Below are 72089 nucleotides of genomic sequence, written 5' to 3'. Positions count from 1 at the left end.
GTCTCAGGATGCTGAAGAATGATTTCTTTAGGTTTGATCCAGCATCTCTTTTGTTCTGCAAACATATAATTTCTCACATTTGAATATAAGAGCTTCAAGAGGATATTTCAATTTAAATCACCAGGAAGTGGAAGAAGATGAACGGATTTCTAGGTTAAAAGAACGGTTATCCTGAAATTTTGCCATTCAATGCAATGTTTAAAGACACAATTACTTCCAAGGTCTAAAGAACAGAACTGTCAATCTCCTTTGGGGAAAATGTGGAATATTTCCATAATGGAGTATTTTTCAGCTAAGAAAAATGACATCATGATATTTTCAGGCATTTGGATGGAACCAGGAAAAAACATTCTTCCTGAAGTAACTGAAATGCAGAAAGACAAATATGGGACAAAGTCACTTATTAAGAGGTCTCCTAATAGTGGGGGATAAAGTTCCAATAGGCCATCTATTGTGACCAAACCAGTGTTCCCTTAGGGGCATTGGGTGACAGTTAAATGAGTTGTTGGGGCAGGGCATTCTATGGAAATTTTCAATCAACCCAGGCTGTTGTTATTAAAATATGTTGTTCTCTGCCCTCAACTGATAGATCAGTGTCATGTTCTTGGATCCACAGAGTTGCTTCTTTTTGTATCAAATGGGATTGCATACATAGACCCACAGTCAGATATTATACACAGAGAGATACCTTAAAACACCCAGATCTAAATGGGATTTCCCAATGAAATTCTCCCCCTCCTCAGAGCTCTGGGAAGCCTGCAGGAGTGGAGGCAGGAAAAGTGTCATAAACAGAGGGAATTAAGACTCAAGGATAGCAAGCAATGCCCTGGGAATCAGGCCACAGAGAAAGATTATGCAGCTAGACTTGATGAGACATGATATGCTATGGTCAGATAGAAGGAAGAGGAGGTTTATTTATAATTATTTATACTCTGCCTGCAGGCCAGAAAAGGACACCAGATCTCACTATAAGGGTTATGAACCACCATGTGGTTGGTGAGAATTGAATTCAGGACCATTATGGAAGACCAGCAAGTGCTCTTAACCTCTGAGCCATCTCTTCAACAAATGATGCTGGTCCAACTGGATGTCTACATGTAGAAAAATAAAAATAGATCCATACTTATCACCCTGCACAAAACTGAAGTCCAAGTGGATCAAAGACCTCAACATAAAACCAGACACATTAAATTGGCTAGAAAAAAAAGTGGGGAATGCCGTAGAACTCATTGGTACAGGAGAAAGCTGCCTAAACAGAACACCAACAGCACAGGCTCTAAGAACAACAATCAATAAATTGGACCTCATGAAACTGAAAAGCTTCTGTAAAGCAAAGGACACCGTCATCAAGACAAAGTGAATGCCTACATATTGGGAAAGAATCAATACCAATCCTTTATTTGACAGAGGAGTCCAGTATATATAAAGAACTAAAGAAGCTGAAAAGCAGCAAACCAAGTAATCCACTTAAAAATGGGGAACAGAGCTAAACAGAGAACTCTCTGTAGAGGAATATCGAATTGCAGAGAAGCATTTAAAGAAATGCTCAAACTCATTAGCCATTAGGGAAATGCAAATCAAAACAACCCTGAGATTTCACCTTACACTCATCAGAATGGTAAAGATCAAAAACTCAAGTGATAACACATGCTGGAGAGGTTGTGGAGAAAGGGGAACCCTTCTCCACTGCTGGTGGGAATGTAAACTTGTACAACCACTCTGGAAATCAATCTGGTGCTTTCTCAGACAACTAGGAAGAGCACTTCCTCAAGATCCAGCGATACCACTCCTAGGCATATATCCAAAAGAGGCTCAAGTACACAAAAAGGACATTTGCTCAACCATGTTTGTAGCAGCTTTCTTTGTAATAGCCAGAAGCTGGAAACAACCCAGATGCCCCTCAACTGAAGAATCGATGCAGAAATTGTGGTACATCTATACAATGGAGTATTACTCAGCAATAAAAAATAAGAAAATCATGAGATTTGCAGGTAAATGGTAGGACCTGGAAAGGATCATCCTGAGTGAGTTGTCCCAGAAGCAAAAAGACACACACAGTATATACTCAGTCATATAAACATACAACATAGGATAAACCCACTAAAATCTGTACATCTAAACAAACTAAGCAAAAGAGAGGACCCTAACTAAAATGCTCAATCCCCTTCCTGAAATGCAATGAGAATGGACTTCAGAAGAAGAAGAAAACAGGAAACAACCTAGGAACCTGCTACAGAGGGCCTCTGAATGCCTCTGCCCTGCAGACTATCCAAGCAGATGCTGAGCCTGATGGCCACCTGTTGGGCAAAGTGAATGGAATTTTAGGTAAGAAGTGGGAAATAGTAAGAGCTGGAGAGGATAGAAACTCCACATGGGGAGCAACAGAACAAGAAAAATTGAGACACATGGGAAGCTATCTGTACCTGGGAGCAATGTTAAAGGACTATAATATACATTACATGAAATTCCCATAAAAGCGATAAAAATAAAATGTTGACAACTTTAATAATGACATTAAGTTGGAGAAAAGTTTCCACTAAAAACAGCAGAGTTTGTCTTTGTAAGGCATGCTTTCCAGGAACTCATTATTTAGCAGAGAATCCATGAACTAGTGATTACCCAGCTACCTCAGATGCCATGAGCTCAGGTGGTACTTCTGATCAAGCAGTCCTAGCTCTAACTCTATGTTTAAAGGGCTTGTGTGGAGGACCATAACAAGAAATCCAACTGCTCTTGTGTTCTGTGCATATAACACCAACCCATGTGATGGGTCAGTTTTAACTCTAAACCCCAGGACAAGGACATTTCCTCACTGATGACTGAGGAGGACAGAGCTGCTGATACAGCCAGCTCACCCAAGGCAACCCTTCTTATAGAGGTCTGGAAAAACTAGTGTGGAATAGCACCAGCTATTGCTCCTCAGTTCTCCTTTTACACTCGCCTATCTTTCTCTGTTTCATCCAAACCACTCCCAGGAATTGTCTGGTTTCCTTCTCTTTTCCCTGCTTTTAAATATTCAATATCCCAAGGAATCCTAGGCCCTGCCAGCCTATTAAATCCATAGAATGTGAAGATACATTTATTGAGTACACCAGTAACTTATTAGTTCAAAGTCACAACCTAGGAAATTTCAGTTCCAAGACCACAGTGGTAGACCACATTCTCATTTGGTACATTCCCCTTAATCCCACGTCATTTTGAAGCTTCCCTACTTAGGAAGCTGTCCAATTGAATAAAGTAAGATTAAAGTTTCATTTCCTCCTGGAAATTGTCACAGAGGTAAACAGGATTTGTAAAGGTGTTGGATCTGTATAAAGGGATGAGATAAAGGCTTGTTGGGTTTCATAATAAAAAGTCACATGTGAACAGGATCAGAGATACTGGACACTGAGGAAAGATTGTTTACTCATCTCCATGGAAACCTCAAGAATCCCTAAGGTGCTAATTGGCCGAGAGAGAGAGTGATGTCATGAAAAAGGTGAAAGCCAGTAAGAGTTTCAGGAACCAGTTATTAAAGGCCAAGTGGACAGCCTTTTTAAGAGAAAGGCTAAGTAAGCAGCACTACATGCCTCAATCTGGGCAGCCACCCCAGAAACCAACCACCCCAGAAATTACAGTTCCTGTGCCCATGACTCTTAGTTCAGGAAAGGGATCACGTATTTCCTTTAAGTGATCATTAATAAAGTCACCTACATTCACTTTATCACATATTCAGTTATCATTTGTTGAATGCACAGATATGTCTTCAGTCAGTATTGTACTTATTGTGAAAATCCTCCCTGACTAAGGCAAATCTTTGAACAAAAAGCATTATTTAGGGTCTTGCGTATAATTTTGTAGAGAAGATCCAGGATATCACATCAGCAAGCAGTCATCTATTTGTAGTCCATCAACAGAACTGAGAACAGTTCATAATGAATCATAAGCAGCAGACAAAGAAAGGGAGACAAAAAGAGACAGAGCAAGAAAGAGCTAGAGAGACAGATTAAGAATTAGAAACAAAGATGTAAAGTGAGACTGAGAGACAGAGACTGATTCTGTCAGGTTACTTTCATTGTTATATCAATGTCAAAGCACACCCTCTTACAATATAACTCCAATAGGAATTATATTGTCTAACAAGTCCATACCTCCTAATGCTTCCCAGACATTTCCTTGCTGTGGACTCCCATGTAAATAGAATAGCTTCAATTGGACATTGCAATTCAAATCACCAGGAAGGAGAAGAAGATGGAGGGACTTGTAGGCTAAAAGAACATAGTTATCCTGATAGTTTGTCATTCAGTACAATTATAAAAGTCCCAGCCACTTCCAAGGACTAAAGAAAAGGACTGACAATCTCCTTTGGGGAAAATATGGAATATTTCCATAATAGATTATTATTCAGCTAAGAAATGACATCATGATATTTTCAGGCAAATAAATGGAACCAGGAAATATTACCCAAATTAACTAAAATGGAGAAAGAAAATTATGGCATGTATTCACTTATTAGGTGGTCACCTAATAGTGGGGGATAAAGTACCAGTAGGCCATCTATGGTGACCAAACCAGTCTTCCACTAATGCAATTGGGTGGCAATTAATTGAGTTGCTGGTTCGGGGCATCCTAACTAAATTCAAAAAACCCAGGCTGTTGTTATTAAAATATGTTGCTCCCTGCCCTCAACTAACAGATCAGTACCATGATCTTGTATCCACAGATATGCTTTCTTCTGCATCAACTGAAACTATTTATAGGGACCCACAGTCGACATTATGTAGAGACCTTAAAACACCCAGCTTTAAATATGATTTCTCTACATAATTCTCCCTACCCTCAGAGCTCTTGAAAGCCTTCAGGAGAGGAGGCAGGAAGAGTTTCATAATTAGAGAAAATTGAGGACACAAGAAGAGCAATGACCTGAGAATCAGGCCACAGATGAAAATGATGCAGCCAGCCTTGGTGAGACCTGATAAGTGAGGGTCAGATAGAAAGGGGAGGAGGACCTCCCCTATCAAGAAACTAGCGAATGGGAATAGGGTAGATGAAGGAGTGTTGGTTGGACTGGAATGAGAAGAGAGAGTGGGCTGCAAAGGGGATACAAAATGAACAAATCAAAATAAATACATAAGAACAACTCTTATCAAGGTGATGAATTGGGGGTCAGGGCAAGGTGGACGCCATCACTGTGCATCGTTTCTGAGAGCCAGACAATTCACATCTTCAAAACTAGTGATTGAAGGGGCAGCTGATGCCTGGAAATCAACTTTGTGACTTCCTGAAGGCAGGGGTGGGACACAATGAGAGCAGTGCTCAGATGAAATTCCATACCACTAAGTGAAGAAATTTGTAAAATCACATACAAGCAATGTAATAGCCCAACTGAAAGTTTTAGGAAATAAAAGAAGAATATATACCCAAAAGGAACACAGACAGCTGGAAATAATCAAACTCAGGGCTGAAATCAATCAAATAGACACAAATAAAGCTTTCAAACAATCAATGAAACCAAGAGCTGGGTCTTTGATAGAATCAATAAGATAGACAAACCTATAGCCAAGCTAACTAAAAGGCACAGAGAAACTATCCAAATCAGCAAAATTAGAAATGGAAAGGGGGACATAATTACAGACACTGAGGAAATCCAAACAATCAGGTTGTACTACAAAAGCCTATATGTCAGAAAATTTGAAAATCTAAACGAAATGGACAACTTTATAGACAGATTGCATCTACTAATATTAAGTCTTGGTCAAGTAGAAAGATTGAATAGGCCTATATGCTCCAATGAAATAGAAGCAGTCATCGACAGTCTCCCTTCTAAAAAAAAGCCCTAGGCCAGATGGTTTCAGTGCAGAATTGTACCAGATCTTCAAAGAAGTGATAATTCTAATTCTCTTCAAACTATTCCACAAAACAAACAGAAGGAACTTTACCAGATTCATTTTATGAAGCTACAGTCACCTTGATACCTAAACCATACAAGTACCCAACAAAGAAAGTGAACTTCTGACCTAACTCTCTTATGAACATTGATGCAAAGATACTCAATAAAATACAAACTGAATCCAAAAGCACATAAAATATATCATTCACCATGACCAAGTTGGCTTCATTCCAGGCATGGAAGAATGGTTCCATATATGGAAATCCATCAATCTAATCCACCATATTAACAACTGAAGAAAAACAAACAAACAAAAAAAACACATTATCATCTCCTTAGATGCTAAAAGAGCATTTGACAAAGTCCAAAATCCATTCATTTTAAAGTATTGGAGAGATCAGGAATACGAAGCACATACCTAAATATAGTAAAGGCAAAATACATCAAGCCTATAGCCAACATCAAACTCAATGGAGAGAATATTAAAACAATCTCACTGAAATCAGAGACAAGGGAAGGCTGACCACTCTCTCCATATCTATTCAGCATAGTACTGGAAGTCCTAGCTAGAGCAAAAGGACAATTGAATGAATCAAGGGGATACAAAGTTTCACTATTTGCAGATTACATGATTGTATACATGAGTCATCCCAAAAAATCAACCAGAGAACTCCTTCAGCTGATAAATACCTTCAGCAAAGTGGATGACTACAAAATTAATTCAAAAAAATCAGAAGCCCCCTTTATATCCTCCCCCAAAATGGCCAAGAAAGAAATCAGGGAAACGACACACTTCCCAATAGCTACCAATAACATAAAGTACCTTGGGGCGACTTTAACCAAGTAAGTGAAAGATCTGTTAAAACAAATAAACAAACAAACAAAAACAAACAAACAAAAACTTCAAGTCTCTGAAGAAAGGAATTGAAGAAGTAGATCAATGGAAGCATATAGAAGACCCCAAAATAAACCCAAACACCTATGAATACTTGATTTTCTACAAAGAAGCCAAAATCATTCAATGGAAAAACACAGCATTTTCAGAAAATGGTGCTGATCCAACTGGTTGTCTACATTCAGTAAAATGAAAATACATACATATTTATCACCTTGCACAAACCTAAATCCCAGTGGAACAAAGACCTCAATATAAAACCAGATACATTAAATTGGTTTGAACAAAAAGTGGTGAAGAGCCTTGAACTGATTAGCACAGGAGATAACTTAATGAAGAGAACACCAACAACACAGGCTCTTAGAGAAATAATTAATAAATGGGACCCCATGAAACTGAATAGCTTCTGTAAAGCAAAAGACATTGTCATTAGAACAAAACAACTACCTAAAGACTGAGAAAGGATCTTCACCAACCCTATATCTGACAGAAGGCTGATATCCAGAATATACAAAGAACTAAGAAATTAAAAATCAATAAACCAAGCAATCCAATTTAAAAATGGAGTATGGAGCTAAACAAAGAATTCTATGTAGAGTAATTTAGAATGGCAGAGAAATACCTGAAGAGACGCTCAATTTCCTTAGCCATCAAAGAGATGGAAATAAACCCCTAATATGTCACCTTCCACCTATCAGAAAGGCAAAGGTTAAAAACTCAAGTAACCACACATGCTGGTGAGGTTGTGGAGAAAGAGGAACACCCCTCCTTTGCTAGTGGGAATGTAAATTCGTACAACCACTATGTAAATCAATCTGGTGCATTTTCAGACAATTACAAATAGCACTTCCTTGGGATTCAGATATACCACTCCTAGGCATATATCCAAAAGATGCTCAAGTACACAACAAGGACCTTTGTTCAACCATATTTGTAGTAGCTTTATTCATAATAGAACCTGGAAAAAAAAAACCCAGATGTCCCTCAATGGAGGAATGGCTACAGAAATTGTGGCACTTTTACACAATGGAATACTACTCAGCAATTAAAAACAAGAAAATATTAAAATTTGCAGACAAATTGTGGGATCTAGAAAATATCATCCTGAGTGAGGTATCCCAGGAGCAGGAATAAATACGTGGTATATACTCAATTATATGGTCCTATAAGAGAGGATAAATATACTAAGGTATGTGCATCTAAAAAAGATAAACAAAAAAAGAGGACCTGGGGTAAAATGATCAATCTTCACTTAGAAATACAAATGGGATGGACATACATGGGAAGTAGGAGAAGATAAAAAACAGGACAGGAGCCTACCACAGAGGGCCTCTGAAAGACTCTACTTAACAGCTTATCAAAACAGATGTTGAGACTCATAACCAAATCTTCAGTAGAGAATCATATGGTAAAAGGGAGAGGTAGCATGAATGGAAGAGGACAGGAACACCACAAAGACAAAATATATCAGGGCACAGAGTTCCTCTATGACACTGTTTCTCCAACCAAGGACCATGTAAGGATATATCCTAGAAGCCCTGCTCAGTTGAAGCCAATGGAAGCTCAGCATTCAAGTGGATTTTCCTGATAAGGGGAACAGGAACTATTTCTGACATGAAATCAATAACTGACTACTTTACCTACCCCAATCCTCCAAGGGAGGAATAGCCTTTCTAGGCCACAGAGGAGGACATTGCAGCCAGCCTGAAGATACCTGATAAGCTAGGATGAGATGGAAGTGGAGGAGGACCCCTTCTGTCAGGGTACTTGGAAAGGGACAGGGAGGAGATGAGGGAGGGTGTTGGGATCAGTAAGCAGGCACTTCTATGGCCAGCCCCAAGGGACTTGATAGACCAGTTATCAGGCAGTTGTGAAGACACCTAGACTATCTGCACATGTCCCTGGGTCACCCTATAAGAGAACTGGGGCCCTCCCCTCTCTCTCTTCTTCCTTCCTCTTCCTCTCTCTCTGGCTCTGTCTGTCCCTCTCTCTGTCTCTCTATCTATCTATCTCCCTCTCTGTAACCCCCTTCCCCTAATAAACCTCCCGCGTGGAACCAATCTCATGATGTGATCTGTGAACCTGCGTGTAACCTCCACATTTTCTATATTTCCTAACATTGGTGCTTTAGGCCGAATTAGGTGACCCCATTAGTTTACAGAGTGTGCCGGCGCTTCTGGGGACTTATTCCTTTCTTTCTCCTTCGCTTTAAAACTCCTCTCTATTCCTCCTGTCCCCCCCACGCCACCACCGCCACACCCCATCACCAACGCCACTCCCCCAATGATGCCACCAATGCCACCCCCTGGTCACACAGCGCTGTAACTGATTTTTCAAAACTTGGTAGGGAGTTTTCCAAACTTTAAAATTCCCACAAAAATGCCTGGGTGCAGCCATCTTGGCTTTGGGAAAAATGGGTGGGACCTTGGTTACACCAGAGGCTTCCACGTGGCAGGCGCCATCTTTAGTTTGGGCAAGGAGGCTCCTCCTCCCGTGTGCTTCTCTCCCACGCCATCCCCCAGCCCCTTTCCCAAGCTGTTTCTATTTAAAAGCCTTCATCCTCATTCCTATTGCCCACTCACATATTTTCAAATGCTTTATATAATCTTTATAATTTTCTCATTGGGTTTATGTTCCTGGTCTTTTGGGGTTTGTAAACTGGGCACAACATTTTGGGGGCTCATCCCGGGTCTCCAGGACTCCAGGAACCTGACCCAAAGATTTTTATCCCGGCCATAAGTGTAATGTTTCTGTACAAAAATGAGTTTAAAAAAAATGTTTAAATGTTTGAGGCCATAAAATGTTTAAAGTTTATCAGGCATTTGGGTATGACAATAATCTTGGGTATTTATCTTATAAATTTTACTAAATAAAACCCTGCCATATTGTTTGTGCTAATTAAAAAAAAAATTGCAGTTTTTAAAATGTTATGTTCAGTCATCTGATTAGTGCTAAATGCAAAGCTTTTTACTGTTCAATTTTAATGTAAGTGATAGGAACAGCAAGATTTTCTAGCCTCTCTATAAACTATACCCGAGTAAAAGGTTTACTTTGATTTTAGTTCAAAAAGAGCAGATTTAAAGTTATGCTAACGACTACAGTTGGTTAAGATGTTGAGCTATACCTAGTGTCTTTGTTTAGGTTTTTTAAGGTTAAACCTAGGATGGATAATTATAAAGTTGCCTTTATAAATCTACTTAGAATATGGATCTAGATAGCATTCTGTTTTATAGGACACAGTTTGGAGTAGATGATAAAGACAGACAAAGTAGCTCAGATATGCTGGCCCTCAAGCTTGTCAGAGATCTGATGAACATGGTCTCACTGCAATTTTTAATAAACAGCTGAGGATGGTCATTGAGTCACCATATAGGAGTTGGTAAAAAAGTGAGTCATCCTGAAGGCTCTAAGTCCTAGCTGCATTTCCGCAAGAGGTTTGCATAGCCAAAAAGTCCATTCTGCCAGGTGACAGTTTGAAATGCAGCCAAAGCGGATGCTAATCCTGCTGCTGCAACATGCCAAAGCTGGCTGCTGGCAAACTGGCCTCTTGAAGTCAAAATGCTCCCAAAAAGGCTTTTCCTCTGTGCCCAGCCATGGAGGTTCAACAAACACAAGAGTACAGACACTTCCAGCCTTCTAGCTCATTCGCCTGGTGGAGGACAGGTGGCTCCTCGACTTAGCAACCTCCACAGCTCTTTCACAGGTCTGTTTTTGACCTAAAAATGAGGACCCATGGACATATTGCCAACTTCTGTGTTGGGAGACTTCAAGTGCCTTCCCAGTTCTCTTTATATGCAGGAGACCTGGTCTTAAGCCTAAGCACTAGAGCTGCTATTTTCAGGCTTAGATACAGTTCAGACTCAAAAAAACAGGCCTAAATAAAACCTTTTACCATCCCTTTAGCTAAATAAAAATAAATGTTCATAGCAGTTTCAACTATGTCCCATGGTAAATAATTAAATACAAAGGTCCCTCTCAAAAAACATTTGAGAGATGTCTTAAGGTTAATAAATACAAGTTATACATATTTCACAGTCTTAGAAATGTGTCTTAAGGTTGGTAATGCAATTTATAAATATTTAAGGGTTCTAAAAATGTTTTAAGGTTGATAAATGCAAATTATAAAGGTTACAAGGTCTACAGTGATTTAAGGTATGTTAAATAAATAAAAAGGCTTAATATTTCTTCCTGTTGTTATGCTACTGTTGTATTGATTGTCCAGAGTTTTGACCTTTATTAATAGGGCTCTAATTTATTAATCTAACTCTAATACAGAAACATTCCACTAAACCACTATTCCACTATTATAGTCCTAAGCTCAAGATTATAAGCCTTCATATTGTCTATGCTTACACTAAAGGTTAAAATCAAGTAAGTTTCCCTTTTATCTCATAAAAGGCTTTTGCCTTTTCAGAGTTCACCTTCAAAAGTACTTATGCCGTTAACACATATATATATGCCTACTGCCTTTTTCTCAATACACAATACAATTGTAATACTAACATGTTTAAGGTTTTATCTCTTTCTTAAAACTTAAAATTAATTCCTGGTTTGGGATTTCCTTTCCTGGCTACCAGACTGCTATTTACTGCATAAAACCACTGGATGGATTGGTGAGTTCACTCCATTTTCTCAGCATGCATGCCTCTCTTGGTAGGGGAAGCTTGACCACAGAGCTCTGGCAACTTCCTACTATCTTTTGAGATGGGGGACCTTCCCCTCAGCCGTAGCCTTAATTGTCTAGGTTTGACCCTCTATGCTGAATTTCACTTTAGGGCCACACTCTCCCTTGGGTGGTACACCCCCTCTACAGGTTCCTTCCCTCCCCCTGGCTCGTGCAGGTCCCCTCTCTCCCATATGGTTCTTCTCCTCATTTTCCCTTGGGAGCCTTCTACATGCGTTTTCTTCTCTATGTGCTTGTGCACCAAGTCCTAGCTAGGCAAATAAAACGCATCCTTTCGGCCGTGCCATGGGGCACCAAGCCTCGATGCCTGGCCAATATCTGATGAGATATTGACCAGACCAGATCGCTCTATCCAGAGACCCGCCTTCTCCTGGGATGCTATTAGAAGGCCTCCGTCTCTTTTGGCTCCCAATGGATAACACCCCTAACCACATTCCTACATAAGGGACTTCTCTGCCCCAATGGGAGACGCCCAGAAGCCCATCTCTCCAGACAGGCTGGAGAATTTTAAGTTTCTACACCTAGTGCCAGCTGGTACCAGGGCCTCTAAGTTTATACGCTCCTATAACTAAACTTCACCTCAATAACAGATCAAAACAAAGCCTTCTTTAATATTGCCAGTGATTGGATAAATAAAGTCCCATCCAGGTAGACAGAGGTTACCATGTACAAACCTCATTGATCCAAACCTTTCAATGCCTACCTACAGGATTTTCTCTGTGTTTCAGTATCCTGCCAGACACAGATGTCTCCTACAGCCGCAACAGCACCAAAGCAGCTACAGGTGTTCAGCTCTGACCTCATGGACTTTCAACAAGATACAGGTGTTTGGCTCTGACCTTACAGACTTCCAACAAGCTGGACCTGCACATTCCCTCCCAGCCATGGGTGTTCTCACAGACCTGGAAAAGCATCAAAGCAGCCTATTCTTCCTGGACTTGGTCGACACTTCAGCCTTTTGACCTCCCTACATCGCCCCCAGTGTCAGCAGGAAGTAGCCAGAAGAGAATCTACACCCATTATTCACTTGTTAACAAAAGGCTGAAGTGGTGTGCCTCAGGACCAGGACAAGCAGCTCCAGGTTCTCCAAGTGTTCCCCAGTCCTTCCCCGCTACTTTGCATGGCTGGAAACTCTCTCTATTGACAACCCTCTACCCCAAACCCTCTACCCTAAATTTTCCAGGGCAGAGACTTCTTTTATTCTTAACCTTACAACCTGACCATTTGTTGCTATAATTCCCCTCTCTCTCAACCTCCTGCATGACAACAAAGAGCTGCTTCCAATGAACCTAAATTTATATAATTTAACTTACCTTATAAAAGGCAGCCCAAGCTCCCTATTTTTAATTGTAGAAAAAGGGGGGGATGTTGGGATCAGTAAACAGGCACTTCTATGGCCAGCCCCAAAGGGACTTGATAGACCAGTTTTCAGGCAGTTGTGAAGACACCTAGACTATCTGCCCCTCCCCTCTCTCTCTTCTTCCTTCCTCTTCCTCTCTCTATGGCTCTGACTATCCCTCTCTGTGTCTCTCTGTCTCTCTCTCTCTCTATCTCCCTCCCTGTAACCCTCTTCCCCTAATAAACCTCCCACGTGGAACCTATCTCGTGGTGTGATCCATGAACCCATGTGTAACCTCCACATTTTCTATATTTCCTAACAGAGGGAGGGTGGAAATGAGAGGGAATGAGAGAGGGGGCTATGGCTAAGATACAAAGTAAATAAACTGTGATTAATATTAAAAAATAAAAATAAAAAAATAGGTGATGAAGTATAGAGCTCTTCAGGACTGATCGCTTCTTCTTGGGGTTGTTGCCAGGGTGCCACAAGTATGAAGTCAGTTTTCTTTACAGGACTTGGCACTAAGACTCTGATTATATTCCAATGAATATATGAAGAACACATATTTCAATTGCTGTATTTTAAAGAAAAAATATTTTAATGTGACACATGTGTAGGAATTTGAACCTGAGATCAATAGAAAAGGAGTGTAATACATAATATATGAAATTCCACATAACCATAAAAATAATATATTCACAACTTTTACAATGACTTTTAACAGGGAGAAAAGATTCTGCTAAAGGAGGGCAGAGTATGAATTTGTAAGACATGCTTTCCAGGAACTCATTATGGAGCAGAGATTCCTAGTTATTGACTAGTTTTTACCCAGCTACCTCAGACCCCATGAGCTCAGGTGGCACTCTGAAAAAGCACTCCTGGCACTATAAATATGTTTAGAATGTTTGTCAGGAGGATTACAGCAGGATACACAACTGTTCTTGTGTCCTGGGCATATGACGTGGATGCATTTCTCTCTCCTGAAGGCCCAGTTTTAACTGTAAACCCCAGGACCATGGGAATTGCTTACTGACAACTGAGTAGGACACAGCTACAGAATTGGACAGGTCAGTCCAGGCAACCCTCTCATAAAGGCTTGCCAAACCTAGTGTGGAACAGACTCAGCTGTCAAATAGTTTATTGAGCCTTAGTTCTCTTTTTACATACACAGATCTTTCTCTGTATCACCCAATCCACTTTTAGGAATTATCTGGTTTCCTACTGTTTTTATTGCTCTTAAAGACTCGATACAGCAGGGAAATTTAGGCCCTGCCAGTCTATTATATAAATAAGAATGGGAAGGTACATTTAGTGAATATACCAGTAACTGCTCAGTTCTCAGTCACAACCTAGGATATTTCAGATACAAAAACACATTATGAGACTATTTTCTCATTCCGTACATTCAACTTAATCCTACATCACTATGAAGCTTCACTACATAGGAAGCTTTCAACTTAAATAAACATTAAATTTTAATTTCCTACCTGACATTTTCACAGAGGTAAACCAGCTGGCACTAGGTGTAGAAACTTAAAATTCTCCATAGGAGATCGTATCTGGAATGCGGCATCTGGGCATCTCCCTTTGGGAGCAGAGAAATCAAGACCTTTCAGTGGTATCCCAAGGGAAAGTGTGACTCAGAACAAGAGGGATGCTACCTGTCCAATAGCTCATCAGCTCTTGGCCAGGGACCCTGGCATGGTGCCCAGTGGCATGGCCGAAGGAAAAAAGTTGCCTAGCACTAGGTCTTCTCATGAGTGAGCAAGAGAGGGCCCATGAGCAGGCAAGAGGGCAAGCAAGTGGGGAGAGGAACCATCTGCAAGAGGAGATGTACCGCCCAAGGGAGAATGTGGCCCTAAAATTGGGGTCAGTATAGAGGGTCAAAACTAGACAATTAAGGCGACAGCTGAAGGGGGGGGGTCCATTCATCTCAAAAGATAATAGGAAGTTGTCAGAGCTCTGTGGTCAAGCTTCCTCTACCAAGAGAGGCATGCATGCTGAGAAAATGTAGTGAACTCACCAATCTAGTAGCTGGTCAATAAGGAGAACTAACCAATCCATCCAGTGGTTGCATGTAGTAATAGCAGTCTGGTAGCCAGGAAAGGTAGAGGAGTCCCACCATTTAAGATAGGCAATTAGTGTACTACTTATCAGGAGTCCAATTGACCTGAGATGTGGATTTAGGTGGACTTTTTGCATATTACAAGAATTTTAAGTTTTAAGAAGGAGATAAAACTTTAGACATGTTAGTATCACAATTGTACTGTGTATTGAGAAAAAGGCATAAGTATTTTTTAAGGTGAACTCTGAAAAGGCAAAAGCCTTTTATGAAGTAAAAGGGAAACTCACTTGATCTTAACTTTATACAATCATAGACATTATGGAGGCTTATGATCTTGAGCTTAGGACCAAAATAGTGGAATAGTGGTATAGTGGAATGTTTTCGTATCAGAGTTAGATTAATAAATTAGAGTCCTACTGATAAAGGTCAAAACTCTGGACAGTCAATATAACAGTAGCATAACAACAGGAAGAAATATTAAGCCTTTTTACCTATTTAAGAAATCACCTTAGACCTTGTGAACTTTATAACTTGCATTTACTAACCTTAAAACATTTTGTAGACCCTCAAATATTTTTAAGTTGCATTACCAACCTTAAGACACATTTTTAGACTCTCAAACAGGTATAACTTGTATTTATTAACCTTAAGACATCTCTCAAATATGTTCTTTGAAAGGGACCTTTGTATTTAGTTATTTGCCATGAGACATAGTTGAAACTGCTATGAACATTTATTGTCCTTTAGCTAAAAGAATTTTAAAAGGTTTTATGTAGGCCTGTTTCTTGAGAGTGGACTGTGTCTAGGCCTGGAAATAGCAGCTCTAGGACTTAAGCTTAAGGCCTGGTTCCCCTGCATATGAAGAGAGCTGGGAAGGCAGCTGATGTCTCCTAACACAAAAGTTGGAATATGTCCGTGGGATCTCATTCTGAGGTAAAAAACAGACCTGTGTGAGAGCTGTGAAGGTTGCTAAGTTGAGGAGCCACCTGTCCTCCACCAGGGCAACGAACTAGAAGGCTGGAAGTGTCTGTGCTCATGTGCTGGTTTAACCTCCATGGCTGGGCACAGTGGACAAGCCTGCTTGGGAGCATTTTGACTTCCAGAGGCCAGTTTGCCAGCAGCCAGCCTTGGCATCTTGCAGCAGCAGGACCAGCATCCACTTTAGCTGCATTTCAAAATGTCATCTGGCAGAATGGACTTTTTGGCTATGCAAACCTCTTGTGGGAACACCAGCAGCTTCTGAACTCACCTAGGTCTAGGTTTAGAGCCCTTTGGGATGGCTCACTTTTTACCAACTCCTATATGGTGACTCAATGAGCATCCTCAGCTGTTTATTAAAAATTACAGTGAAACCATGTTTATCAGATCTCTGACGAGCTTGAGAGCCAGCATATCTGAGTTTCATTGTCTGTCTTTATAATGTGCTGTAAACTGTGTCCTACAAAACAGAATGCTATCTAGAACTATATTTCAAGTAGATTTACAAAGGCAACTTTATAGTTACCAATCCTAGACTTAACCTTAAAAAACTTAAACAAAGACAGTAGGTATAGCTCAAAATCTTAACTAACTGCAGTTGTTAGCGTAACTTTAAATCTGCTATTTCTGATATTTGACTAAAATCAAAGCAAAACCTTTTAATCAGATACAGTTTATAGAGAGTATAGCAAATCTTGCTGATACTACCACTTGCATTAAAACTGAACAGTAAAAAGCTTTCCACTTAGCACAAGTCAGAAGAGTGAACATAACTGAAAGATCTAAACAAAGATGATCGAAAACTCATGGCTCCACCCTCTTTATCTCTGGAACAGCATGGCAGCTGGCAACGTGTAACTCAACTCAGCTCGAAGCCCTAAACAAATATGGCAGCAAAACTATAGCTCCACACTTTCTATCCCTGAACCATCATGGCAGCTACCCATGTATTAGCACAGGTTATGACTGACAATACCAAACAGCCATTAGGTGTTGTTGATGGCGTTGTTACCTCCCAAAACCAAAAGATCTAACATTGTGATAAAATAAATTTTAGAACCAACTGCATAACAGAACAGTACAGAACAATTTTAAACTGTATAAATTATTTTAGCCATACCAAACCTATCAGCCAGAATTTTTTTCTCCTTAAAAAGAGCATTAAAAACAAAACAAAACAAAACAAAAAAATATTTTGCAATGAAGAATCACCAGCCTTTTGAATGAATTATAACATATTTTTAAATACAGTTCTTTCTCAAATGATACTAACTCTCTGGCTCTTTATAAAACATTTACTAACCTTCTGCAACATTCTATATACCTTCAGGTTCCTAGCTTTGTTCTTCTGGCTTAACCAGATATTCTTATTTTAGATAAGCAATTCTTTAAATATATCTTGCTCACTCTCTTGTTTACATAAAACATAAAAACTCTCATCAAAATCCTTTCCATCCTGACATGATCCTGCTGGAGCCCAGGGTTCACCATTTGTTTTGGGTTTTTTTGTTTGTTTGTTTATTTTATAGGCAAAGCAAAAACAAGTTGCATCAACACAAAAAGAAGTTCTGAAATGCTAAAGTCCTTTTCTAAAATTACTTCCCTCTAGCAGATCTGGTGGTCCACGGTCACATAAACAAATTCTGAGGAACTTAGAATAAGTTTTAAGGAACTTGGTGAAACTTCCTCTTCTCTGTCTCAATGTGAAGGCCAAGGTGGAAACATGTTTTCCAATAAACAAAGCAACTTATCAGCTCTCCAAAAGACATATTGTAAAACTGCAATTTTCTCAATTAGCTCAAACCATATGGCTTGGTTTCATTTAATAAAATTAATAAAGTAAATACCAAAGTTTTTTGTTCTCCCCCAAAAGAATCAAGAAACTGTTTCAAGTTTTCTGTTAAAATACCCAAGATCATTGTCTAAAATGCCTGATAAATTTTAAATATTTTATAGCCTTAAACATTTAAACAATTTTTAAAACTTGTTTTTACAGTATCAAAAAAGCACCCCTTTTTTAGGAGAGAAATCACAAAGCATAACCATAATTTTAAAGATCAAAACCAGATTTTAAAACCAAAATTCAACAGTTAAAATAATCCAATCTCTAAAGTCAAGACTGATTTAAAATAACCCATCCTTTTAATCTAGAAGAAAATGAAAATTATTTGACTAAGTTTTTTTTTTAACCCATACCCTGTGACTATTTCAAGATGGCAGTCACATTACATTTCAACAGGCGATGTCAAGATGTCATACAACGTGGCAACCTATATCTCTCTCAGGGTGCCCCCTTTCCATTTCCCTTTCTCTCTCCCTACCATGTCCTGCTCCCCGCTTCCTTCATACACACTTAATAAACCTCTTGCAGAGAATATCGGTTAACCAACATCATGCTTTTTAACATTTGTGCGTTGGCTAGGATAGTGCTCTCCTAGTAAAGCTAGGAACGCTTTTGGACTCTGGACAGGATGGTTACAACCGATTTTCTCCTAAAAATCTCTACTTTTGTCTTAACTGCCCTCATGTCAGCACACAGCCAGTTACTGGACTGCTTCAGCTCTCCCCAGGCTTGGCCCTTGTCCTGCCGGTTCCAATCTGCCACCATGGTATGGTTTCTCTGAGAGGCGCAGCTATGCAGGCAGGTCTGGTTCTGGTCAGCAAATTGAGATGCCTAGTACAGCCCCAGAGGGATGTGTTGAGGCTGCAGGGGCTTGTGCAGGGGGTGCATGGCACTGGGCACTCAGTTGCTGCCTGCTGCCGCTGTGGCTGAGTGTCCCTGCCTGCATGGTGACCAACAGCTAGGCCCCACCCGGCCAATGCTCCCGAGTCACAGAGATTCACAGAACGGAAAAAAAAATCAACTTTGCAAAACTTGGTAAGGAATTTCTAAAAAACGTAGCACAGCTACAAAACTTTTGGTGTAACTATAGCTTAACCATTCACTTAACGTGGTGTAGAGCCATCTTAGGTTCAGGCAAAGAGGCCCTACGTGTAACTGTCTCTCCATGTGCTCCTCCCAACCCCTCCCATTTCCCCTCCCACCAAGCCTCTTTTAGTTTCGCTGCATACTTCTAAGAGGCTTTTCCCAAGCTTTAATTTTTTTTTCTCCCGGATTTCTATACACTTTACTCTTTACACTTATGCTTTAAATTCCTTATCTAATGCTTTATATTATTTATATAATTTTCTCATTGGGTTTACATTTATTAAGTCTTAATCACAATTAACTGTTTATGTTATCTTTTAGACCAGGTCACAACAACGAGCCTCATTTCAAATTGGTATGAATTTTTATAAAAATTCAAAGTTATATTTTAATGTCTATGATTCAACCCTGCTTCAAAATAAATTTTATATAATAATAAAATTTTAAAGTTATAATTATTTATTCAAATTAAGTTGGTTTAAAATATAATACTGTTACTGTCTCCTATGTGTCGCTCAAATATAATTTTAAAGTTGCTTTATACTGTTTCGCTCAGGGGTTCATTATTACGGACAAGTTGTTTACCAATATTCTAGATTAAGATCTATTAATTTAAATATTTATATTAAAACTGGGTCAATTTACTATATCTATACTATCAAAATATAAGCTTTGTATTGTTCTCTAAAAATGATGTTATTAATCTGTAGTATAGCCTTAGACTATTATAAGCTATAAACTTTTATATATTAAATCATACAAAAACTCTTGTGCACTCACTTTAATGAATTATATGCATGACTTTTAAGGTTCTAACTTAGCAAGGACAAAACCTGAACTCCTCATATTTAATAGTTAACAAATGCAAGTTAATAGTCATTTCACAAGATATATATTTATAGTCCTACAGTTGCAAATATGGTCTCACCTCAATTTTTAATACAGAGCTGAGGATGGTCATTGAGTCACCATATAGGAGTTGGTAAAAATAGTGAGACGTCCCAAAGGGCTCTAGACCTAGCTACATTCCGAAGCTGCTGGTGTTCTAGCAAAAATACAAGAGGTTTTTCATAGCCAAAAGTCTGTTATGCCAGATAACATTTTCAAATGAAGCCAAGTGGATGCTGGTCCTGCTGCTGCAACAAGTCAAAGCTGGATGCTGGCAAACTGGCCTCTTGATGTCAAAATGCTCCCAAGCAGGTGTCCTCTGTAGCAAGCCATGAAGGTTCAACCAGCACAAGAGCTACAGACACTTCCAGCCTTCTAGCTTGTTGGCCTGGTGGAGGATGAATGGCTTCCTGACACAGCAACCTCCACAGCTATAGCACAGGTCTGTTTTTGACCTCAGAATGAGGTCCAAAGAACATATTGCCAAGTTCTGTGTTGGGAGACTTCAGGTGCCTTCCCAGTTCTCTTCATATGCAAGAGACCAGGCCTTAAGCCTAAGTACTAGGGCCACTATTTTCAGGCCTAAACAGAGACTTCAGGGGCCTTCCCAGTTCTCTTCACATGCAGAGACCTGGCCTTAAGCCTAAGTCCTAGAGCTGCTATTTTTAGACCTAGACACACTCCAGACTCAAGAAACAGGCCTAAATGAAACCTTTTACCATCCCTTTAGTTAAAAGACAATAAATGTTCTTACCAGTCTCAACCATGTCTCATGGCAAATAACTAAATGCAAAGGTCCCTTTCAAAAGACATATTTGAGAGATGTCTTAAGGTTAATAAATACAAATTATACATATTAGAAAGTCTTAAAAAGTGTCTTAAGATTGGTAAATGTACATGTATGAGAGTTAAAAAATGTGCCTTAAGGTTGACAATGCAACTTATAAATGTTTGAGGGTCTAAAAATGTTTTAAGGTTGGTAAATGCAAGTTATAAAGGTTACAATGTCTAAGGTCATGTAAAGTTTCTTAAATAGGTAAAATGGCTTAATATTTCCTCCTGTTGTTATGCTGCTGTTGTATTGACTGTCCAGAGTCTTGACCTTTCTCAATACTTTTGGCCTTTATTTAATTTATTAATCTGACTGTGATACAAAAACATTCCACTATGCCACGTACTATTATGGTTCTAAGCTCAAGATTGTAAGCCTCCATAATATGTATCTTATACTAAAAGTTAAGATCAAGTGAGTTTGCCTTTTACTTCATAAAAGGCTTTTATAAGAGCTCACCTTAAAAAAATACTTATGCTGTTAACACAAATATGTATGTCTACTGCCTTTTTCTCAATGCAGAGTACAATTGTGATACTAACAGGTCTAAAGTTCAGGGAAGAAATAAAGAAATTAAAGTCTTTCTAGAAATCAGTGAAAATGAAGACACAACATACCCAAACTTGTGGGACACAATGAAAGCAGTGCTAAGAGGAAAGTTCATAGCACTAAATGCCTTCAAGAAGAAATTCGAGACGGCTCATTCAAGCAACTTAATGGCTCACTTAAAAACCCTAGAAAAAGAAGAAGCAGACACACCAAGAAGGGGCAGACGGCTGGAAATAATCAAACTCAGGGCTGAAATCAATCAATTGGAAACAAATAAAACAATTCAAAGAATCAATGAAACAAGAGCTGGTTCTTTGAGAAAATCAACAAGATTGACAAACCCTTAGCCAAGCTAACTAAAAGGCAGAGAGACACCACCCAAATCAATAAAATCAGAAATGAAAAGGGGGTTATAACTACAGACACTGAGGAAATCCAAACAATCATTAGGACTTACTTCAAAAGTCTATATGCCACAAAATTTGACAATCTAAATGAAATGGACAATTTTCTTGATCGATTTGACTTACCAAAGCTGAATCAGGACCAGGTAAATCAACTAAATAGACCTATATCCCCCAAAGAAATAGAAGCAGTCATCAAAAGTCTCCCATCCAAAAAAGCCCAGGACCAGATGGCTTCAGAGCAGAATTCTACCAGACCTTCAAAAAAGAGCTAACACCAATTCTCTTCAAACTATTCCACAAAATAGAAACAGAAGGAACATTACCAAACTCATTCTATGAAGCCACAGTCACCTTGGTACCTAAACCTCACAAAGACTCAACAAAGAAAGAGAATTTCAGGCCAATCTCCCTTATGAACATTGATGCAAAAATACTTAATCTCCTTCTTAAAACTTAAAGTAATTCATGTAAGCTGCAGAAAGTCCACCTAAATCCACCTCTCAGGTCAATTGGACTCCAGATAAGTACTGCATTGTATAAGTACTGTATAAGTACTTATATTGTCAGTATAAGTACTGATATTGTCTATCTCAAAAGGTGGGACTTCCCCTGGTTTTGGGACTTCCTTTCCTGGCTACCAGATTGCTATTTACTGCATACAACCACTGGCTGGATTGGTGAGTTCTCCTTATTGACCAGCCACTAGATTGGTGAGTTCACTCCATTTTCTCAGCATAAATGCCTCTCTTGGTTGGGGAAGCTTGACCACAGAGCTCCAGCAACTTCATGCTATCTTTTGAGATGTAGGGACCCCCCCAGTCATAGCCTTAACTGTTTAGGGTTTACTGTCTATGCTGACCTCCATTTTAGGGCCCCACTCTCGCTTGGGTGGTATGTCCCCACTCACACACAGTTCCTTCTCTCCCTCCCTCACTCATTCATGGGAAGACCTAGTGCTAGTCAAATTGTGTCCCACTGGGCACCTGTGCCCTAGTCCCTGGCCAGCAGTTGATGATATATTGGCTCAGGTAGCACCCCAATTGCTCGGAGTCACACCTTGTCAAGGGGATGCCTTTGGAAGGTTGCTGACTTCTCTGCCCCCAATGGGTGACACCCAAATGCCCACCTATACAGATAGGATGTCCTCTGAAGAATTTTAAGATTTTACACCTAGTGCCAGCTGGCACCAGGGCTTCTAAGTTTATATGCTTCTGTAACCAAACCTCACCTCAGTGACACATAGACAACAAAGCCTTCTTTCAATATTGCTAATGATTGTGTAAATAAAGTTCCCCATAACCTACTCAACTTTATCTTTTGCCTGTATATGTGTTTCACTGTCCTGCCAGACACAGATGTTTCCTATAGCCAAAACAGAACCAAAGCAGCTACAGGTGTTCAACTCTGACCTCACAGACTTCCAACAAGCTGGACCTGCACCTTCCCTCCCAGCCATAGATGTTCTCACAGACCCTGGAAAGCCTGAAAACAGCCTATTCTTCCTAGACTTGGCCAACATTTCAGCCTTTTGACCTCCATACAGCACGCCTAGTGTCAGCAGGAAGTAGCCAGAAGAAAATCTACGTCCATTATTCACTTGTTAACAAAAGGCTGAAATGGTGTGCTTTAGGAGCAGGTCAAGCAGCTTCAGGTTCTACCAGTGTTCTCTAGCCCCTACCTGCTGCCTTGCATGTCTGGCAACTCTCTCTGTTGACAACCCTCTACCCTAAATTTTCTAGGGCAGAGGCTCCCCTTACTCTTGACCTTGCAATCTGACCATTTTGTTGCTATAATTCTTCTCTCTCTCTCAAATCCTTGCATGAAAACCAAGAGCTGCTTCCAATGAGCCTAAATTTATATACTTTAACTTACCTTATATAAAGCAGCCCAAGCTCCCCATTTTTAATTATAGAAAAGGAGAGGAATGTTAGTATTCTGGAACAAAACCTGTACCTGGGTTACCCAGCAACTTATGATATCATCATATTTCTCCATCCAGGTGACCACACCTGTAAGGTATGGTTACCTTGCCCCTTAAAGGGCTAACCCTGACAGGTGGTCGCTCTCTTTCTCTCTCACACTTTCACACTCTCTTTCTTTCTCTCTTGCTCTCTCTCCCTCTCTCTCTTGGGGTGCCCCCCTTTCCCTTTCCCTTTCTCTCTCCCCACCATATCCTGCTCCCCCCTTCCTCCATAACTACTTAATAAACCTCTTGCAGAGAATATTGGTTAAACAGCCTCATACTTTTTAAAAACTAACACTCTATCCTAGGGAAAGTCTGAGCTACATATGCACTATCTGTAAAAATGTTCAAAGACTGCTTATTACAAAAGCTTAATACAACACAGACATTACTGCATATAACTCTGTTATTTGTGCAGATATGTTAGACAGTTGAAAAGATATTGTTTTTCTTTTATCAGCATAGGCAGCAACACCAGTTAGTGAACCTTCATTACATATTTTTAAAGTATTAACAATTGGGCTAACTTTTATTTTAAATGGAAAAACTATAGCTTGCACCTATAAAAACTGAATAATTTGGGGAGGGGCAAGATGGTGGCGCCGGGAGGACTCTCATTCTGAGCAGCAGCAGGATCAGCACAGTGACCAGTAATCAGAACTCACAGCCATAAAACACAGTCATTGTGTTTCCCAGGTGAGAGGATACCCCACGGAGGGGGATTCAATCAGCTTTTAACTCACCCAGCTACACTGCAGAAGAGATCCCGGTTCCTCCAGAAGCTTGGCTGCTGGCCGCCAGCCCCAGCCCCAGCCCCATCCCAGAGCCATAAGCCAGTGTCTCTGGTCACGGTCCCAGATTGAACTGTGTGCACCACACTGTCAGAGACTGGAATTTTTCAGTCGAGAGATAACCCCAGTGTACAAGAAACTATTGGGACCGGCCTTAGGTCATCCAGACATCCCCTGGAAAAGACTCGGGTTCCACGGGCACCCCAGGAGCCAGCCCAGAGCCAGAGCCGGGTACCCAGGTTCCGGCACAGAGCCCTGGCTGTGCGCCTGATTCTCTGCCTGAGATAGAACTGAGGGCACCAGGGAATTAGTTTCACTGTCCAGTGCAAACACACAGGGAGGGAAACGGCTGGTCTGATCTCAGAGCACTCAGCCGACACACCCAGCCTGAAAAGGTCCCCGGAAAATTACCCAGCTTAGGGAGGCACCCAGGCTCCCTAAGGCCACAAAGGCAGACACAGACAGTTTCTGCGCACCAGACAACTGGTGGAGACTGAGCGGTCATCACACAGCTGTGCTCCAGGAACAGGCACTTTCTGTGGCCAGCCAGCTGGTGGACACTGAGCAGTGTGCACCAGGGCAAAAAAAGACACTGGGAGTCCATGTCTCCAGAGAATCCACAGGGAAGGAAGGAAACTGTACTGACTTAAATCATCCAATCCTTCCCTAGAAAAAATCTAGCAGACCAGTGGGGCCGAGGTGCGATCACTCAGCTGTGCTCCAGACACAGGCACAAACAGTTGTTGCATGCCTGATGTCCAACTGGGTTGCAGCAACTGATCATTAAATTTACAACAAAAAACCCAGAAACAGGGCAGCTGCCCTCAGGACTTCCCTGGGTGGGAGGAGAACCCTCTCGACTAACAAAGACGACAATTACCACTCAGGTCTATATCCCTGAGGTGAGCAACTCCTGAAAAAACACCAGCCATCCAGGGACTATGCCCAAAAAGCTGAGAAGACATCCTTCAGGAAAAACCAGCTTTCTGCAAAGGGGACACTCTCCACCACAGGATCCCCAGGAACCACCAAAAAATAACCCCAAACACCTAAGATAGCACAATGGGTTAGAGGCCAGCGTAAAAGCTCAAGCAACAAAAGACAGAGCAATGTGGTATCTCCAGAACCCAGTTACCCAGGGGCAAATAGCCCTGAACACCCCAGCATAACTGAAATCAAAGAAGATGACCTAATAACTATGCTCATGAAAATGATAACAGAGGAAACAAATAAGATACGTAAAGACATAGAGGAAGATAACCTCAAACAGAATATTGCCATCCATAAAGAAATAGAGGAAGCTGCAGCCAAACAGTTTATGGCCTTTAGAAAGGAAATGCTTAAAGCACTGAATGAAATGAAAGAAACAGAGTTGAAAGAACAACAACAACAACAAAAAAAGAAAAACAGGAAAGTACAATCAGACAGGTGAAGGAAATAAACAAAACAACTCAAGACCTGAAGATAGAATTGGAAAAATTAAAGAAAACACAAATGGAAGAAATAATGGAAAGGAAGAATCTAGGGAAGAAAACAGGAACTACAGAGATAAGCATAACCAACAGACTACAAGAGATGGAAGAAAGAATCTCAGGTGTAGAAGATACAATGGAAGAAATCGATGTATCTGTCAAAGAAAATGTTAAATCCGAAAAATTCCTGACACAGACCGTCCAAGAAATGCAAGACAATATGAAAAGACAAAACCTAAGAACACTAGGTATAGAGAAAAAAGAAGATTCCCTTCTTCACGGCCCAGAAAATATTTTCAACAAAATAATTGAAGAAAATTTCCCCAAGCTAAAAGAGAGGCCAATTAAAATATATGAGGCCTACAGAACACCCAACAAATTTGACCAGAAAAGAAAATCCTCCCGCCACATAATAATCAAAACAGTAAGTATACAGAACAAAGAAAAAATACTAAAAGCTGCAAGGGAAAAAGGCCAAGTAACATATAATGGCAAACCCATTAGAATCACACCGGACTTTTCAATAGAGACTATGAAACCCAGAAGGGCCTGGACGGATATCATGCAGACTCTAAGTGAACACAGATGTCAGCCCAGGCTACTATACCCCGCAAAATGCTCAGTCCTCATAGATGGAGAAAACAAGATATTCAATGACAAAAACAAATTTCAACAATACCTACAAACAAATCCAGCATTACAGAAGACACTACAAGGGAAAATACAACCCAGGAAAACTAGCTACATTCAAGAAAACACAGGAAATAAATAACCTCACTTCAGTAAAACAAAAAGCAACCAAGCACACAACCTGATGACCACAGCCAATATCAAAATCAAGGGATCTAACAGCCACTGGTCACTAATCTCTCTCAACATCAATGGACTCAACTCTCCAATAGAAAGACACAGATTAAAAGAATGGATACGTGAACAAAACCCAGCAATCTGTTGCATACAAGAAACACACCTAAGACACAAAGATAGACATTACCTGAGGGTAAAGGGTTGGAAGACGACTTTCCAAGCAAATGGACCCAAGAAGCAAGCAGGAGTAGCCATTCTAATATCTGATAAAATAGACTTTCAACCAAAATTAATAAAAAGAGATAGGGAAGGACACTTCATACTCATCAAGAGAAAATTTCACCAGGAAGACATCACAATCCTGAACATCTATGCCCCAAATACAAGGGCACCCACATTTGTGAAAGAAACATTGATAAAACTTAAAGCACATAAAGATCCACACACATTAATAGTGGGAGATTTCAACACCCCACTCTCAACAAAGGACAGGTCAACAAAACAGAAATTAAACAAAGAAACATTGTCTCTGAAAGAGGTCATGAATCAAATGGACCTAACAGACATTTACAGAACTTTACACCCAAACACAAAAGAATTTACCTTCTTCTCAGCACCTCATGGAACCTTCTCGAAAATAGACCATATAGTGGGTCACAAAGCAAGCCTCAACAGATACAAGAAGACTGAAATAATCCCATCTATCTTGTCTGATCACCATGGAATAAAGCTGGACCTCAACAATAACAGAAATAGAAAAAAGCCTACACACACATGGAAACTGAACAACTTGTTACTGAATGACAGCTGGGTCAGGGAAGAAATAAAGAAAGAAATTAAAGTCTTTCTAGAAATCAATGAAAATGAAGACACAACATACCCAAACTTGTGGGACACAATGAAAGCAGTGCTAAGAGGAAAGTTCATAGCACTAAATGCCTTCAAGAAGAAATTCGAGACAGCTCATTCAAGCAACTTAATGGCTCACTTAAAAACCCTAGAAAAAGAAGAAGCAGACATTCCAACAAGGAGTAGATGGCTGGAAATAATCAAACTCAGGGCTGAAATCAATCAATTGGAAACAAATAAAACAATTCAAAGAATCAATGAAACAAGAGCTGGTTTTTTGAGAAAATCAACAAGATTGACAAACCCTTAGCCAAGCTAACTAAAAGGCAGAGAGTCACCACCCAAATCAACAAAATCAGAAATGAAAAGGGGGTCATAACTACAGATACTGAGGAAATCCAAACAATCATTAGGACTTACTTCAAAAGTCTATATGCCACAAAATTTGACAATCTAAATGAAATGGACAATTTTCTTGATCGATTTGACTTACCAAAGCTGAATCAGGACCAGGTAAATCAACTAAATAGACCTATATCCCCCAAAGAAATAGAAGCGGTTATCAAAAGTCTCCCATCCAAAAAAAGCCCAGGACCAGATGGCTTCAGAGCAGAATTCTACCAGACCTTCAAAAAAGAGCTAACACCAATTCTCTTCAAACTATTCCACAAAATAGAAACAGAAGGAACATTACCAAACTCATTCTATGAAGCCACAGTCACCTTGGTATCTAAACCTCACAAAGACTCAACAAAGAAAGAGAATTTCAGGCCAATCTCACTTATGAACATTGATGCAAACATACTCAACAAAATACTTGCAAACCGAATGCAAGAACACATCAAAGATATTATCCACTATGACCAAGTAGGCTTCATCCCAGGTATGCAGGGGTCGTTCAATATACGAAAATCCATCAATGTGATCCACCATATTAACAAACTGAAAGAAAAAAAAAAACACATGATAATCTCCCTAGATGCTGAAAAAGCCTTTGACAAAATCCAACATCCATTCATGTTTAAAGTATTGGAGAGATCAGGGATACAAGGCACATATCTAAATATAGTAAAGGCGATATACAGCAAGCCTACAGCCAACATCAAACTGAATGGAGAGAAACATAAAACAATCCCACTAAAATCAGGGACAAGACAAGGCTGCCCACTCTCTCCATATCTCTTCAACATAGTTCTGGAAGTCCTTGCTAGAGCAATAAGGCAGTTGAAACAGATCAAGGGGATAAAATTTGAAAAGGAAGAAGTCACATTATCACTATTTGTAGATGATATGATAGAATAACCGAGTGACCCTGAATATTGTACCAGGGAATTTCTATAGCTGATAAACACCTTCAGCAAAACGGCAGGATACAAAATTAACTTAAAAAAAAAATCAGTAGCCATACTGTATAAATGGGACAAAAGGGCTGAGAAAGAAATTAGGGAAATAATACCCTTCACAAAAGCTACAAAAAACATAAAGTACCTAGGTATAACTCTTAACAAGCAAGGGAAAGCCTGGTATGTAAAAAATTTCAATACTCTGAACAAATAATTAAAAAAAGATATCAGAAGATGGAAAGATCTCCCATGCTCATAGCTTGGCAGGATTAACATATTAAAAATGGCCACCTAAACAAAACCAATGTGCAGATTCAATTAAACTCCCTTCAAATTACTAACACAATTATTTACGAAATATTTGAAAGAAAAATTCTTAACTTCAAATGGAAAAACAGGAAACCCAGAATTGCTATAACAATCCTCTACAAGAAAAGATATTTCTGGAGGTATCTCTATCCCTGATCTCAAGCTGTACAATAGGGCAACAGTAATAAAAACCACACAATACTGGCATAGAAAAGGAATGGTAGATCAATGGAACCAAATAGAAGTGCAAAAATTAACCCACATACTTATGAACACCTGAGTTTTGACAAAGATACCAAAACCACACAATTAAAAAAAAATGATACCATCTTCAACAAATGGTGCTGGTCAAACTGCACGTCTACATGCAGAAAAATTGCTAATAGATCCATACTTATTAGCCTGCAAAAAATAAATCCAAGTGGATCAAAGACCTCAACATAAAACAAGACACATTAAATCGTTAGAAGAGAAGAAAAAGTGGGTGTTGTGTGAAGTTATTAAAATTTACTATTGATTTATCTTCTAGTAAAGTTTGCTGTTAATCTCAAACAGCTGTATAACCAAATCACCACAAACAGACAGGGTTTTTAGTTAACCTAGAACACAATGCTGGCCAATATTTACTCCCTCCTAAACCTCCAAGCCCTCAGTTTCCTAACATTTATATTTCCCACATTATATTTGCTTTTTGTGGAATCTTAGGTCTGGTTCATGCTCCAAGTCCTCCAAGATCTCTCCTCCAGCTCTGCTCTCCTAGCTCTCATAGCCCTTTCTCCTCCCATTCATCTCCTGCCTCTGGCTCCTCCCGTTTTTCCTGTCCTCTGGCTCCTCCCATTGCACAACATTGTGTCTAGTTGCTTTATTTTGTCCTGTTTACGGAAGAGCTGAGACAGGATGCTTATAGTGAGTATCACAATGCAATATCAGGATTGAAACCAGACAGTGGGGGGGGGCAGAAATCAGCATTTGAATTAACAAGGGTAAGGCATATACATTTTAAAAGAACATTATACCAACAAGTGGGGAAGAACCTTGAACTCATTGGCATAGGAGACAACTTCCTAAACAGAACACCAACAAGCACAGGCTCTGAGAAAAACAATCAGTAAATGGGACCCCATGAAACCGAAAAGCTTCTGTAAAGCAAAGGACACAGTCATCAAAACAAAATGAATTCCTATAGATAGGGAAAGACTCTTTGCCAACCCTCTATGTGACAGAGGGCTAATATCAAGTATATATAAACAATGAAAGAAGCTGAAAAACAACAAATCTAATTAAAAATGGGGAACAGAGCTAGACAGAGAATTCTCCATTAAGGAATATCAAATGGTAGACAAACACTTAAACATATGCTCAACATCATTAGCAATCAGGGAAATGCTAATTAAAACAGCCCTGAGATTTCACCTTACACACTTCAGAATGGCCAAGATCAAAAATCAAGTGACAATACATGCTTGAAAGGTTCTGCAGAATGGGAAACCCTCCTCCACTTCTGATGGGAATGTAAACTTGTACAACCACTAGGGAAATCAGTTTAGTGTTTTATCAGACAACTAGAAATACTGCTTTCTCAAGATCCAGCTATACCACTCCTAGGCATATATCCAAAAGAGGCTCAAGTACACAATAAATATTGTTGGTATAATGTTCTTTTGAAATGTATACACCTTATCCTTATTGATTCAAATTCTGATTTATCCCCTCCCTCACAACCAACTCTCTGCTTTCAATCTGGATAGTGCATTGTGATACTCATTGGAAGAATCCTCTCTTAACTTGGTGTAAATTTCCTAATAAATCAACTAGACATAATGTTGAGCTGGGAGGAGCCCAAGGACAGGTAAGAAGGGAGGAGCTAGAGGGCAGGAAATGAGTGGAAGCAGGTAGAGAGCAGGAAATGAATGGGAGGAGAATGGGCAAGGGGAGAGCTGAGAGATGGATCTGGAGGAGGGATATTGGAGGACAGGTATGTGAACTAGACCTATGATTTCACAAAAAGCAAGTATAATGTGGGAAATCTAAATGTTAGGAAACTAAGAGGGTTTGGAGGTTTAGGATGGAGTAACTATTGCCCAGCATTGCTAACTAAATAAACCCAGTCTAGGTTAACTAAATAAACCCAGTCTCTGTGTGGTGATTTGGGTTCACAACAGTTTAGGATTAGCAGCAGCATTACCAGAAGATAAAACAATAGTAATTATTAATCTCAGATTACAAAAAATGGTGCCCAACTTATAAAAGTATCCACACCCTTTGAATCATACTTAAACATAATTTGGAGGCAGGGAATAAGCTCCCAGTGATACAAACCAAACTTAAAACCAAAAACTCCCAGGTCAATTACTGTCTCTTTAAGAGCGACTTTTTTTTTTCAATTCGGTTTATTCAGGAACCTTGAACAATCATCTGACCCTGGGGAAAGCCAGCCCACAGCTTAAATAGCCTCTGGGTAGCCAACCCCAGCGTGCCACATGGGCAATGCAGATAGGTCCACATACATGGAAGCAAGCCAGATCCTTGGCCTTAGCCAAATGTGGAGTTGTTCGTGACAGAGAGCACTCACCATCGGGAAGGTGGAAGGCAGAAACCAGCTCCTTCTTTAAGGCAAGGCATTATACAGCTTAAGAGAGACTCTTAAACAGGCCTTGGAGCAAAAGGCAGCCTACTGTGGGCAGACTTCAGACTTAACATAACAAAACTGGCTGTCACTACAGTCTAACAGGATGGAATAAACAATAAAACAAACTTCTTGCAGCTTGGCTGATAATCTATTCTATGGTTTTAAGACTGAAATAAAAAAAAGTCTAGAAATTGTGACTATGCTTACATTCATAGTCCTCAATTTCACTTTAATCATTGCATTAGCCTTTTATATCCTCTCAAAAGCAAAGGCTTTAGAAAAGATACTAGGACAATATAAAAGAAAAAATGAAGGTTGGAAACAGGACATAAAACAGGAGATACAAAAACTTACAGAATGGAATAAAAATAACAGAAAGATAGAGCAGAGGTTTTAGAAGAGATAGTGGAACAGCACTGAGAAAAACTACAACAATGCAACGAAAAAATTAAAAGTTGGAAGATAAAACAAGAGATACAAAAACTTATTGAAAAAAAAACAAACAACAGGGAGATAGATATGAAATATGGGTGCAGACCTTAAGAGAAGAGTTTAGAATACTAATTAAAGAAAATACTCAGGTAGAGGCAGAAGACAAAAATAAAGGAACCTACCAAAGGTGGTTAGAAAACAAACATTGGCTTATCCAGAGAGACCAGCAGATGATAATCATCCTCTGAATTATCAAGAATCCGAATGGTGCCCTGTGGAAGTGATAGATATGAGGAAATTTATGGAAAGTGTCACTAATTTTGGAATGCATTCCCCATTTATAAAACAAATGCTGACTTCCTGGTCAATCAAAAGTAGAGTAATCCCCAAGGACTGGGAGGATATGGCAAAGGCAATATTAGAACCTGTGCCATGTTTATAATGGCTTTCATGGTGGAGAGAAGAAGCTAGAAAGATAGCAGACAAAAATAGACCCAGTTGGTATTTTTAAGGAACAGCTGCTTGGTGATGGCCAGTATGCTGACACAGGGCTACAAGCTGTATATAATGAAGAAACCTTAGCATTATGTCACCTAGCAGCCTTAAATGCTTGTGACAAGGTTGAGGAATGAGGAAAAAAGCTTGAGCCATTTTCCCAGGTTATACAAGGTCCAAGTGAAACATTTGCTAACTTTTTGCAAAGGTTGACTTCAGCTGTGGATAGAAGTATATAAGATCCACTAGCTGGAAAAGCACTAATAGAATCTTTAGCTTTTGAAAATGCTAATCCTGAATGCAAAGAGGCAATAAGGCCATTAAGAGTAAGATCTGCTGCAATAGATTAATGGATTAGGAATATGATTGACATCATACCTCATTCACCCAATTTAACCTTGATAGGAGAAGCTACCCCAAAAGACCTTGGGAAATGTTGTAATTGTGATGGGTAAGAATACTACAAAAGAAATTACCAAGAAAGCCAAAATAATTCAAGAAGGGAGCCTATGCTTCCTAGAATATGTGGAGGATGTGATAAGGGTCGACATTAGTTTAGTTAATGTAGAGCAGTCACAGGTAAATGGGTAATCCCTTAACAAAAAACACCTCAGGAGGCCATTTGCAGGCTCCAAAAATGGACAGGGATACTCCTCCATAAGAAAAATAAACACCACTGCTCTGGGGTAAACATTAAAACCTTGGACAGTGACCCAAAGCAGATTCTATAGAAAAATCAAAGAAACAGGAAGAGAACAAAAAACAAATATATTGGCAAACCTCCATAAATGTCAAAGGCCAATGTTAAAGATAATTTTAATACTATTGAAATTAAAGGCATGGTAGAGACTGGGGCTGATATCATAATTATTACTCCTAAATCCTGGCCCCCAAATTGGCCACTTCAAGAGGTGGATACTCAATTCCAAGAAGTTGGAACTTTATCTAAAGTGAAGCAAAGTGTTAAATGTTTTAAATGTACAGGACCAGAATGTCAAATAGGAAAACTAAGGCCATGTGTGGCTGGGATGGGAATAAACTTATAGGAAAGACAACTGTTATAACAATGGAAGACCCAGATCAACATGCCCCCAACTTCTGAGACAAGTCAAAAAACATGTACTACTCTTGATTTAAAAAAAGGTAAAATTATTTTAAAAATGTCATCAAAAACAGTTTCAGACTGTCCGGGCTGTCCATAAACAAAATTCAGCAGAGGCCACCTTTTGAACTTCATGCTGGGAAGCCACTGCTAATAAAATTCCCACAACCTTATTAGTAAGATGATTGACAAACCAACCTATTTGGATTGAACAACAGTCTATGAGTAAATAAAAATTACTGGCACTAGAACAGCTAGTCCTGGAACAGCTGGAGGCTCAAAATATAGAGGAGTCCAACAGCCGTTGGCCCAGTATTTGTCATGAAAAAGAAATCTGACAAATGGAGGATATTAACAGATCTTAGCGCAGTTAACAAAATTATTCAGACAATGGATTGTTACAATCCAGAATCCCATTCCCTTCCTTATTATGTAAAGAATGGCCTATTACAGTGATTGATTTAAAGAAATGCTTTTTCACAATTCATTTACATGAACATGGTAGGGAAAGATTTGCTTTCTCAGTACCCAATTTAAATAGGAGCTGTCCATTAAAGAGATATCACTGAAGGGTCTTACCACAGGGGATATTAAACAATCCTACTTTGTGCCAACATTTTGTACAACTGTTGGAGATAACTCGTAAGCAGTTTCCTCAATCCATAATTTACCATAATATGGATTATATCTTATTAGCTGACTCAGATACGGAATACATTAGAAAATATTTTCGATGAAACAAATAGAACTTTGCCCTATTGGGGATTACAGAAAGCTCCTGAAAAAAATACAAAGAGGAGAGTCTATGAATTATCTAGGATACAAAACAGGTCTACAGGAAATTCAAACACAAAAATTACAAATTGGAAAGAAACAGTTAAGAACACTTAAGGATTTTTAAAAATAGCTGGGAGATATTAACTGGATATGGTATACCCTGGGTTTAGCTACTAAAGAGCCAAGTAACTTATTTCAAATTTTACAGGGTAATAAGGACTTAAATAGTCCAAGAACTTTATCAACTGAAGCTGAAAAGGAATTGTCACGGGTAGAAAGGAAATTACAGCATGCTTGTATAGACTGTATTGATCCAAAGAGGGCCTTTAATTTTGGTTATTTTGCCCTCCACTCATTCTCCCCCAGGAATGCTTATGCAGAGGGAAGACTGAATTTTAGAATGGATATTTTTGGCACACAAACAAAATAAAAAACTAAAAAGTTATATAGAAAAGGTTTCTGAATTGATCCTAAAAGGAAAAATGAGACTTTGTCAACTGGCTGGAATAGATCCAGCTGAAATTGTGGTGCCCTTTAACAATGCTAATATTGTGTCATTATGGGAAGACAACGAATATTTGCAAAGAGCTTACTGTGCATTTTTGGGAGAAATCAACAAAAGATACCCAAAAGCAAGCAACTTCAGTTTATAAAAAGAACCAATTGAATTCTCCCTCATATAGTAAAAGGAACTCCAATTTTTGGATCTCCCACATTTTATACGGATGCCAAAAAATAAAACAACAGCAGGTTATAAATCAGAAAAATTTTAGTAAAGTGGTGGAGAGTCCTTATGATTCAGTTCAAAAATAAAAATTACATGCAATTCTCTTGATGTTATCAGATTTTCAGAAATTTCTTAATATAGTCACTGACTCTCATTATGGAGAAACAGTTGTTCTGCATATAGAAACAGCTGATCTAATTCTGGATAATTCAGACTTAACTTCACTGTTCCTTCAATTAGAACAAGTAATCAGAAGCAGAAATAATCATTTGTATATAAAGCATTTCAGATCTCATACAGATTTACCTGGTCTTCTAGCACAAGGCAACAAGGAAATTGTTCAACTATTGGTAGGAAGCATGTTAGAGGACTCAGAATTTCATTAAAAAGACACCATGCTTTTAGAGCAAAGGTTTAGAAAGAGTTTTCTATCACTTGGCAACAAGCCAAAGAAATTGTGTGAAAATTCTCCACTTGTTCTTTACTTAGCCAAACTCCACAACCTGCAGGAAGTTACCCTAAAGGTAACCGAAGAAATGAAATTTGGAAAATGGACATGCTTTATTTTACAGAGTTTGGTAAACTGAAATATATGTACCATACTGTAGACACATATACAGGGTTTCACTTTAAGCTCTGAAATAGCTGATTCAGTTATTATGCATTTATTAGAAGTGATGTCAAGTATGGGCATATCTGAATAAATTAAGACTGATAATGCTACAGAGTATGTCTCTAATAAAATGGAAGGTTTATTACATATTATAAGATAAAACATGTAACGGGTATACCTCACAATCCTACTGGTCAAGCAGTCATTGAAAGATCCAATCGTACTAAGGGACATGCTTAACAAACAGAGAGGGGTATTAAAAGGCCTGAGAGACAGATTACATAATGCTTTACTGACCTTAAATTTCTTACATGTTAATGAACAACAAACAACAGCTGCAGAAAAACGCTGGGTTATAGAAAAAAAAAACTTCTGAGTTATTTCAGCCTATATATTTCAAAGATGCCCTAACTTCACAATGGAGAGTGGGGAATGTATTACACTGGGGAAGAGGTTTTGCTTATGTTCATGCATGAGAAGAGAAATTATGGGTTCCTTCAAAACTAATAAAAACCAGAAATGACAGAAGAAGACCACCTGAAGACCGTAGTCACTCAAAAGAAGAGAGAAATCAAGATCAAACAGAACAGGTAACATAAGTTGATCATCTCTTTACCTGGAAATACCTCTAAAAGTGACTGAGACATAAAAAATATCTCTAGCCCCAAATCCATCAATATTTGACCAATAAATCCTTGGCTATAATAGCCTAAAATATATTATGCTAACCTTTATATTGATAAAATTGGCAGACAGTTTAGTTTCATCCCGCACATCTCATACATTTATAACTTTCAAACTGTAGAATGCTTGTGAGAAGTTATATGTTTGAAGAACAAAAGAACTAGACAACAGAGATGGTGGATCAAATCTGACAGAATCATTCTTCAGCACGCTGAGACAATTACACATCTGTTAGAGCATCTTGCATGTTCCAGCATTTTCCTTGTTCCTGCTTAAACTGTTTGAATTGCTGTTTTCTCTTCAAAGCCTGCTCCCAAAGAACTTTGAAGAAAGCTACTAATCTCAATTGGTCCAGCATTTTACATTGTTTCAAAAATAACTTTTATTAAGCCAAAAAATTTGAGCACAGGGTTCATTTCTGAGGCCCATACTCCAAGTACTACACATGGAGATAAAGTAGAACCAATGCACAGATGTAGCCCAGGGCAGTTCAGTGTCCAAGTGATTTCTATAGTAATGGAAAGAGTGACTGCCTCTGACATAAAGTGATTAGCCAATTCTTTAATTAGCTACCCTTGAGAGGGGAGCAACCTTACCCAGCCACATAAGATGACGATGCAGCCACTACTGTTTACATCTGATAGACTAGGTTCACAAGGAAGGAAAGGAAGCCCTCCCTAATCAGTGGACTTGGACAGGGGCATGAATGGAGATGGGGGAGGGATGGTGGGATTGGGAGTGGAGGGTGCAAGTGTTTATGCAGGGAGACAAAGTGAATTAATTGTAATTTATAAATTTTAAAACAAAAAAATAAAAGAAGAAATATGTGACCCCCCCCCCCAAAAAAAAAAGAAATATGTGACCCTTTTCCTGAAGTAAGAGTCTTGAACACAGGAACTGTTATCTCTGGGTGTGTGCTTTCAGCTGCCCAGCTTGAGGTATGTATGGCTGTTCAGCCTTTCTTTCAAGCACTCTGTCCACTTGGCCCCTTTAATAACTGGCTCCTGAAACTCTTACTGGCTTTCACCTGTTTCATGATATCATTCTCCCTCTCAGCCAGTCAGCACCTGAGAAAGTCTTGAGGATTCTAAGAAGATGAGCAAAGAAATGTTCTGCAGAGTGCAGTATCTCTGATCCTATGCATATGTGATATTTTCTTGTGAAACCCAGCAAGCCTTTATCTTATCTCTTTATCTAGATTCCAAACCCTTACTCCTATTTACATCTGTGACAATGTCAGGTAGGAAATGAAACGTTAATGTTTATTTAGTTGGAGTTCTTCCTAAGTAAAGAAGTTTCAAAGTGATTTGGGATTAAGGAGAATGTATCTAATGACAAGTTGGTCTCATACTGTGGTCTTGGATCTGAAATTTCCTAGATTGTGACTTTGAACTGAGTGGTTATTCCTGTACTCACTAAACATACCTTCACATTCCTATTGATATAATAGGGTGGCAGGGTCTAAGGTTCTCAGTGGTATTGAGTCTTTAAGAGGAGAGGAAAAAAATGAAGGAAACTAGGCAACTCCTGGAACTGCTTTTTCTAAAACAGAGAATGATCTGCATTTGTAAAAAGAGAGCTGAGGAGGAGCCAAGATGGCAGCATCTGAGAAACGGGACAGCACTCTCCATGCAGTGACCAGGAGACTGAACTCTGGGCCCTAAAACTACAGTAATCATGTTTCCCAGGTGAGGATAGGTTCCCACGGTGTGGGAATCCGTTGGGTCCACTCTTGGGCTGCCCAGCCAAAACCCGGAAGAGATCCCAGGTAATGCTGGCATTGGGTCTCCAGGCTGGAGCTGCACACCTGCATGTACCCACCACTTTCCCAGGTTGATCGGTGGGCACAAGGGTGCCAGAGACTGGGAGTCCCAGAAAACCCCACATGGAAGGAAAGTTGCCAGTCTGATCACGGGTCACCCAGTCTTTCTCTGGTAGGTCTCCCTGACCTCGGGTACCCGCTGCCATCACAACTGAGCTCCTGCTGCACCGAGAGTGGTTGCATGCCCAGCTCACCAGTAACAGACAAGCTGCCCATCCCAGTGCAACAGAGATTGGGAATCCCTGTCCAGAGAGTGCCCCACAGGGAAGGAAGAAACAGTGCTGCTTGGTCACCTAGGCTTTGCCTGGGGAAAGTCTCGCAGACCACAGACCACAGAAAGGCGAGTATGCCCAGCCATCACAGATCCTGGCCAAGCAGGGAGCACAGAGTTAATGGGAACCCAGCTCCTGCAGACTAGCAGGAGGGTGTGTGTGCTGAAAGCCCAGAGATGTGCTTTGTACCAACTACTCCTTACAGACAGAACTGTGTGCCCCAAAACACCAGAGTCTTAGAGTCACTGTCTGGTGAAACCCTCACAAGGAACAAGGAAGGAAGCAAAGGGGATGGACGTAGGCAACCCAGTATATTCCCGGAAATGGTCCCACAGACTGGCCAAACTCAGGGAACTGCTGTGCCCCTGATAGCCCGCTGTTACCAGGAGAACAGTACTCACCCGCCACATATTACCTCTTGGGTTCTGGAGCATAGAGCCCCAACCTCAGACCTACAAAAGACCAGGAACCCTGAGATCAACCCCCAGATACTGCTCCAAGGGGCAACCAGTTATTCCTAACAAAACCGACCAAACCATGGGACACACAGGTTACAGCAGCTGATCACTAAATTTACAGCAAGAAACCCAGAAGCAGGGCAGCTGTCTCCAGGACTTCTCCCAGTGAGAGGAGAGCCCTCTAAACTAATAAGGACCACAGTTACCACCCAGGTCTCTATGATGAGGTGAGTTGTAATAACTCCTGAAAAACACAGGCCATCCAGTGACTATACACAAAAAGCTGAGAAGGCTTCCTTCAGGAAAAACCATCTTCCTGCCAACAGGATTCTTTCCACCACAGGAATCCAGGAACAACCAGAAACTAAATTCAAACAACTAAGATAGCACAATCGGTAGAGGACAGCGTAAAAGTTCAACCAACAAAAGCCAGAGCATTACTGCATCTCCAGAACCCAGTTATCTAGGGGCAAATAGCCCTAGATGCCCCAGCATAATTGAAATTCAAGAAGATGACCTAACGTTTATGCTCATGAAGAAGATAACAGAGGAAACAAATAAAATACAAAAATAAATACAGGAAGCTGAAGCCAAACAGTTTGTGGCCTTTAGAGAGGAAATGCTTAAATCACTGAATGAAATAAAAGAAAAAGAGGATTGTTCAAACAAACAGCTGAAGGAATTGATGAAAAACATGAAAATGCAATCACACAGGTGAAGGACACCAAAAAATAAAAAATAAAATTAAAAAAATGGTTCAAGACCTGAAGATAGAATTGGAAAAATTAAAAAAAAATGGAAGAAATTGTGGAGAGAAAGAACTTAGGGAAGAAAGCAGTAACTACAGAGGTTAGCATAACCAATAGGCTACAATGGAAGAAAAAATCTCAGGTATGAAAGATACAATGGAAGAAATAGATGTATCTGTCAAAGAAAATGTTAAATCTAATAAATTCCTGACACAGACCATCCAAGAAATTCAAGACAACATAAAAAGACAAAACCTAAGAATAATAGGAATAGAGGAAAAAGAAGATTCTCTTCTCCAAGGCCCAGAAAATATTTTCAACAAAATCATTGAAGAAAATTTCCCGAACTTAAAGGAGAGGCAAATAAGAATCCAAGAGGCCTCCAGAACACCCAATAAATTAGACCAGAAAAGAAAATCCTTCTGCCACATAATAATCAAAACCATAATTATACAGAACAAAGAAAAAATAGTAAAAGCTGCAAGGGAAAAAGGCCAAGTAACATATAATGGCAAACCCATTAGAATCACATCTGACTTTTCAACAGAGACTATGAAAGCCAGAAGGGCCTGGACTGATATCATGCAGACCCTAAGAGAACACAGATGTCAGCCCAGGCTACTATACCCTGCAAAATTCTCAGTCATCATAGATGGAGAAAACAAGATATTCAATGACAAAAACAAATTTCAACAATACCTACAAACAAATCCAGCATTACAGAAGATACTAGAAGGAAAAACACAACCCAAGAAAAATAACTACTTCAACATAGTTCTGGAAGTCCTTGCTAGAGCAATAAGACAGTTGAAGGGGATCAAGGGGATGCAAATCGAAAAGGAAGAAGACAAATTATGACTATTTGAAGATGATATGATAATATAGCTGAGTGACCACAAAAATTCTACCAGGGAAATTGTACACCTGATAAATACTTTCAGCAAAGTAGCTGGATACAAAATTAATTGAAAAAAAAAGCAGTAGCACTCCTGTTTACAAAAGATAAAAGGGCTTAAAAAGATATTAGGGAAACAACACACTTCACAATAGCCACAAATGACATAAGGTACTTTGGAGTAACCCTAACCAAGGAAGTCAAAGACTTGTATGAAAAATATTTCAAGTTTCTTAAAAAAGAATTAGAAGAAGATATCAGAAGATGAAAAGATCTCCCATGCTCATGGCGTGCCAGAATTAACATAGTAAAAATGGCTGTCTTACCAAAAGTAATCTACAGATTCAATGTAATTCCCATCAAATTACCAACACAATTGTTTACAGACCTGGAAAGAAAAATTCTCAACTTCATATGGAATAACAAGGAACCCAAAATTGCTAAAACAATGCTCTACAATAAAAGATCTTCTGGAGGTATCTCCATCCCTCATTTTAAGTTGTACTATAGAGCAACAGTTTTAAAAACTGGTTTTTAAAGTTTTAAAGTTTAAAGTTTAAACTTTCTGGCATAGAAACAGAATGCTGGATCAATGGAACCAAACAGAGGACCCAGAAATAAACCCACACACTTATGGACACCTAATCTTTGACAAAAATGCCAAAATCATACAGTGGAAAAAAAGATAGCATCTTCAACAAATGGTGCTGGTCCAACTGGATGTGTATATGCAGAAAAATGAAAATAGATCAATACTTGTCACCCTGCACAAAACTGAAGTCCAAGTGGATCAAAGACCTCAACATAAAACCAGGCACATTAAATCGGCTAGAAAAAAAAAAAAGGTGGGGAATACCCTAGAACTCATTGGTACAGGAGAAAACTTCCTGAAGAGAACACCAACAGCACAGGTCTAAGAGCAACAGTCAATAAATGGGACCTCATGAAACTGAAAACCTTCTGTAAAGCAAAGGACATGGTCATCAAAACAAAGGGACTGCCTACAGATTGGGAAAGAGTCTTCACCAACCCTTTATCTGACAGAGGACTCATATCCAGTATATATAAAGAACTAAAGAAGGTGAAAACCAGCAAACCACATAATCCACTTAAAAAATGGGGAATAGAGCTAAACAGAGAATTCTCAATAGAGGAATATCGAATGGTAGAGATGCACTTAAAGAAATGCTCAACCTCATTAGCCAATAGGGAAATGCAAATCAAAAAAACCCTGAGATTTCACCTTACACCCATCTGAATGGCCAAAATCAAACCTCAAGTGACAACACATACTGGAGAGGTTGTAGAGAAAGGAGAACCCTTCTCCACTGCTGCAGGGAATGTAAACTTGTACAACCACTCTGGAAATCTATCTGGCGCTTTCTCAGACAACTAGGAATAGCACTTCCTCAAGATCCAGCCATACCACTGGTAGGCATGTATCCAAAAGAGGCTCAAGTACACAAAAAGGACATTTGCTCAACCATGTCTGTAGCAGCTTTATTTGTAATAGCCAGAAGCTGGAAACAGCCCAGATGCCCTTCAACTGAATAATTGATGCAGAAATTGTGGTACATCTATACAATGGAATATTACTCAGCAATGAAAAATAAGGAAATCATGAAATTTGCAGGTAAATGGTAGGACCTAGAGAGGATCATCCTGAGTGAGTTTTCCCAGAAGCAAAAAGAACACACAGTATATACTTATTCATATAAACATACAACATAGGACAAACCCACTAAAGAACTGTACATCTAAAGAAACTAAGCAAGAGAAAGGACCATAACTAATACACTCAATTCCCATCCTGCAAGGCAAAGAAGATTGACATCAGAAGAAGAAGAAAACAGGAAACAACCTAAGAACGTGCTACAGAGGGCCTCTGAAAACCAGATAAAGAAAACAGGAAACAACCTAGGAACCTGCCACAGAGGGCCTCTGAAAGCCTCTGCCCTGCAGACTATCAAAGCAGATGCTGAGCCTGATGGCCAACTGTTGGGCAGAATGAGTGGAATTTTATGTAAGAAGTGGGAAATAGTAAGAGCTGGAGAGGACAGGAACTCCACAAGGAGAGCAACAGAACAAGAAAATTTGAACACAGGGAACTTCCCAGAGACTCATACTCCAACCAAGGACTATTCATGGAGATAACCTAGAAACCCTGCACAGATGTAGCCCATGGCAGTTCAGTGTCCAATTGGGTTACATAGTAATGTGAAGAGGGACTGCCTCTGACATAATCTAATTTGCCTGTGCTTTGATCACCTCTCCCTGAGGGGGAAGCAGCCTTACCTGGCCACAGAAGAGGACAATGCAGCCACTTTTTTTGAGAACTGATAGACTAAGATCAGAAAGAATGAGAGGAGAACCTCCCCTATCAGTGGACTTTGGGAGGGGCACGCATGCAGAAAGGGGAGGGAGGGTGGGATCTAGAGGGTTGGAGGGAGGGGCTTATGGGGGGGATACAAAATGAATAAAGTGTAATCAATAAAAAATAAAAAAAGAAAAGCAAAAAAAAAAAAAAAAAAGGAGAGCTGAGTGGCAATAAACTCTTTGACAGCTGGTGCTATTCCACACTAGTTTTGCCAACCCTTTCTGTGCTGGGTTGCTTTGGCTGACCTGGCTGGATTGGCAGCTCTGTCCCAAATAGTGGTGAGTTAGGGATTCTTCTGGTCCCGGGGTTTACAGTTAAAACTGAGCCTTAGGGACAGAGAAATAGGTCCGTGTTATATGCCTAGGACCCATACTCTTTGCTGTGTTCCTCCAGACAAAACCCTCTAAACATAGGATTAGAGCCAGAACTGCTTGATTAGAAGTACCACCTGAGCTCATGGTGTCTGAGTAAGCTGAGTAAGCTTACTTCATAACTAAGATTTTCTGCTAGAAAATGAGTTCCTGGAAACTATGTCTTATAAAGTCAAACTCTGCTGTACTTTGCCAGAATCTTTTCTCCATATTAAAAGTCATTGTAAAATTTGGCAACATATCATTTTTCTTATTTGGATATTTCATAAAATATACATTACACTACATTTCCATTGCTCCATGTTCAAATAACTACCCATGTGTCACACATATTTTTTTCATTTAAATACATCAATTGAAGTATGTGTTGTTCATATACTCATTAAAACATGATCAGAGTCTCAGTGCCAAGTTACTTAAAAAAAATTGAGTTCATCCATTCCACACCCTGGTACCATCAGTCAGGAAGATCTCTATAATTTATAACCTTGATCACAGTTTTTCTTATGTATTTATTTATTAAGATATATATACTTTGTATCCCCTATTCTGCCCCATCCCTCTTCTCCTTCAAGTCTACCCATCCTTTTCTTCTACCCCTATACCCTTTTCTAGTTCCCAGATAGGTATAGGTCCTCTTACCCCTTCTAACTGACTCTAGCTTATCAGGTCTCATCAAGGCTGGGTGCATCATCTTACTTGGGGACCTGATTCTCATGTACTCACTAAATTTACTTTCACATTCTTATTGATATCATAGGCTGGCAGGTTCTAAGTTTTCCTGAAATTTGAGTCTTTAAGAACAGGGAAAAGAGAAAGAATCTAGACAATTCCTTGGACTGGCTTGGCTGAAACAGAGAATGACCAGTGAGTATAAAGGGAGAACTGTGGGGCAAGATATTATTTGACAGCTGTTGATATTCCACAATAGTTTTGTCAACCCTCTATAAACAGGGCTGCCTTGGCTGACCTGGCTGAATCAGCACCTATGTCCTATTCAGTGGTCAGTGAGAAACCCTCCTGAGGTCCTGTGGTATACAGTTAAAACTGGGCCTTCTAGACAAAGAAATGAGTCTGTTTAATAGGTCTAGGACACAAGAGTAGTTGTGTCCTGCAGACAAACTCTCTAAACGTAGTGTTAGTGCCAGCTCTGATTGTTCAGTCGTGCCAACTGAGCTCATGTGGTTTGAAGTAGCTGGGTAACCACTAGTTCATGGCTAAGATTCTCTGGTGTATAATAAGTATAATGGCAAACATGCCTTCCAAATTCACACTCTGCCCTCCTTCAGCAGAATCATTTCTACATGTTAAAAGTCAGTGTAAAAGTTGTCAACATATTATTTTTATTGATTGTGTGGGAATTTCTCATCACATAAATTGCACTATTCTTCCATTGCACCTAGGTTAAAATTCGTACTCAAGTGTCACACTAAAAATGTTTTTCTTTTCATTAAAAGACATCAATTGAAGTATGTGTTGTTCATATTCTCATTGGAACATAATCAGAGTCTCAGTGCCAAGTCCCTTAAAGAAAATTGAGTTCATCCTTGCTGCACTCTGGAAACATCCCCAAGAAGAATCCATCAGCCTGAAGAGTTCTATACTTTATCACTTTGATCACAGATTTTCTTATATATTTATTTATTAGGATATGTTCATTTTGTATCCTCCCTGCTGTCTGCGTTCTCTTCTCCTTCCAGTTTCACCCACCCTCCTTCTTCTACCTCTTTTCCTTTTCTCTAGTTCCCTGATAGGGATTTCCTCCTCACCTTTTTTTTCTAAACCTATTTTATCAGGTCTCATAAAGGCTGACTCTGTGTCCTAATTCTCAAGGTATTGTTCTCTTTGTGTCCTCAATTCCTTCTATTAATCACAGTCTTCCTGCTTCTTTTCCTACAGGCTTCCCAGAGCTCTGAGGAGAAGGAGAGTTTCATAGGGAAATTCCTTTTAGAGCTGGGTGTTTTAAGGTCTCTGCATAATATCGGATGTAGGTCTCTGTATGCAATCCCATTTGATGCAGAAGGAAGCATCTCTATGGATCCATGAACATGGCACTTATCTATCAGTTGGGGGACAGAACAACATATTTTAATAACAACAGCATGGGCTGCTTGAAAATTTCCATAGGATGCACTGTCCAACAACTCAAGTAACTGCCACCTAAACCCCCTGGTACACTGGTTGGCTTACAATAGAGGGCCTATAGAAACTTTTTCGTTCATTATTAAGAGACCTTCTAATAAGTGAATACATACAATATTTCTCTTTCTGCATTTTAGTTATTTCACTCAGGATGATTTTTTTGGTTCCATCCATTTGCATGAATATATATCATGATGTCATTATCTTAGGTAAATAATACTCCATTATGAAAATAAACCACATTTTACCCAAAAAAGATTGTCAGTCATGTTCTTAATTCCTGGGAAGTGGCTTGGAATTTAATCATTGTATTGAATTACATACTATCAGGATTATTATGTTCTTTTAGCCTAGAAGTCCCTTCATCTTCCACTTTCTGGTAATTTCAATTGCAATGGCTCCTTTAAACTCATTTATTTACATTTGGAATCCCCAGAGGGAAAATGTCTGGGAAGTGTTAGGAGTTATGTCCTTGTTGGATGATATAATATCTTTTGCATCCCTAATTTCTTTCTCAGCCTTTTTTCTTTTGTATACAGGAGGGCTACTGATATTTTTGAGTTAATTTTGTATCTAGCCACTTTGCTGAAGGTGTTCATCAGGTGTAGGATTTCCCATGTAGAATTTTTGGGTTCACTCAGATATACCTATCATAAAGTCTGCAAATAGTGATACTTTGACTCCTTCTTTTCTGATTTCTATCCACTTCATCTTGTTCAAATTACTTAGCGTACTAGCAAGGAGTTCCAGAAGTATGTTGAAGAGATATGGAGAGAGTGGGTAGCCTTGCAATGTTTCTGATTTCAGTAAGATTGCTTTAAGTTTCTCTCAGTTTAGTTTATTGTTGCCTATAGGCTAACTGTATATTGCCTTTATTATGTTTTGATATGAGCCTTGTATCCCTGTTCACTCCAATACTTTAAATATGAATAGGTGTTTGACTTTCACAAATGCTTTTTCTGCATCTAAAGAGATTATCACCTGTTTTTTTTTTCTTTCAGTTTGTTAATATGGTGGATCCCATTGATGGATTTGCATATATTGAACCACCACTGCATACCTGTGATGAAGCCTACTTGCTCATATTGGATGATATCTTTGATGTTTTCTTGTATTCAGTCAAAGACATAATGTAACTTGGTGTGACCCTAACCAAGAAAGTCAAAGACTTGTATGTAAAAAATTTCAAATATCTGAACAAAGAATTAGAAGAAGATATCATTGGATGGAAAGATCTCCCAAGCACATGCCATGGCAGCATTAATATAGTAAAAAAAAGGCCATCTTACCAAAAGCAGTCTAAACATTCCATGCAATTCCCATCAAATCACCAAAAAATTCTTTACAGAACTTGTAAAAAAATTCTCAGATTCATAAGGAAAAACAGGAAACCCAGAATTCCTAAAACAATCCTCTACAATAAAAGATCTTCTGGAGGTATCACCATCCCTGACCTCCAAATGTACTATAGAGCAACAGTAATAAAAACTGCATGGTACTGGCATAGGAACAGAATGGTGGATCAATGGAACCAAATAGAAGAAACAGTTATAAACCCATACACTATGGACAGCTGAATTTTGACAAAGACTCAAAACCATACAAGGGAATAAAAGATAGCATTTTCAATAAATGGTGTTGGTCTAACTGGTTGTCTACATGTAGAAAATGCAAAAAGATCCATACATATCACCCTGCACAAAACTAAAACAATGTGGATCAAAGACCTCAACATAAAACCAGACACATTAAATTGGTGAAAAGATAAAGTGGGGAAGAGACTTGCACTAATTGACACAGGAGACAGCTTCCTGAACAGAACACCATCAGCACAGGCTCTAATAGCAAAAATCAGTACATGAGACCTCATAAAACTGAAAAGCTTCTGTAAAGCAAAGAATACTGTCATCAAAACAAAATGAATGCTTACAGATTGGGAAAGAATCTTCACCAACCCTCTATGTGACAGAGGGCTATTATCCAGTCTATATAAAGAATGAAAGAAGCTGTAAAACTGCAAATTAAATAATCCAGTTAAAAAAATGGGGAACAAAGTTAAACAGAGAATTCTCGATAGAGGAATATCCAATGGCAGCGAAACACTTAAATGCTCAGTGTCATTTGCCATCAGGAAAAAGCAAACCAAAACAACTGAGAGATTTCCCCTTACAATCATCAGAATATTCAAGAACAAAAACTCAAGTGACAACACATGCTGGATAAGTTTTCAAGAAGGAGAACCCTCCTCTATTGCTTGTGGGAATGTAAACTTCTACCCAGTGCTGGTGGGAATGTAAATTTTTACAGCCACACTGAAAAGCAATGGCACTTTATCAGACAACTAGGAAGAGTGCTTCCTCAAGATTCAGTTATACCACTCCTAGGCATTTATCCAAAAGTGGCTCAAGTAAAAAATAAGAACATTTGCTCAACCAAGTTTGTAGCAGCTTTATTTATAATAGCCAGAACCTGGAAACAAGAAAGGTGCCCCCCAAATGAAAAATGGATAAAGAAATTATGGTACATCTACACAATGGAATATTGCTCAATAATAAAAAACAAGGAAATCATGAAATTTGCAGGTAAATGGTGGGAACTGGAATTAAGCTAACCCAGAAGCAGAAAGACACATAGTATATACTCACCCATATAGACATATAATACAGGATAAGCCTACTAAAATCTGCACACCTTAAGAAACTAATCAAGAGGAAGGATTCTGGCTAAAATGTACAATCTCCATCCTGAAAGGCAAAGAGGATGGACATCAAAAGAAAGAGAAAAAAGGGAACATGTTAGGAGCCTGCCACAGAGGGCCTCTGAAAGGCTCCACTCTGCAGACTTATCAAAGCAGATGCTGAGAATTATGGCCAACTGTTGGGCAGAGTGCATGAAATATTCTGAAAGAAACTGGAAATAGTAAGATCTGGAGAGGACAGGAGCTCCACAAGGAGAGAAACAGAGCCAAAAAAAAATCTGAGCACAAGGGTCTTTCCTGAGACTCATACTCTAAAGAAGTACCAGGCATGAAGATAACCTAGAACCCCTGCCCAGATGTAGCCCGTGGCAGTTCAGTGTGCAAGGGGGCTCCATAGTAATGGCAATGGGGTCTGCCTCTGACATGAACTGATTAGCCTGCTCTTTGAAAACCACATCATGATGGGGGATCGGCCTTCCCAGGCCACAGACATATACAATGCAGCCACACCTGATGAGGTCTGATAGACTAGGATCAGAAGGAAGGAGAGGAAGTCCTCCCCTATCAGTGGACTTGGGGAAAGGCATGAGTGGACAAGGGAAACCATGGAGGGGAAGAGTAAGGGGTACACGGGCTGATATAAAGTGAATTACAAGTAATTAATGAAAATTAAAATGAAAAATTGTTAAAAAATATAATTCCTTTTTGAGTTACATTATAGGAGGGTGTAATTGGAGGTTGATATGCCAAAAACAGTGACCAGACAGAATGGAGACTCTGTCTCTAGGTCTCTGTCACTTTATGTGTTTTTTTGTTGTTGTTGTTGGTCTTCGTTTCTATCTTTCTGAATCTGTCTCTATTTCTCTCTCTCTCTCTCCCTCTCTCTCCCTCTCTCTCTCTCTCTCTCTTTATCACCCTCTCTCTGCCTGCAGCTTGTGCATCAGTATGAAGGGCTCTCAGTTCTGCTAAAGAACTACAACAGGAAGACTGCTTGCTGAGATTATATCCTGGATGGTGTCTTCAATCGTATAAGCAAGGTCCCAATAAAACACTTTTTGTTCAAAGATTTGCCTTGGCCAGGGAGATTTTTGCACAATAAATAATTACTGACTGAGGACATATCTGTGCATTTAACAAATAATGGAATCCGTGATAATGTGAAAGTCACATGTCAAGGATGTGTGACTTTTATTAATGACCACTTGAAAGTTATATGTGACCCTTTTCTTGAACTAAGAGTCTTAGGAAACAGGAACTGTCATCTCTGGGTTGTGTGCTTTCAGCTGCCCAGATTGAAGCATATAGAGCAGCTCAGACTTTCTTGCAAGCACGATGTCCACTTGGCCCTTATAATTACTGGCTCCTGAAACTCTAACTGGCTTTCACCTGTTTCATGACATCATTCTCTCTCTCAGCCAATCAGGACCTGAGAGAATCTTGAGGTTTCCATGGAGATTAGTAAATATATATATATATATATATATATATATATATATATCCTCAGTGTTCAGTATCTCTTATCCTGTTCAAACATGTGACTTTTTCTTGTGAAACTCAACAAGCTTCTATGTCATTCCTTTATCCAGATCCCACACCTGAGGGGCAATAAAAGTTGTGATAGATGGTGCTGTTCCACACTAGCATTACCAACCCTCTATGTTCAGATTTGCCTTTGCTGACCTGGCTGGAGGCAGCTGTGTCCTACTCAATCATCAGAGAACAATTGTCCTTGTCTTGGTTTACAGTTCAAACTGATTCTTCAGGACAGAGAAATATGTCTGTCATGTATGGCTAAGACACAAGAGCAGAAGTGTTTCCTTCAGTGATCATCCAGGCAAACCCTACAAATGTATTGTTAGTGCCAGGACTGCTTGTTCAAAGTTGCCACCTGAGCTCATGAGGTTTGACATAGCTGGGTAACTACTGGTTCATGGCCGAGATTCTCTGCTACATAGTGAGTTCCTGGAAAGCATGCCTTATAAAGTCAAACTCTCCCCTCCTTTAGCTGAATCCTTTCTCCAGGTTAAATTTCATTGTAAAAGTTGTGAACATATCATTTTTATTGATTATGTGGGAATTTCATATAATATACATTACATTCCTGTTCCATTGCTCCCGAGTTCAAAATCCTACCCAAATGTCACACTAAATTTTTTGTCTTTAAAATTCATCAGTTGCAGTATGTGTTGTTCATATACTTACTGAAAATTGATCACAGTCTCAATGCCAAATCCCTTAAAGAAAACTGAGTTCAACCTTGCTGCATGCTGGTATCACCCCCAAGAAAAAGCCATCAGTCCTTAAGAGATTTATACTTCATCACCTTGATCAAAGTTTTTCTTCTATATTTATTTATTAGATATTGTTAAATTTGTTTCCCTCTGCCGCCCCCTCCCCTTCACTGTCCAGTCCCACCCACCCTCTTTCTTCTACCTCTATGACCTTTCTCTAGTTCCCTAATAGGATAGGTCCTCCTGGTCCTTCTATCTGAACCTAACTTATCAGGTCTCATTCAGGCTGGCTGCATCAGCTTCCTCTGCAGTCTGATTCTCAAGACATTGTTCCCTTTGTGTCCACAATTCCCTCAACTTAAGACACTCTTCCTGCCTCCCCTCCTGCAATCTTCCCTGAGTTCTGAGGGAAGGGAGAATTTCACAGGGAAATCCCATTTAAAGCTGAGTGTATTAAGGTCTCTCTCTGCACAATATCAGACTGTAGGTCTCTGTATGCAATCCAAATTGATGCAGAAGGAAGCATCTCTGTGGATCCAAGAACATGCCAATGATCAATCAGTTGAGGGCAAAACGCAGCATATTTTAATAACAACTGCCTGGGTTGATTGAAAATTTCTGTACAATGCCAGGGCCCAACAGTTCAATTAACTGCCACCCAATTCCCCTATTTGAACACTGGTTTGGTCACAATTAGGTGGCCTACTGGAGCTTTATCACCCACTATTAGGGAGCTCCTAATAAGTGATTACATACCATATTTGTCTTTCTGGATTTACTTTACCCTGGAAGATTATTCCTGGTTCCATCTATTTACCTGAAAATATAATGATGTCATTTTCTTAGCAGAATAATATTCCCTTATGGAAATATTCCACATTTTCCCCAAAGGAGAATGTCACTCTTGTTCTTTAGAACTTGTAATTTGCTAGGACTTTAATCATTATATTGAATGACAAACTTGTAGAAGAGCTCCAGGAATTCAACCAGGCTGCGATGAAGATCCTGGCACAAGAACTGCTTGTGTTCTTTCATTACCCTACTCCAGGACCTATTCCATGCTGGTGGCTCTGCAGGTTTATTCCACAGTCAAGCAGGTGAGCACTATGCTCACCATAGTGAGCATCAAATGCTGATTAAAGAAAATTCTGGCATGGTGGAGACCTGTCTTAGTGCCTACTTATTACCATATTTCCTTGGGCAAATTGCTTTATCCCTGTCTGTCTACACTATATATGTGTGTATACATATATATATGATCATCATATATATGTATATATAGTTATATGTATATATAACTATAATAATATTTATATATTATATATAATAAATATATATAACTATATATAACAATATTATATTATATATAACTATATTATATATAACTATATATATAGTTATTATATACATATAACTAATATATATATATATATGCTCTCTCTATATAGGATAACTATATTCTTTTCACCTAGAAGTACCTCCATCTTCTTCTACTTCCAGTGATTTGAATTGCAATGTCCCCTTGAAGCTCATCTACTTACATGTGGAGTCCCTAGTGAGGAAATGTCTTGGAAAGGTTAATATGTATGGCCTTGTTAGATAATTTAGTTCCTATTTGAGTTATATTGTAGCTGGTTGTGCTTTGAGGTTGAATGTCAATGAAAGTGACCAGACAGAATAGGTCTCTTTCTCTCTTTGTCTGTTACTTTATATCTTTGTTTCTGTAGGTCTCAGTCTGTCTATATCTGAATCTGTCTCTCTAGCTTTCTTTCTGTCTCTCTCTCTCTCTCTCTCTCTCTCTCTCTCTCTCTCTCTGCCTGCTACTTGTGGATAAGTATGAAAAGCTCTCAGTTCTGCCAAAGGAATACACCAAGTTGTCTGCTTGCTGATGTGACATCATGGGTAGTCTCTGTAAAAATATAAGCAAAGTCTCAGTTAAACGCTTTTTGTTCAAAAAGTTGCCTTTGTCAGGGGGCGTTTTCCCAGTAAAGAAGTCACTGACTAAGGACATATCTGTGCACTAAGTGAATAATATTGGAATCTGTGATAATATAAATGTCACATATCAAGGTCATGTGACTTTACTACTGACCACTTGAAAGAAATATGTGACAGATTAACTGAACTAAGAGTCTTGGACACAGGAACTGTCACCTCTGTGTTGTATACTTTTAGCTGCTCAGATTGACGCATGTAGGGCTCCTTAGCCTTTCTCTCAAGAAATCTTTCCACTTGGCCATTTTAATAACTAGCTCCAGAAACTCTTACTGGCTTTCACCTGTTTCAGGACATCATTCTCACTCTCAGCCACTCAGCACCTAACCGTTGTAATATGATAATAGCATTGGGATATCATGATGAATATTGATGTCATGACTCCATTGTGAGGTCATCATAGCATTTGATGTCCTAATATCATTGTTAAATCTTACTGATGTAAAGTCATGATAGCTTTTTTATTTTAAAATTCCTTTGTGCTATCATAACACAATTATGTCCAAATATCATTACAGAATCATAATAGCATTGTGATTTTATAAAAAAAATATTGTGAATTCATAATACCATTAGCATGTCGTAATATTGTAATGTCATAATAGAATTGTGATGTCCAAACACATTTGTGAAGTCATAATAGTATTGTGATTTCCTACCATTGTGATGTCGTAATAGCATTTAGATATCATAATTGCATTGTAATGTCATAAGTACATTGTAATGTCAGATAGCACTGAGTTGTCTGAATATCATTGGAAAGTCATAGTGTTGTGAATTAATAATAACATTGTAATGTCATACCTCCATTGTGATATCATAACACAATTATGTCATAAGAGTATTGTGATGTCATTTAGCATTATGATGTCATCAAGCATTTTGATGTCATAATAGCACTGTGATGTCATTATAATATTGTGAAATTGTAATACCACTGGGATGTCATAACATTGTAATGTCATAATAGCATTGAGATATCATTATAGCATTGTGAAGCCATAAAAGAATTGTGATGTCATAATGCCAGAGCAATGTCATATCATTAAATGTCATAATAACATTTTGAGGTCATAATAACATTGTGATGTTATAAGAGGATTGTGATGTCATAATAGCATTGTGATACCATAAAATCATTGTGATGTCATAATATCATTGTGATTGTCAAATTTCCTTTATGTCATAACACAATCATGTTTTAATAGCATTTTGACTTCAGAATTGCATTGGGACATCATGATGAATTTTGATGTCATCAATAATGCCATCATGATAGCCTAATAACATTTTGATGTCATCAGAGCATTGTGATGTCATAATACCACTGTTATGTCATCCTAGCATTATGAAGTCATACCATTGTGAAGTCACATAGCATTTTGATGTCAAAATTCCATTGTCATGTGATAGCACAATTTTGTTGTAATACCTCTGTATTAATGTCATGGTGATGTCATAATGCCATTTTAAAGTCATAATACCATTGTGATGTCAGCATTGCATTGTGACATCAAAATTCCATTGTGATATCATACACAATCATGTCATAAGGAACATTGGGGTGTAAGAATAGCACTGGGATGTCATAATGAATTTTGATATTATGAGGCCATTATGATTTCATAATATGATTGGATGTCGTCATAGCATTGGGATGTCCTAATATCATTGTGAAGTCATATTGCTGTGATGTCATAATTAAACTTTGATGTCAAAATTCCATTGTGATGTCATACCAGTCATGTTGTTATACCACTGTGACTTCATAATGTCATGGTGATGTCATAATACGAAGGTGAAGTCATAAAACCATTGTGTTGTCATAACACCACTGTTATGTCATAATAGTAGTTTGAAGTCATAACACAATTGTGATACCATAATACAATTGTGACACCAGAATGATAAAAATATCATTCTGATATCATACCACAATCATGTCTTAATAGCATTGTGCTGTCGTAAGAGCAATGGGATATCATAATGAATTTTTATGTCAAAATGCCATTGTGATATCATAATGGCATTGTGATGTTATAATAATATTGTAAAATCATTATACCATTGCTATATCATTACATTGTGATGTCATAACATTGTGATATGGTAAAAGCATTGTGATGTCATAATAGCTGGGAATGTCATGATATCATTGTGATGTGAAAATTCCATTGTGATGGCATACCATAATCATGTCATAATAGCACTATGATATGAGATTAGCATTGTGATGTCATAATAGCATTGTCATAATAGCATTGTTATAAAGATATGATTGTGATATCTAAATTTCATTGTGATGTCATATCACAATCATGTCGTAATAGCATTGTGATATGAGAATAGCATTGGGATGTCATGATGAATTTTGATGTTTTGAAGCCTTTATGATTTATAATGCCATTGAGATATCATCATAGCATTGGGATGTTCTAAAATCATTGTAAAGTCGTACTTTTTGACATCATAATAGAATTTTGATGTCAAAATTCCCTTGTGATACCACAGTCATGTTTTAATACCATTGTGATTTCTTAATGGCATGGTGATATCATAATACCATTGTGAAGTCATAAAACCATTGTTGTCATTATAGCATTGTGAAGTCATAACATGATTGTGACACCATAATAACATTGAGATATCAAAATTCCATTCTGATATCATACCACAATCATGTCTTCATAGCATGGTGATGTCATAATAGCATTGGGATATCATGATAGCATTAGATTGTTATAATAGCATTTGGATGTCATAATACCATTGGGATGTCATGACATTTTTTAAGTCATCATAGCATTGTGATGTCCTAATACTATTGTGATGTCATAACATTGTAATGTCATAATACCATTTTGAAGTCATCATAGCATTGTGATATCCTAAGACAATTGTGATGTCATTATAGCATTGTGAAGTCATCACACATTTGTGATATTGTAATAGTATTCTGTTGTCATAATTCCATTGTGAAGTTATAATACCATTTTGAGGTTATAATAGCATTGTGATATCATAATACCATTGAGATTTCACACCATTGTAATGTCATAAAACCACTGTGATATCAAAATTTCATTGTGATGTTCTAATTCCATTGTGATCTCATAACACCATCATGTCTTAATAACATTGGGATGTCATGAATTTTGATGTTATAATGCCATTTTGATATCATAATTGAATCAAATCATCATCATAATATCCATAATTGAATCAATATCATATATATCCATTGTCATGCCATAATACCATTACAATGCCATCATAGTTTTATGATGTCCTAATCCCATTGTGATGCCATGATACCATTGGTATTGTCATAATACCATTGTGATGTCAAAATTCCTTTGTGATGTATTAAAACTATCATGTAATAGCATATTGACTTCAGAATAGAATTGGGATGTCATGATGAATTTTGATATCATAATGCCATTGGGATTGAGTAATAGCATTTTATTGTAATCATAACATTGTGATGTCATCATAGCATTTAGGTGTTATGTCATGGTGATGTCATGATTGCATTGATATGTCATAAGACCACTGTGAAGTTATAATACATATGTAATATAATAATAGCATTTCGAAGTCATAATAGCATTGTGATGTTGTAATACCATTGTAAAGTCATAACACAAATTGTGACATGAAAATACCATTGTGATGTCATATCATCATGAGGATATTACAGCATTGGGATGTCTTACCATTGTCAGGTAATAATTCCATTAGACATCATAATAGTAGTGTAATATCATAATGCAATTTTGATATTATAATAGCATTGGAATGTCATACAATAGTGATGGCATAATACTATTGAGATTTCATGACACCATTTTTATTTCATAACACCATTGTGATGTCATAAAAGTACTTGTATGTGATAACACCCTTCTTATGACATAATACAATTGAGATGTCATAATAAACTTGTGAGGTCATGATACCATTTTGATGTGATTGTATCAATAAGATATCATAATACCATTTTGATGTCCTAACACCATTGAGATGTCATACCATTGTGATGCCATAATAGCATTGTGATTTCATAATAACAGTTTTCATAATTTCAGAATTATTATTGTATTGAAAGAAAAGGAGTCTTTATTGCACTTAAAGTGGGAAATGTTGGTATAATGTTCTTTTAATGTGTACACCTTAACCTTGTTCATTCAAAGGCTGATTTCTCCCCCCTACTCTCTGGTTTCATTCCTAAGCATCCTGTCTCACCTTGGTGTAAACTTCCAAATGAAGCAACTAGACACAATGTTGACCTGGGAGGAGCTAAAGGACAGGATATGAGTAGGAGGAGCTAGAGGGTAGGAAATGAGTGGGAGGAGAAAGAGCAAGAGGAGAGCTTGGAGAACTTGGAGACTGAGAGGGAGGAGAGATCTTGGAACTAAGTGGAGAGATGGACTTGACCTAAGATACCACTAAAAACAAGTGTAATGTTGGAAATCTAAATGTTAGGAAACTATGAAGGAATGGAGATTTAGGAGGGAGTAATTATGGGTATGGAAATTTAGGAGGGAGTAATTATTGCCAAGCAATGTGTTCTAGGTTAACTAAATAAACCCAGTTTCTGTGTGGTGATTTAGTTATACAGCTGTTTAAAGTTAACAGCAAGCATTATCAGAAGATAAATCAATAGTAAATATTAATCACCGATTATAAGATGTCATAATATATTTGTGATATCATAATACAATTGTGATGTCATAATAAAATTGTGATGTCATGATACGATGGTGATGTCATAAGAACACTGAGAAGGGGCAAGATGGCGGCGCCGGGAGGACTCCCATTCTGAGCAGCAGCACAGCAGGATCAGCACAGTGACCAGCAATCAGAACTCTCGGCCATAAAACACAGTCATTGTGTTTCCCAGGTGAGAGGATAACCCACGGTGGGGGATTCAATCAGCCTTTAACTCACCCGGCTAAACCGCGGAAGAGATCCCGGTTCCACCACACTCTTGGCTGCCGGCCGCCAGCCCCAGCCCCAGCCCAGAGCCACAAGCCAGTGTCTCTGGTCAAGGACGCAGACTGAACCATGTGCACCACACTATCAGAGACTGGAATTTTCAGTCGAGAGATAACCCCAGGGTACAGGAAACGATTGGGACTGGCCTTAGGTCACCCAGACATCCCCTGGAAAAGACTCGGGCAGGTTCCACAGGCACCCCAGGAGCCAGCTCAGAGCCAGAGCCGGGGACCCAGGTTCTGGCACAGAGACCTGCCTGCCTGCGTGCCTGATTCGCTGCCAGAGATAGAAATGGCGGGTCTGATCTCAGAGCACTCAACTCACCCCCAACCTGAAAAGGTCCTCGGAAAATTACCCAGGTTAGGGAGACACTCAGGCTCCCAAAGCCGCAAAGGCAGACACAGGCAGTTTCTGTGCACCAGACAGCTGGCAGAGACTGAGCCGGCAGCACACAGCTGTGCTCCAGGCACAGGCAGTTTCTATGGCCAGCCAGCTGGCGGACACTGAGCAGTGTGTACCACGGCAAAAAAAGACACTGGGAGTCTGTGTCTCCAGAGAATCCACGGGGAAGGAAGGAAACTATACTGACCTAAATCACCCAATCCTTCCCTAGAAAAAGTCTAGCAGTCTAGTGGAGCCAAGGTGCCAGCACTCAGCTGTGCTCCACACACAGGCACAAACAGTTGAGACGTGCCTAATGTCCAACTGGGTCACAGCAGCTGATCATTAAATTTACAACAAGAAACCCAGAAACAGGGCAGCTGCCCTCAGGTCTTCCCTGGGTGAGAGGAGAACCCTCTTGACTAACAAAGACCACAGTTACCACTCAGGTCTATATCCCTGAGGTGAGCAACTCCTGAAAAAACACCAGCCATCCAGGGACTATACCCAAAAAGCTGAGAAGACATCCTTCCGGAAAAACCAGCTTTCTGCAAAGGGGATTCTCTCTACCACAGGATCCCCAGGAACCACCAGAAAATAACCCCAAACACCTAAGATAACACAATGGGTAGAGGCCAGCATAAAAGCTCAAGCAACAAAAGACAGAGCAATATGGCATCTCCAGAACCCAGTTACCCAGGGGCAAATAGCCCTGGACACCCCACCATAACTGAAATCCAAGAAGATGACCTAACAAGTATGCTCATGAAGATGATAACAGAGGAAACAAATGAGATTCATAAAGACATAGAGGAAGATAACCTCAAACAGAATATTGCCATTCGTAAAGAAATAGAGGAAGCTGCAGCCAAATAGTTTTATGGCCTTTAAAAAGGAAATGCTTAAAGCACTGAATGAAATGAAAGAAACAGAGTTAAAGGAACAAAAAGAAAAACAGGAAAGTACAATCAGACAGGAGAAGGAAATAAACAAAACAACTCAAGACCTGAAGATAGAATTGGAAAAATTAAAGAAAACACAAATGGAAGAAATAATGGAAAGGAAGAATCTAGGGAAGAAAACAGGAACTACAGAGATAAGCATAACCAACAGACTACAAGAGATGGAAGAAAGAATCTCAGGTGTAGAAGATACAATGGAAGAAATCGATGTATCTGTCAAAGAAAATGTTAAATCTGAAAAATTCCTGACACAGACCGTCCAAGAAATGCAAGACAATATGAAAAGACAAAACCTAAGAATAATAGGTATAGAGAAAAAAGAAGACTCCCTTCTCCAAGGCCCAGAAAATATTTTCAACAAAATCATTGAAGAAAATTTCCCCAAGCTAAAGGAGAGGCCAATTAGAATATATGAGGCCTACAGAACACCCAACAAATTTGACCAGAAAAGAAAATCCTCCCGCCACATAATAATCAAAACAGTAAGTATACAGAACAAAGAAAAAATACTAAAAGCTGCAAGGGAAAAAGGCCAAGTAACATATAATGGCAAACCCATTAGAATCACACCGGACTTTTCAACAGAGACTATGAAACCCAGAAGGGCCTGGACAGATATCATGCAGACTCTAAGTGAACACAGATGTCAGCCCAGGCTACTATACCCCGCAAAATGCTCAGTCCTCATAGATGGAGAAAACAAGATATTCAATGTCAAAAACAAATTTCAACAATACCTACAAACAAATCCAGCATTACAGAAGACACTGGAAGGGAAAATACAACCCAAGAAAGCTAGCTACATTCAAGAAAACACAGGAAATAAATAACCTCACTTCAGTAAAACAAAAAGCAACCAAGCACACAACAGTATGACCACAGCCAACATCAAAATCAAGAGATCTAACAGCCACTGGTCATTAATCTCTCTCAACATCAATGGACTCAACTCTCCAGTAAAAAGACATAGATTAACAGAATGGATATATAAACAAAACCCAGCAATCTGTTGCATACAAGAAACACACCTAAGACACAAAGATAGACATTACCTGAGGGTAAAGGGTTGGAAGACGACTTTCCAAGCAAATGGACCCAAGAAGCAAGCAGGAGTAGCCATTCTAATATCTGATAAAATAGACTTTCAACCAAAATTAATCAAAAGAGATGGGGAAGGACACTTCATACTCACCAAGAGAAAATTCCACCAGGAAGACATCAGAATCCTGAACATCTATGCCCCAAATACAAGGGCACCCACATTTGTGAAAGAAACATTGATAAAATTTAAAGCACATATAGATCCCCACACATTAATAGTGGGAGACTTCCACACCCCACTCTCAACAAAGGACAGGTCAACCAAAGAGAAATTAAACAAAGAAACAATGTCTCTGAAAGAGGTCATGAATCAAATGGACCTAACTGACATTTACAGAACTTTACACCCAAACACAAAAGAATTTACCTTCTCAGCACATCATGGTACCTTCTCCAAAATAGACCATATAGTGGGTCACAAAGCAAGCCTCAACAGATACAAGAAGATTGAAATAATCCCATCTATCTTGTCTGATCACCATGGAAAAAAGCTGGACCTCAACAATAACAGAAATAACAAAAAGCCTACACACACATGGAAACTGAACAACTTGTTACTAAATGACAGCTGGGTCAGGAAAGAAATAAAGAAAGAAATTAAAGTCTTTCTAGAAATCAATGAAAATGAAGACACAACATACCCGAACTTGTGGGACACAATGAAAGCAGTGCTAAGAGGAAAGTTCATAGCACTAAGTGCCCTCAAGAAGAAATTCGAGACAGCTCATTCAAGCACCCTAATGGCTCACTTAAAAACCCCAGAAAAAGAAGAAGCAGACACACCAAGAAGGGGTAGACGGCTGGAAATAATCAAACTCAGGGCTGAAATCAATCAATTGGAAACAAATAAAACAATTCAAAGAATCAATGAAACCAAGAGCTGGATCTTCGAGAAATTCAACAAGATCGACAAACCCTTAGCCAAGCTAACTAAAAGGCAGAGAGACACTACCCAAATCAACAAAATGAGAAATGAAAAGGGGGATATAACTACAGACACTCAGGAAATCCAAACAATCATTAGGACTTACTTCAAAAGTCTTTATGCCACAAAATTTGAAAATCTAAATGAAATGGATAATTTCCTTGATCGATTTGACTTACCAAAGCTGAATCAGGACCAGGTAAATCAACTAAATAGTCCTATATCCCCCAAAGAAATAGAAGCAGTCATCAAAAGTCTCCCATCCAAAAAAAGCCCAGGACAAGATGGCTTCAGTGCAGAATTCCACCACACCTTCAAAGAATAGCTAACACCAATTCTCTTCAAACTATTCCACAAAATAGAAAGAGAGGGAATATTACCAAATTCATTCTATGAAGCCACAGTCACCTTGGTACCTAAACCTCACAAAGACTCAACAAAGAAAGAGAAGTTCCGGCCAATCTCCCTTATGAACATCGATAATACTTAATAAAATACTTGCAAAAATACTTAATAAAATACTTGCAAACCGAATCCAAGAACACATCAAAGATATTATCCACCATGAGCAAGTAGGCTTCATCCCAGGTATGCAGGGGTGGTTCAATATACGGAAATCCATCAATGTGATCCACCATATTAACAAACTGAAAGAAAAAACCACATGATAATCTCCCTAGATGCTGAAAAAGCCTTTGACAAAATCCAACATCCATTCATGTTCAAAGTATTGGAGAGATCAGGGATACAAGGCAAATATATAAACATAGTAAAGGAGATATACAGCAAGCGTATAGCCAACATCAAACTGAATGGAGAGAAACTTAAAGCAATCCCACTGAAATCAGGGACAAGACAAGGCTGCCCACTCTCTCCATATCTCTTCAACATAGTGCTGAAAGTCTTTGCTAGAGCAATAAGATAGTTGAAGGAGATCAAGGGGATACAAATTGGAAAGGAAGAAGTCAAATTATCACTATTTGCAGATGATATGATAGTATACGTTAGTGACCCCAAAAACTCTACTAGGGAACTCCTACAGCTGATAAACACCTTCTCAAAGTGGCTGGATACAAAACTAACTCAAAAAAATCAGTAGCCCTCCTGTATACAAAAGACAAAAGGGCTGAGAAAGAAATTAGGGAAACAACACCCTTCACAATAGCCACAAATGGCATAAGGTACTTCAGAGTAACCCTAACCAAGAAAGTCAAAGACTTATATGAAAAAAATTTCAAATCTCTGAAGAAAGAATTAGAAGAAGATATGAGAAGATGGAAAGATCTCCCATGCTCATGGCTTGGCAAGATTAACATAGTAAAAATAGCCATCTTTCCAAAAGCAATCTACAGATTCAATGCAATGCCCATCAATTTACCAACACAATTCTTTACAGACCTGGAAAGAAAAATTCTCAACTTCATATGGAATAACAAGAAACCCAGAATTGCTAAAACAATCCTCTACAATAAAAGATCTTCCGGAGGTATCTCCATCCCTGATCTTAAGTTGTACTATAGAGCAACAGTTTTAAAAACTGCAAGGTACTGGCATAGAAATAGAATGGTGGATCAATGGAACCGAACAGAGGACCCAGAAATAAACCCACACACTTATGGACACCTGATCTTTGACAAAGACGCCAAAACCACACAATGTAAAAAAGATAGCATCTTCAACAAATGGTGCTGGTCTAACTGGATGTGTACATGTAGAAAAATGAAAATAGATCCATACTTGTCACCCTGCACAAAACTGAAGTCCAAGTGGATCAAAGACCTCAACATAAAACCAGACTTAAAATCGGCTTGAAAAAAAAGTGGGAAATACCCTAGAACTCATTGGTATAGGGGAAAACTTCCTTAACAGAACACCAACAGCACAGGCTCTAAGAGCAACAGTCAATAAATGGGACCTCATGAAACTGAAAAGCTTTTGTAAAGCAAAGGACACCGTCATCAAAACAAAGCGACTGCCTACCGATTGGGAAAGAATCTTCACCAACCCTTTATCTGACAGAGGACTCATATCTAGTATATATAAAGAACTAAAGAAGCTAAAAGCAGCAAACCAAGTAATCCACTTAAAAAATGGGGAACAGAGCTAAACAGAGAATTCTCTGTAGAGGAATACAGAATGGCAGAGAAGCACTTAAAGAAATGCTCAACCTCACTAGCCATTAGGGAAATGCAAATCAAAACAACCCTGAGATTTCACCTTACACCCATGAGAACGGCCAAGATCAAAAACTCAAGTGACAACACATGCTGGAGAGGTTGTGGAGAAAGGGGAACCCTCCTCCACTGCTGGTAGGAATGTAAACTTGTACATCCACTCTGGAAATCAATCTGGCGCTTTCTCAGACAACTAGGAATAGCGCTTCCTCAAGATCTAGCCATACCACTACTGGGCATATATCCAAAAGAGGCTCAAGTACACAAAAAGGACATTTGCTCAACCATGTTTGTAGCAGCTTTATTTGTAATAGCCAGAAGCTGAAAACAACCCAGATGCCCCTCAACTGAAGAATGGATGCAGAAATTGTGGTACATCTACACAATGGAATATTACTCAGCAATGAAAAATAAGGAAATCATGAAATTCCCAGGTAAATGGTGGGATCTGGAAAGGATCATCCTGAGTGAGTTGTCCCAGAAGCAAAAAGACACACATGGTATATACTCACTCATATGGACATACAACATAGGAGAAACCCACTATAACCTGTGCATCTAAAGAAACTAAGCAAGAGAGAGGACCCTAACTAAAATGTCCAATCCCCATCCAGAAAGGCAAAGAGGATGGACATCAGAAGAAGAAGAAAACAGGAAACAACCTAGGAACCTAACACAGAGGGCCTCTGAAAGCCTCTGCTCTTCAGACTATCAAAGCAGATGCTGAGCCTGATGGGCAACTGTTGGGCAGAATGAATGGAATTTTAGGTAAGAACTGGGAAATAGTAAGAGCTGGAAAGGACAGGGTCTCCACAAGGAGAGCAACAGAACAAGAAAATTTGAACACAGAGAACTTCCCAGAGACTCATACTCTAACCAAGGACTATTCATGGAGATAACCCAGAACGCCTTCACAGATGTAGCCCAGGGCAGTTCAGAGTCCAATTGGGTTACATAGTAATGTGAAGAGGGACTGCCTCTGACATAATCTGATTGGCCTGCTCTTTGATCACCTCCCTCTGGGGGAGGAGCAGCCTTACCAGGCCATAGTAGAGGACAATGCAGCCACTTTTGATGTGAACTGACAGACTAAGATCAGAAAGTAGAGGAGAACCTCCCCTATTAGTGGACTTGGGGAGTGGCATGCAAGCAGAGGGAGGAGGGAGGGTGGGATTGGGAAGGGAGGAGGGAGGGGCTTATGGGGGGATGCAGAATGAATAAAGTGTTATTGATGAAAAATTCAAAAAAAAGGGAAAAAATAATTTAAGAACCTTAAATGACTTTCAAAAGTGGAGGAAAACATGGAGTTAGTCAATTGGCATGGAGCACGTCTCGCCCCTGGGGGCAATGGTCTCCTGAACCTACTCAGACCTTTGCCCAATGCTGGAATGCTAGTAAATTTAGGTATGCCCTGGTTACTTGCATGCCTCACTGCGTGCCTGTGCCCATTGATGCCCCTCACGCTATGACTCTCTTCAGACAGAAAAGGGATCTTGGATCTACAGCCACCATTGTTACTACCATCTCATTGGCGGCTGTTGGAGCTACCACCAGGGCATTAGCCATGAGTCATACTGGGCAGACTGCTCAGACCCTGAATAATCTTTTAGCCAATGTAGCTCATGCCTTAGTTGTACATAAAGGAATTAATGCTCAACTAAAAGGAAGCTTGATGGTGTTCAATCAGAGGATTGACCTCGTGCAGGAGCAAATTGATACACTATGGCAAATCGCTCAACTTGGCTTTCAATGAAAATTTGCTGGACTTTGAGTCACTAGCATATAACATGAGAATTTTTCCTGTGATGCAAATCTGTCTAAACAATTGTCAAGCTATATTTTAGGTAATTGGACTGGAGAATTTGATACTACGATTGAGCAGCTGAGCGTCGCCATTGTCACAGTAAATTCTACCAGAGTGGATGCAGGACTAGCCACAGGATTATCATCATGGATTGCTGCAGCCATGAATCATCTGAAGGAATGGCATGGGAGCATTAGCAGGCCTTCTGGTGTTGGTCTCCTTGGTTTGCCTGTGGTATATATGCAAGATTAGAGTCTCACAACAGTGTGATGCAGCCATGATCATTCAGGCCTTTACAGCCATTGAAGCAGGACATTCTCCCCAAGCATGGTTGGATACCATAAAAAGCTAAAATGTTACACTTAGGATGCGAGGCTAAGCACTGCACTCAGGGTCAGCCGCTTTGGACCCAGAGAAGAGCATGTCTGGTTGCATGCGGGTTGATGCCCCAGGTCCCGCCTCTGAGAAAAAGGTATCGGACGGGTTTGATGCTCTTTGGGTGGATGACAACTAAATGAACACCAGTACAAAGTCCCAATTTATTTCTAATATCAGAGATCAGACCTCTACTCTTGCCTGATGCGTCTAAAACAAAAAGGGGGAACTGTAGAGAGCTGCAGAATGCTATGCCTTAAAGATGGAGCTGGTTTCCGCCTTCCACCTTCCCGATGGTGAGTGCTCTCTGTCACGAACAATTCCACATTTGTCTAAGGCTTGCTTCCATGTATGTGGACCTATCTACATTGCCCACGTGGCACGCCTGGGTTGGCTACCCAGAGGCTATTTAAGCTGTGGGCTGGCTTTCCCCAGGGTCCGAGGATTGTTCAAGGTTCCTGAATAAACTGCATTAAAAAAAAATACTTGCAAAAAAAAAAGAACACTGAGATGTCATGACACAATTGTGATGACATAAAACCATTGGCATGTCATAATAAAGTTGTGATGTCATATTACAGTTGTGATAACATAGTAGAATTATGATGTTATAATACCATTTTGAAGTCAGAATATCACTTTGATATCGTAATAGCATTTTGATGTCATAATACCATTGTGTTATCATAATAAAATTGTGTTGTCATCATAGCATTGTGAGGTTGTGCTACCATTGTGAGGTGATTTAGTAATTGTGATATCATAACACCATATGATATTGTATAATTATGAAGACATATACAATTGTGATATCAAAATAGTATTTGATGTTATAAAAGCATTGGGATATCATATGCCATTGGGATATCATGACACAAATTTTATGTCATCATACACTTGTGATAACATGATACCATTGTGATGTAATAATAATATTTGGATGTCATACTATTGTGATGTCATAAAACCATTGTGATACCATAATATCATTGGGATGTCATTATAGCATTGTTATGACATAATAGCATTGAGATGTCAGATCATTGTGATGTCATAATATCCTTTTTAGGTCATAATGCTATTGTGATGTCAAAATTCTATTGTGATGTCATATCACAGTTATGTCAGAATAGCATTATGATGTCATAATAGCATTGTGATATCATAAAAGCATTAGGATATCATGACAACTTTGTGATTTCGTAATAGCATGTGCTGTTCTAATACCATTGTAAAGTCATAATAGCATTGTCACATCATAATACCATTGTGATGCCATAAAACCATTGTAAAATCATAATACCATTGGATGTCATACCATTGTGTTGTCATAATAAAATTGTGATGTCATAATAGCATTTTTATGTTGTATTATTATTTTCATGTTCTAATTCCATTGTGATATCATACCATATGCTGTCATAATACCATTGTGATATCATAATTTCATTGTGATATCATTCTATCCTTATGATGTCAAAATACCATTGTGATATTATAACAGCATTTTGAGGTCATAATGAAATTATGTTGTCAAAATTCCATTGTTATGTCATACAACAATCATGTCATAATAGAATTGTGTTGCGATCATAGCATTATGATATCATGATTCCATTGTGATGTCATACTATGATTTTGATGTCAAAATGCCAGAGTGATATCATACTAGCTTTTTGAGGTTATAACGACATAGGGATGTCATAATAGCATTTTAAAGCCATTATACCTTTGTGATGTCAGCATAGTATAAGATTAGGGTTAGGGTTAGGGGTTAGGTTTAGGGTTAGGAGTAGGCATCTTGCACCTGGGTTTTGACATTTGTTTTGGCTATCTTTGTTTGTGCCCTTATTGATATGGGATGGACAGTTTTGCCTTTTAAACATGACGTTTAGTTTTTGAGGTTTTCGTACTTACCTAGGCTGGCATGTACCTTGCCAGTTGTAAGCCACCTCTGTCTATCTTTCATTAGGCATTACCAATATTAACCACTGTGAAAATATCTCATGTTGAAAGGATAAGTCAGCTTCCAGAGCAGTGTGACATGTTAATTTAGTCAGCATTTAAAGGTTTTTCTGACATGGCAGGCGTGCCCTTTGCATGTTTGTCTCCCAGCCTAATTTTAGGTCCTTACATTGACCAACAAACATATCTCTTAAGCCAAAATGCCCTTTGACACCAGTTCTTCTGTGGAAGTACCACTTTCTGAAATTGGCTGGCCTTTTTAGAGCATTGTGACATCATCTCCCCTCATATAAACCTAAAGTAAATGTGAATTCAATCTTTAAAACAGTAAGTACATAACATCTATCATTAAGAAACAAAGAACTTACATGGTAACCTTAAGGAAAATTTTGTCATTTTGAATCTTAGACTATCTCTGCAAGTGGCTAAACAGCAGGAGTTGCTATCCTGGCTTTTATTATGTAAATTGGTCTCATCAGGGACTCACAGATCTGCCTGTTTCTTTTTATTTGTGTTGGAATTAAAGGCATGTACCTTTATCAACTTGTTCAAAAATTTTTTTCTCAAATCAATATAATTGTAACTTAAAGCCTTTAAATGAAAATTAAGCAAAGAGAAAAGAAAATTTTAAGTTTTGGGTCAGTTGTTGCGCTGTAACAAGCAAAGCCCAGTTGGTTTTTTTTTTGGAATTTAGTGGTGTTTTAGTGAATTGTTGGACCCTTACCAGAAAGAACTGACATGTATGTTGCAGCCAGAGAGCTTTGAATTTTAACTGTCATTAATCTAGTTTTTATTAGGAAGAATAACCTTTCTATTGTCTGTTACTTAGTATCCATTCCTTGGTTTATTTCCCTGTTTTCTCCTTGCACTTTCTTGGAGAAGTCCTCCCAAAGAGCCACCACCAATAAATATATTGCAACCAGATCCATGAATATGACAACCAAAATAAAGCCAAAGTGGATTAAAACACCATCTGCCATGGCATTTTTTTTTTTTAATTTTAGATGCAGTTTTAGGCCAAGCTCTCTCTAGAGGTTGTACACCTCCAGTTCCTTTCTTTCTAGACATGGCAGCTGGGTTTAGCTGAGCTGAGCCAGCCACAATATAAGGAAGCTAGGCTTGGGTATCCTCCTGTTAGACTGTAGCAGCAGCCAGTTTTATTATGTTAAGTCTCAGATCTTTCCACAATAAGCTGTATTTTGCCCCTGGACCTGTTTAGGAGTCTCTCTTAAAGAGACAGTAATTGACCAGTTTTTAGATTTTAAGTTTGGCTTATTGGGGTTGTATTATTGCGAGCTTAATCCCGCCACCAAATTATGTAAAAGCATGATTTAAAGGGTGTGGATACTTAGATTATTTGGTGTCCATTTATTGTACTTTTAGATTAGCTGGGTGCCATTTGTTGATAGGTATTAATATTTATTATTGAAACAACTTTTAATTAGTGGTTATTCCTAAAACAGCTGTATATGCAAATCACAACACAGAGACTGGGATTTATCTAATTAACCTAGAGCACAATGTTGGGTAATAGTTATTCTATCCTAAACCTCCAAGACCACATAGATTTCTACCATTCAGTTTTCACTCATTTTACATGCTTTTAATCATATCTTAGGTATGGTCCATCTCGCCATGTGGTTCCAAGACCTCTCCTCCTGATTCTCCACCTCTCCTCCCTTGCTTCCTTCCTTTTCCCCCTGCTATGGACCATGGTGTCCCACCCTTTCCTCTCCATTGCTCAGAATTGTAGCTGGTTGTTTTATTGAGAATACAAAGAACAAATGGTGACATGTTTACACAAACTTGAGACAGGTGATGCATAGAATAAGCATCACAAATGCAATTTCCAGATTGAAATCAGAGAGTGGGGTACAGAAATCAGCATTTAAATGAACAAGGGTAAAGTGTATACATTCCAATTGAACAATTTACCAACAATTTATTTACTTATTTATTTTATGTATATATAAAACATATACTGTATATAGTATTCTGCCAGCATCCCGAAAGAGGACACCAGATCTCATTATAGATGGTTGTGAGCCACAGTGTATTTGCTGGGAATTGAAGGACATCTGTAAGAGTAACCAATGCTATTAACCTCTAAGCCACATCTCCAGCCCTGGTCCCAATTTTCTTTAGTTCATATTTCTTAAATTTTCCATGTCATAAGAACATTGTGATAACATAATTCCATTGGGACGTCATAACACTAATCTGAGGTCATAATACCATTGTGATGGCATAATACCACTGTAAAATCATAAAACCATTGGGATATCATGGTACTAATGTGATGTAATAATATCATTATGATGTCATAAAGCACTGCAATGTCATATCATTGTGATGTCATAATTGTATTTGAATCTCATGACAACAATGTGACATCATATTACCATTCGGATGGCATAATAAAATTGTAATGTCATAACACCAATGTGATGTCATTATAACATTGTTATGTGATATGACTGTGATATCATAATACCATTTTGATGTATCATTGCATTGTGATATCATAATAGCATGGTGATATCATATAACTATTGTGATGTCAAAATACTATTGTGATGTCATCATAGCTTTTAGTGTCATAGTATTGAGGTGTCAGAAGACCATAGTGATATCATAATACCATTGTGATATCATGAGAGCATTATGTTATCATCATACTAGTGTGGTGTCATAATACCATTTGATGTCATAATAGCACTGTGATGTCATCAAGGCATTGTGATGACATAATAGTATTGTGATATCATCATAGCATTGTGATCTCATCATAGTAATGTAATGTCTTAATACCATTGTGAAGTCATCTGGTTGTGAAAACAAAATAGCATTCTGATGTCATCTTAAGATTGAGATGCAACAATATCATTGTAGAGTCATACAGTTATGAAAAAAATAATAGCATTGTAATATAATAATTCCATTGTGATGTCATAATACAAATCATGTCATAATAGCATTGTGATGTCAATAGCATTTGGATGTTATAATACATTTGTGAAGTCATAATAGCATTGTGATGTCAAAATTTCATTGTGATATCATGTCACATTCATGTCATGTCATAATTTAGCATTGTTATGTCATAATAGCCTTAAGATGTCAGACCATTGTGATGTCATAATAGCCTTTTGATGTCATAATGCAATGTGATATAATAATATTATTGTGATGATATAAGTGCATATTATTATTTTTAGATCATAATGCCATTGTGATGTCACATCATAATTCTGTCAGAATAGCACTATGATGTCATAATAGCATTGGGATATCATAAAAGCACTGGATATCATGACAACTTTGTGATGTCATAATAGCATTGTGATGTTCTAATACCATTGTGAAGTCATAATAGTATTGTCATGTCATAATACCATTGTGATGTCATAAAATCATTGTGAAATCATAATACCATTGGATGTCATACCATTGTGATATCTTAATAGCATTGTTATGTCATAATAGCTTTGTGATGTCCTAATATCATTGTGAGGTCTTAATAGCTTTGTAAAGACATAATATCATTGGGATGTCATAATTCTATTGTGATGTCAAACCACAATCTTTTGCTGATATTATAATAGCATGGTGATGTCATAATAAAATTGTGAAGTCATAATACCATTGTGATGTCATAATAGCATTTTAATGTTATAATAGATTTTTGAAGTCCTAACAACATTGTGATAATATAATAGCAGTTTGATGTCTTCAGAGCATTGAGATGTTCTAATATCATTGTAACATCATACCATTGTGAAATCATAATAACATTGTCATTTTATAATTCCATTGTGATAGCATAACACAATCATGTCATAATAGCATTATGATGTCATAATACCATTTTAAGGTGAGGTCTTGACAAAATTTTGATGTCATCATACCATTTGGATGTCCTCACACCATTGTGATATGGTAATAGATTTGGATATCATCATAGCATTGTGATGTCATCATAGAATTGTGATGTCCTAATATCATTGTGAAGTTATAACTTTGTGAAGTCATAATATAATTGTGATATCATAATAGCATATTGAAGTCATAGCCCCATTGTCATGTCAGCATAACATTTTGAGGTCAATATAACATTTTGAGGTCATCATAGCATTTTGATGTCATAAAAGCATTATGATGTCACAATAGAATTGTGATGTCATAATATCATTGCAGAGTCATAATATCATTGTGATAGTATGAAAGCACTGTGATATCATCCTATCATTGTGACATCTAAATAGTGTTGGGTATCATAATGCCATTGTGATGTAATGTTAGCTTTGTGATGCCCTAACACCTAACATTGTGAAGTCATCCTATTGTTGTTATATAGCATTGTGATTTTATAATAGCATTACTTTGTCATAATATGTTGGGATGTCATGACACCATTTTGAAGTCATCAGAGCATTGAGATATCCTAATATTATGTTTAATACCATTGTGATGTCATAATACCTTTTGGAGGTCATAGTAGCATTGTGATATCAAAATTCCATTGTGATGTCATACTGCAATCATTTCATAATGGTATTGTGATGACATAATAGCATTGGGATGTCATCATGAATTTTGATGTCAAAACACCAACGTAAGGTCATAATAGTATTATGATATCACGATTGAATTGTGATGTTATAATACCATGTTGTTATCAAAATTCCGTTGTGATATCATACCACAAGCATGTCTTAATAGCACTGTAATGTTGTAATAGCGTTGGGATGTCATGATGAATTTTGATGTCATAATGCCATTGTGATGTCATAATAGCACTGTGAAGTCATCACATTGTGAAGTCATATCATTATGATGTCATAACAAATTTTTATGTCATAATAGCATTGTGATATATTACCATTTTTATGTCATAATACAATTTTTAATTCACAATAGCCTTATCATGTATAATACTATTGTATTGTCATAATAGCATTGT

The sequence above is a fragment of the Meriones unguiculatus genome (assembly GCF_030254825.1).
Source record: "Meriones unguiculatus strain TT.TT164.6M chromosome Y unlocalized genomic scaffold, Bangor_MerUng_6.1 ChrY_unordered_Scaffold_23, whole genome shotgun sequence".
In the NCBI taxonomy this organism is placed as follows: Eukaryota; Metazoa; Chordata; class Mammalia; order Rodentia; family Muridae; genus Meriones; species Meriones unguiculatus.
The sequence above is the reverse complement of the archived record's forward strand: the minus strand, read 5'-3'. Positions refer to the sequence as shown.